The sequence below is a fragment of the Zonotrichia leucophrys genome, chromosome 8, assembly GCF_028769735.1.
Source record: "Zonotrichia leucophrys gambelii isolate GWCS_2022_RI chromosome 8, RI_Zleu_2.0, whole genome shotgun sequence".
Taxonomy (NCBI): Eukaryota; Metazoa; Chordata; class Aves; order Passeriformes; family Passerellidae; genus Zonotrichia; species Zonotrichia leucophrys.
The window spans coordinates 15280201-15351276 of record NC_088178.1 but is presented as its reverse complement, the minus strand read 5'-3'; the positions used below and the strand labels follow the sequence as shown (position 1 = coordinate 15351276).

The window sequence follows — 71076 nt, the reverse complement described above, 5'->3', positions numbered from 1 at the left end:
TGCTGGGGCTCTTCTCCATTCTCTACAGCACAGTCCTTCCTGTCTTCTCAGGGGCTCCTCTTGGGCTCTTGACCCACCCCTATTTATTTCAGTTATCTTCACGAGCTACAGCTGCTGCCCAACTAAGGACCCTGCAGCTGCAGCTCGTTTGGAGCAACTCGGACCCACACAGATCCCACAATACAACATATATTCAGGCCCCCACAGAGTAAAGCATATTTTCAATTTAGATTAGACTGCAACTTTAGACTATACAAAGTATTTTTCTTACATTAAGTGTACCAGAGAAAGAAAGAAGAGCGAAACTGCCTTTAGGTTGCTTTTTTTTTTCCACCTAAGTCCTTTTGTGTTGAACCTGGGAATGTTCAAGCTTTTAGGTAGTTCAGGAAGCTGAGATATACTTGGCATGTTCTACTCTTGGTTTTTTCAGCTTCATGAAGATACGATAGTGGTATAGTGAGGTAGTAGTTACTTGATCTTAAGATTTTTTTATCAACTTATGGGCTGTGCAATGACCTTTGAAGCTGTAGCAGTGAAGGGTAAATCTCATAAAGTAAAGGGTAGCCTAACTCACTAAATTTTAAACTATGTTTACAATTCTTTTCTCGAGAAATTACTTGGCTATAAAGGTTCATGTAAGCCTTCCCCCAAGAGCAAAGACTGATTTTTAAGCAGTGTAAAATTTTGCTGTTACTGTTTTGCACCTTATGTTCAGCTGTCTTGAGAGCAGGAGTGTTTAAGAAAGTCAAGGGCCTCTATGCAGTCCAGGTACACATGGTTGAGATTGTCTGTAGCCTAATTTCTGAGTATTTGGAAGGACTTTGGATCTTTGATTATTTAACAGGTTGATATGGCAAACTTGGAATAATGTTAATGTAGTGCTGAAGATCCAGTGCTTGAGGAACATACTGTTTATTGTAGAGTGTGGGAATGTCTTTGGATTTGTTTTAAATACAAAAGGATAATCACTTACACATATTTAATTGTCACCTGTGATCTTCTTCAGAAGGAGCTGGAAAGAAGCTTTCTCTAATCTTGTTTGTGTTATTCAGCATTCAGTGGAATACAGATTCAAAACCACAATCCCTATCAAAAAGGTCCTGCAACTGAATCTCTGTATGCGCAGGGTGACCAACGTACAGATTCTGAAAGAATCACAGCTTAAAAAGGGGAGAGGCAGTCATGTAAATGCTTCTGCTAAGAGTAAATATGGCAGTATCATTCTTTATGGAGTCACTTGCACCAGAACTCCTGCAGTACCTCGCTGTTTGCTGTTTACAGAATACTTGAGAAAGGGAGCAGTAGCATGCCAATAAAAAAAGGTTTTGCCAGGAAAGATCTGGTGTGGGTGATGAGCGTGTGTATGTGTAAAGTTTGTTTATTTTTGTTCTTTTGGGAATTTTCATGAGGTTTTATTTGCAAGGCTCAAGCTGTGCATATAAAACCATAAACAGGTGCTGGGAATCTCATAGGGGAGTCTCAAAACTGCATATGAAGCAAAACTGATATTTTTAGTTCATTGTCAAACTTAATTTTCTATCCAAAACTTGAGAAGAAAAAGTGATCTATTTAAACTAGCTAGAAGCTAAGTTGGTTCTGTAGTTCAGGAATGATTTTTGATAGAAAATTGATTAAACAAGATACATTACTTAGTATGTCAGCATCTCCCTATCTAGGCTGAGAAGCAGCTGCAAGAGTCTAAAGAGACTGCCTGAAAACTTGGTGACTGTGTTTCTTTGAGAGGGAGGGGAAAAAAGCAAGACAGGGGGGCCATGGGAGTACCTGTCAAGTAGTTGCATAAAGCTTTAGTTGTATAAATCTATTTTGATTAAATTAGTATGTCAGAAACACCAGTTGAATACCATTTAGGGAGGACAGGCAAGGTAACTGCCTTGCTGCAAAGACATCCCTGACAACATGTGCCTAAAATTCTGTGGGCAATGACCAAATGAGAGAGCAATGCAATACTAAGTACCCTTTTGGCAGCTGGGGGTGGTGGTGGGTGTCTGATGCTTACAGATAATATTTTTTCAAAACGAGAGCCTTTTATTCATATTCTGGATATGTTTCTGCTGTTCTGATTTAATAAGTCTTGAAGGAACTAAAAATTACCTCAATATTAGTGGTCTTTATTACTTTATTTTTCTGGCCTGTGTCTCTGTATTGGTCTGGAGTAACTCTCCTGAAGTCATCATCTTGCCTGGGGCTAAGCTTCATTCTCTCTTCTTGTAAGAAAGATTGCCAATTGAGTTAGGCCACCTTTGAAAAGCTTTTATGGCTTTGATATGGGTTGAAAGCTGCTGGAGATGAGGTTTATCAAATCCATTACAGTTCAGCATTATTCCATTTGGTTAGCCACTCTTGGCATACAGATAGGATTTGAAAGAAAAATATCTTCAGCAAAATTATCATCAATAATTCACGTGTTTATGTTACAATTGTATATACTGCATACTCTCTGCAAGGCAGAGAGGTGACAAAGCAGTTTATAGAAACAGACCTCACAAAGTTACCTGGGTCAGCCGCAGATTGAGTTCTCAGTCTGTACAAAAACAAAGCATTTTTTATTTTTGAGCACTATGTCATTGGTTGAAAAAGGTGTATTGAGTGATGCATAGTCTTAAGTATACCAATATGATTTTCACAGAATTGTTCTCAATTTTGTAAATTTTAGGGAAAATGCTTTATCAAAGAGTGTTAACTGTTTTATTGTACTCTGAATTTTGTCCTTTGTTTTGAGCAGGTATGCCTTATTCCCCAAGAATACTCCAGTAAGCATTCAGTTATATGAATCATCTAAAAATGTTTGTATCTCCCCAAGTCCCTGATGAGGTTTCCATGTTTGTTAGGAAAAGAATTGCTCCCATCCTCATGCCCATTGGACCTTTCACAGTATGTTAAACCGTCAGCCAATTTAGTGAAAATTTTGACTTTTCAAGTGATTTTCTTTTTTAAAAGTTTGCTATTTTTACCTTTTGATCTTACTTTGTTGCATCATTCAATATATTAATCTCTTAGTGTGTTCTTTACAACTTTAACAGAGGTCCCAAGTCTTCCATTTTTATAGCATTTTTATTAACATTTTTATAACAAACTTCAAGCAAGAAGAATTGACTGGTTTAAATTTTAGGCTGGAAGGGAAAAAATGTTTTTGATTTTCTTCTGTTTACATTCAAATCAAGCATGTTTGGCTTGAGTCAAGATGTGATCCAGGTATTCTTTGCAGAACGAAAGCCTTAATTTGAATGGGTTTAGTATCCCTTTATGCTTTTATACTGACAAATTTATATTCAAACCACAAGAATTATGTCAAAAGAACTCATTTTAAAGGCATTTGAAATGTGCTTTTGGAAGTTGGAGTGATTAAAGAAATTGCTATTTTTCCGCTGTGTAGCATCTCAGCTGCAGAACTTGTAACTTTACGTAAATGTAAAAATTGTTGAGCTTACATGGCTTTTAGTGCTTAGAAAGGGGAGAATGACAAAGCCATTACTTTATTTCTACTTCAGGAAAAGCAACTTTCAGGTAGTGAACACGTAGATAATTTGAAGGAGGTGGCATCTTGTAGATCCTTAGATCTTTTACTCATAGATGTTGGCTCTTTGAAATGCTGCTGTGGAAGCAGTAATGAGCTGCTGTTCTAATACTCACAGTTTTTGGAGTCCAAACATTTCACAGTCTTATGACAATTTATTTTCCTTACAGGAGTGTATTGTAACCATCCAGTCCTTCTTCAGCTGCTTTCCCTTGGGTGGGCCTGGTAAGTTTTTGTATTCTATTACAGATAGCTTTGTCATTGCAAGAAGGGTTAATTTATTTTCGGTCATTTTTTCCACTTGAATGTGGAGTAAGAATCAGGTTCAGCTATTGTTTGACTTTTATAACAGTTTGTCAGCTCTGTTTAAAATTGAAATGTACAGTACCAATATATTATAAACAAGAGACAATGTGTGCCCAGGTGGCCAAGAAGGCCGATGGCATCCTGGTCTGTATCAAAAACAGTGCAACCAGGGGCACCAGGGCCCTTCCCTGTGCTCAGCACTGGGGAGGTTCTGCCTCGAGTGCTGTGTCCAGTTCTGGGGCCCTGACTACAAGAAAGGGATTCAGGGGCTGGAGTGAGCCCAGAGAAGGTCAGTGGAGCTGGGGAAGGGTCTGGAGCACAGGTTCTGTGAGGAGCAGCTGGGGGAGCTCATCCAGGAGAAAAGGAGGAACTTATCAGTCAAGGGCAACTTATCAGTCTCTACAGCTGCCTGAAAGGAGAGTGTTGCCAGGTGGGGGTCAGTTTCCCAAGTAACAGGTTCATAGTTATTTGGGGGAAAAAAAAATAACTTCCTTGTTGAAATAGGGCTTAGCTGTAGGCAATTTTCCTGGGTGTTTGGGGATTTTTCTGTTGATGTGACTGCAAAACTTTGACTTTACATGCTGCATGATCACATATATACATCCTTTTCCATTTCATGTAGCTGTAGCAATGCAGAGCTTAATGGAGGCATAATGAGGCAGCAGTTGTAATGAAAGCTGAAATGTTTGCTCTTTATTTACATTGTCATTAAATAAGTATATTCAATGTTTTCTTCATCCAGAATGAAGACAAATGTAAAGATGGCATGTCCAAGGAATTTTAAAAGGTGTAGACCTCCTGACTGAGCAGTGTTGTGTTTTTTATTCTCTTTAATTAGTAAAGTAAGTATGAATCAAACCTATGCTTCTGGGAGTTAAATGTGTCATTTTTATATATATATAACAATATTGAACAATAATACATTGTGCCACCTTAATTTTAATTCTGCCAATACGCTTAGTTCTCTTGATGGGAGAAGATGAGGAATTATGTATAAGAATATGTAATACACAAGGGCTTTTTGGGAATTTGTGTCTTTTTAATTGGGTAGAATTATTTAATCTGGTAGAAGATTCTAAAAAACAAGAGCCATCATGTTCATGTACCACTCTGATTTTGGAATTCTTCATAAATAAAAAATCACTTATGTAAGTTTATAATGGTAGTGAAGGACTGCTAATAGTACATCAGCCACTTCTTTGACTTATACCTGTTTGTGGCTTCTACTGCAGCAGTACCCAAATGTTTGGTTTTAATATACCTTCTCTCAGGCTAGTTTCACTCTTTAAGTTTTTGCACTCCCACGTACCTTTCCTTAAAATAAATCCATGAGATGATGGATGGGGTCAGGTCCCAGAAGTTCTTGGATCTTTTTGCTGTGCTCTGGAGTCCAGGTCACATGTTACACATATTTAGAACTGCGATAACAATAATAGATCTCAAGTATTTAATGGTGAGATTTTTTTTTAACAATTCTCTAAGAATGTCTTTTCTTCTCTTTTTTCTTCTACCAGCTGCTGTTCTCTCACAGGTGAAAGTCATGATCACGCTAACAGAACTCAAATGCTTAGCAGATGCCCAGTCATCCTACCACATACTAAAACCATGGTGGGATGTCTTCTGGTATTACCTCACCATGATAATGCTGCTAGTTGCTGTGCTTGCTGGGGCTCTCCAGCTTACTCAAACCAGAGTATTGTGTTGTCTTCCTTGCAAGCTAGAATTTGACAATCATTGTGCTGTGCCTTGGGATTTAGTTAAAGCCAACCTTAACATGTCAGCTAGCTCGACAGCACCGATAATCATCCCGCTTAAAATCCAGAATTATCTCCATCGGCAGCAGTATTCCTACATCGATGCAGTGTGTTATGAGCGACAGCTTCACTGGTTTGCCAAATTTTTTCCATACCTAGTGCTTTTGCATACCTTCATTTTTGCAGCTTGCAGTAATTTCTGGCTTTACTATCCCAGTACAAGTTCCAGGCTTGAGCACTTTGTAGCCGTTCTTCAGAAGTGTTTCGACTCGCCCTGGACAACGCGTGCCCTCTCAGAAACAGTTGCTGAGCAGTCTGCCAGGAAGTTGCCAACAGCCAAATCAAAACCAGCAATTTCATCACCTCAGTGTTCAGGAGACATAGGGGCCAGCAGACAGTCCCTGCCATATTCACAACATGGCTTGGAAACAACTGGAAGAGAAAATTCCAGTGTTCTTGACAAAAAAGAAGGGGAACAAGCTAAAGCTATATTTGAAAAAGTGAAGAAATTCAGAGTACACGCCGAAGAAAAGGATGTCGTATACACAGTGTATATGAAACAGATTATAGTGAAAGTCTTTGTAGTTGTCATAATAGTAACTTATGTCCCCTACTATTTATCATTTATTACACTTGAAATTGATTGTGTAGTTAATGTTCAAGCCTTTACAGGCTACAAAAGGTACCAGTGTGTTTATTCGCTAGCAGAAATTTTTAAAGTTTTGGCTTCATTTTATGTTGTTTTGGTGATCTTCTATGGATTAACTTGTACTTACAGTTTGTGGTGGATGTTAAGAAGTTCACTTAAGCAATACTCTTTTGAGAAGTTGAGAGAGAAAAGTAATTACACTGATATACCTGATGTGAAGAATGACTTTGCATTTATTCTTCACTTGGCAGATCAGTATGATCCTCTTTATTCCCAACGATTCTCAATATTCCTGTCTGATTTGAGTGAAAATGAGCTCAAACAGATAAATCTTAACAATGAATGGTCAGTGGAAAAACTGAAAAATAAACTAGTAAGAAACTCCCAAGACAAGACTGAACTTCACCTTTTCATGTTAAATGGTCTTCCAGACAGTGTCTTTGAACTGACAGAAATAGAAGTTCTAAGCCTGGAACTTATTCCTGAAGCCAAACTTCCTTCAGCTGTGACCCAGCTTGTCAATCTCAAAGAACTCAATGTTTATCATTCATCACTAACAATGGATTATCCAGCAGTCAACTTCTTAGAAGAAAATCTGAAAACCTTGCGTTTGAAGTCTAGTGAGATGGGAAGAATTCCATTTTGGGTCTTTCATCTAAAAAACCTACAAGAATTGTGTTTAACAGGATATTTCATGCTAGATCATCACAACTCTATATACAATGATGGCTTTCAGGGGCTAAAAAATCTGAGATCAATTCACTTAAAAAACAACCTTTCCCGTTTACCTCAAGTGATCACAGATCTTCTGCCTTCTTTACAACATTTGTCTATCAACAATGAGGGAAATAAACTGATAGTGCTAAATAACCTGAAGAAGCTGGTAAACCTGAGAACCTTGGAACTAATCTGCTGTGATTTAGAGCGCATTCCCCATTCCATTTTTACCCTAAACAATTTGCATGAAATTGACTTAAAAGAAAATAATCTCAGAACAGTGGAAGAAATAATTAGTTTCCAACATCTTAAGAATCTTTCTTGCTTAAAATTGTGGCACAACAGTATTTCGTATGTCCCAGTGCAGATTGGTGCTTTATCAAATCTGGAACAGCTGTATCTAAATTATAATAATATTAAGAATGTTCCATTGCAGCTATTTCTTTGCAGAAAGTTACACTATTTGGATCTTAGCTATAATAAGCTAACCTCCATCCCTGAAGAAATCGGTTATCTGACCAACCTGCAGTACTTGGCTTTGACAAAAAACCATGTAAGTAGAACTTTGAATTACTACTCAAAAACAAAAACAGACTTAAGCTGCTATTTCTTCTGGAACAACCTCTAGCTTTTGTGGTGTTCATGATTAAAGTAAATGCAGAAAAAAGGGGTGGTGCTTGTTTAATTACTAAAGCTTTGGTATCAGCAAAGCTCACATAATACTAAATAAGTACTGGCCTGGTTTGTAGCTGCTTAAGGGCTTTGACCCAGAGATGGTATAGGTTAGCATGGCTGCAGAAACAGATCTTCCCTTGTCCTGCAGTTGTCAATCCTATGTAGTATTTTAGTGGAAGTGAGCAGTGTTTAATGTTTGCCTTAAAACATCAAGCTGAAAGCTAAAGTGAATGAGCAGCTGGTTGATGAGCATCTCAGGTGTATGACTGGGAAGAGAGAAATAATTGTGGTTGATAACCTCACAATCAGTGCTAAACTGCCTGGCTCGTTAGTGTGGAGCTCAGGCTTGTGAATTCTTCTGAGGTTTGTAATTGTTTGCATTGCTGAAGGGTTTTGGATGCATTGCATCCTGGTTTTGGATGTTACGTGTCAGTAGAGTGGGTCAGGACAACTTCACTGCACAGATAACTGCTTTTACAGGTTTCACAACACAAGAGCTGCTAATACCTCTTCACAGTCTGTGCTTTTTCTTCATTAAGTGATTCTTTGGAATAGTAGGCTCTTCCTCTGCCTGGCCACCTGCACATGTCTCCGTGCAGTTCTGCGTGCATACATGGATGTGCTCCCCCTTGCAGGCTTGCTTGTGCCAGGAGCTAAGCAGCTTTGTAAGAAAACAGGGATAATAAAACCATTGTAGTGCTCTCAAGCACTTGATCACATAATGATAGAGGAATTACAGTCTTCCTTGTCCTTTCACAAACTAAGAGGGTATTTCACCCTAAAATAAAAAGGGGAAATGTCAAAACACACAGCTGCACATAGGCTAACACCTTCTAATGTATTTTATTTCTGTTCTTTTCTTTTTCTAGATTGAAATGCTGCCTGATGGATTATTTCAGTGCAAAAAGCTGCAGTTTCTTCTTCTGGGAAATAACAGTCTGATGAATTTGTCCCCTTTTGTGGGTCAGCTACTGAATCTTGTTCACTTAGAGCTCATTGGGAACTATCTTGAATCACTTCCTGCTGAACTGGAAGAATGTCAGCTCTTAAAGCGAAATAATCTAATTGTAGAAGAAAGGTTGTTAAAAACACTTCCACCTCGTGTCAGAGAGCGTTTGCAGGCATGCCCAGATAAGTCCTAAGTTTAAAATGAAACTCTGCATTGTTGTATTCTACAGGTCTTGCTTAATATCTCTCTAAAGGTCTGTATAGCTAGAAAGGAGTGAAGGAGAGAGAGCAATTTACAAATCAGTCTTAAACTTAAATGCATTGAACTAAGTTGATTGTATTGTTGATTGGAAAAGAAAAATTTATTCAGATTCAAACAAAAGATGCAGCCTTTTACAAGTAAACATGTTTGAATTTTGGAACGTGAATTGTTGGTTAGGTTCTACTGATTGAAAGAATTCAACTAAATGTTGATGGTAGTATTGAAAAAGAAGAGATGATTGCCTGGCTATAGTGAGAGTGTATATACTTTTTTCCTATAAGAATTTTTTCTGTTGATAGCGATGATTTAAAATAGTTTTATTCCTGCCATATGAGGTCTAAGAACTGTCTTGAATTAGTTTCTAAATATGAACTCTTCTCTAACTTAGGATGTATTAAATTAAGAGTTTAAACTATTTGAGCAGTTTATTGCATGGGGTATACGGAAAGTAATTTTTCAACATAACTTAATTTTTAAAAGCTTTTGACAAGTACTAAGCATTAATTCTATAATTGTGGAAGATGCCATTTGAATCTTGCTATTAAATACCTAGAACTGGTTTCAACATTTTGTCTTAAAAATAGTAAATACAAAATTAAATGTTGCCTAGAAATTGGGAGGAATCAGAAGAATCTGAAGTAACTGTTGTGCGCATGTCCTAGAGAACCAATCTTACATTACTGATCTGCAGAAACAATGATGGCAAACAGAATAGTTGCAAAGTTGTCTTCTGTATGTTGTGAGCATCCCAGGTGTTAGTGTAGTGTATGTTGCTGATTAATATTTTTATAACTTCTCATTACTGACTGCCTCAGTGCAGCTTCTCCACACCCAGCTATTGGGGAGAGGGTGAAGGAGGTTTGAAGTTTGTATTAGATAGGGACAGAAAGAGACAAATAAAACAAACTAAACAATCACACAACTTACAAGCATTTGGGAGGAAAAGACAAGAAGCATTATAAGCTTTGCCTCTTCTAGGGATGTAATAATTTCGTAAATCAGAGTGGTGGGAAAAACTCTTATGCCATCCTTAATACTTGCAAAACTGGATGGAAATAAAATGTTTCCTGACTTCATTCTTCTGCTGTGCGCTGTTTTATTATATTTGAAGTCTTAATTCACATTATGTTTATCATGTTCACCAGAAACATAAGTTATGGCCCTGGGGAAAGAAGAGGTTAGCATTCTTTCCAAAAACACATTTTAAAACTTTAACATAATACAGTTTTCAAAAACTAATCTCAATTATGGGTTAAGCAGATGAAGTAAACTGCCCGTAATGACTTTGTGTTCAAGAAGTGTGCTAACAAACTGCATTCCAATTTGTAATAACAAATCATCACAGATGAAACTAGTTTTAGTACTAGACTACTTTTAGTCATCTCTTGCTCCCATTCCACTGCCAGTTTTTTGGAGTGTAATGTTATCCTGAATGAAAATGCCCAAACAACTCTTATCAACATGAAAGTAGATGTCTTTGCAGGAGCAGTGCAAGAGGTGCATGTTTATCCACTGTGCTGATGGCATTCCAAAGACCTTTGTAGTTGGAGCACTTTTCTTCTCAGGGAACCAAAGTGTGGTAAAACAAATTGCTTTCTATGTAGTTCTAGAAATGTTTAGTTTAAACTAGTTAGTTGTGTTTATGTGCAGACCAGTGCTGCTTGAACAGTGTTTCATAATGTCCATATGTAACTCCTCCAAACTCTGTTAACTCATTTTGAGTTGTATAACAGTCCCATAGGAATTGACATGGTTCATCAACAGAGCTAGTTGTGGTACATGTGATTAAACCACAATGCATTGACTTACACCCCTGTGGCAAGACTTGTGTTAATAATTGCAATAGGCCTGTCTGGACTTCATAACTTAACATTAAAGAACACATTATGCCAAAATTTGACACTTAAGACTTGCAGTCTAATAATTTTTATCAGATTAAATGTGAATTTTCTTTAAAGCTTTTTTCTAAATTAGAAAGCTGTGTTGAAAAAGTTAAATAAGCAAGTAATTGACTTGCTAATAGCTTCAACTTTTTAGGAGTGCATCAGTCCTTTTCCATAATCAACCAAACTGATGAAGGTGAAAAATTATCTTAAATGTGCATTCTACACTAATTTTGTCAGGAGTGAATTAACAGAAATAACTTGGAGAAAGGTACTTAATTTCTAAAATGGTAGAGGATTTGAGAGCCACATGTATAATTAATAATAATATTGTTTTATAGGCTAAATGGGTTACATTTTTTGCAGACTTTAATTTGTTCACTCTGCACCCCCTCAGAAGGGTTGGATTATTTTAGCTGCATGTTTGGGTGTTTAAAAAACACTCAGACAAAAGCCAGAACATGTAAAGGCTATGATATCTAGCCTTGTTTTCAAACCACAGTGCCTTTACTATCCCTTTTGTACCATGAAACCTAATCCAAGTGCTTAGAATTGAGGATGGAAACAAATGTAACTCTGAATTCCTTGAATTCACTTCAGCCATTACCTTAATATTCACTGTTTCTTCAAAACAACGGAATTTTCAGGGAATCAATTTATGAATCCACTGTCAAACTTTGTACAATAATATTGTTGGCACGTAGTCTTTGTATAAATAATCATTTCCAATCAAAAAAGGCTTTTCAACTTGTTTGTGTTATATTGTGTTTAAGAACTTTGTATTGTGACCTTCCGTATCATGAACATTTTCTTTAAAGATTAAATTTTTGTTTGCATTACAATTCTATGAACTGTTCTTTCTTTTTCATCAGAGATGTTGCATTTAATGCAAAGCTCAGAAGTTTGCTTCCAGCTGTTCTGTATCTATGTGGCAGCAGGCCTATCTTCTACAGGATAATGTGAAGGTAGTGAACAGCAATGGGAAATTAAAACTGTGGTCCATGTCAAAACAGTTTTCATATTCTGGATTAGGAGAGAAGTTCTTATGTTGATTTAGAACAAAGCTTCCTTCTTAATTGTTGCTACACAACCTTTTCCAAGTCTTCCACTTTAATTTTTGTGAGCTGGGTAAGTATGAAATGCAGACTGGAATTGTACTGGGAGAAGCAGGTGGCCAATGATTCTCTCCCCAGTTTGGCACATACAGATGTCATGTGGCTAAACTGTCAGAAATCATGCTGCTCATGGTAAATCATGAATGTATTTCAAGTATTGCATGTGATGTTAGCTCAAACATCTCATCTCCCTTGAAATGCAAGATGATACCTGATGGCTTTTTCTGCAGGCTTGGGTTTGATACCATGTTCTTAAAATATGGGAAAAAACTCAGACTTGCAAGTAGTGTTACATATTCAAGTAAAAGTAAAGTATTTTTATTCTTCAGAATGAGAGCCCTCCTAATATATTTTATGGAACTGTGGCCCTTCTTTCTTGAGCATGAAATGAAATAACTAATAAAAAATGATGCAACTTACCTGTTTCAAGGAAGTGGTGTTAGTAAAATACAGCAGATTGTGCTTTTAAAAACTGTTTTTTCATACTCCTGCAAATTTGTGTATTGTGGTCCTTTATGCTAACAGGATACAGCAATGTTTCAGGAATTCCTGTGTCTGAAGAAGCCTCCATCCTGGCATTACATGAAGTTTCTCCCAGTGCTCCATTGCTAGGACATGTAGGTGATGCAGGGGGCAGTAGCACCCCACTCTGGGGCTGGACTGGCATCTGAAGGGTTCAGGCATTATCTCAGTCCAGTGTGTTTATCAAAGGACCATTTAAAGGACCAAAGGACATCTTTGTCTTTTGCTTCTTTATGTTGCTCTATTTATGTGAATATCCATTCCCTCTTAGTTCAACTTCTAATAACCTATAATCTGTTGTTGTTATTTTGTACAAATGCGCACTCTGCTTCATAGGAGCCAGCTAAAAGACTTTCAAGTCGTATGGATGTGCAATTCATATGCATTTAACACTTGAAGAACACGTGGTGAAGAGAGGATGGAAATGAGTCCACCTTCAGAGAGAGGGGAGAGGAATAATTCCTGCAAGTAACAGGAGAGATTGGAGAGATGGTTATTACTGCTTAGCCCAGCAGGCTCTTAGGAAGTGTTTCCTGGGAAGTAGAACTTGCTGGTAGGCAGTTATGGCAGCATGGTGCTTAACACAGGGAGGTATCAGTCTGTAGAGCTCATGGGCCTACTGTTAAACAGGTATATTTATTACTTGCTATTGCTTTCTTCTTCTTATAAAAATGCTATTTCTAATATTTACTGCTACTGTTGATAAGTGTTACTTAAAACACCCTGAATAAAAGTTCTTTCTTGTCTTTTCCCTTACCTCACACTTGCATATCTGTCTATTGCAGAACCAATACTCTTGTCAAAAGATGTTGTAAAGCAAGTATTTGAAAAGTGTGGAGGAGAAAAAAGCCAGTCGGTGCAATGTCCCTGACAATGCAACCTGAAAACCTCTCAAGTCAGGGTTCAGGCTTCTAGCATGTGGATGGCAAGGGGAAGAAGGAGTGTAGCTCATTATCTTCATTGCAAACATAGCTAATCTGCAAGTAAATAGTGAATTGATTGATCATTTGAAATTGGCCTTGCTCAGTAGCAAAAATGCATAAAATTGGGATGAGACAGTTGGGTGGGATTTTTTAGTGAAGCTGTTCATTATAGCTAAAGGTGTTCATCACTCTGACCTCTGTGCTTTGGCTCTCTGGTCTAGCCATTGTTTTTGCTTTTGCTGGACCTTATGCCGAGCTGATTCTATGCGAAAGCCTGGAAAAACACTTTAGTGTACTTGTTTTCTGCTGGTTTACTAAGCTAAATTAGTCTGGTACAGTCTGGCAAGTACCAAAAGCAGCAGAGCAGGACAAAGATCAGTACCTGCCCTTAAGATAACTGCTTAGGGTATAACTTTGTATTTGCTTGCAGAGTAATTATCCTTGGCTGCCTCTTTGGTTTTGTTTGAGTTTTTAAATTATAGTGCAATGGGTACTATATTTGAATGGGTATGACTTCTTCTCATGGATTATATTACATATATATAGCTACATATATCCACATACATAGATATTGAATGACAATTAAACAGGCCTAGGACACACAAATATACTAAATATGTTTATCTAAAGTGAAATATCAAGAAGAAGAAAGTATAAGGATAGATTTAAAAAAACTCTTCAAGAGTTTCTATATAGCATGTCTTGAACTGTTATCAGATAACAGATATGCTCAGTTGCTGTGGCTGCATTGGCTGCCTGAAAATTTAGAAACAGAAGGGAAAATAATCACACTTCCATGCTGTGCAACCCATGATTACTGCTGAATATGTGTGCTCATTAATCCCTAGCACTCTGTTTTCCTCAGGGTGCTTGTGTTTTATCTTGATTAGTGCTCTATTATGGAGCAGTGATAGCAGTTTCTGTGCTCTGTAGAAAATTTTCTGCTACTTAGGGATGATTCTGGTTCTCCAGTAGCAGCAGCTGAATTGTTTTTCAGTGTGTGTTAAGGCAACCCAAAGTTGGCATTGCTTTTTATGAGGCGGACGAAGTGGCTGTGTCAAAGCAACAGAGTGTAGTATAATGGGGGTAGAAAACTGAAGAGGGGAGAAAAGCTAGAACAGGAGCTAGTCCAGCTGTTGTAGAGCAAGTCCTTTTCACTGCTGAATCTGGCTGATGAGAGCTACTGCTAGTTTTTCCTTCAAAGCAGTCTGCCTCATTAAACTGCTGAAGTAACTTGAGGGGTGTGCAGGGGATTGATTCTGTGAGGTGCTGAGTTTTTCAGTAACTGCTTAGTGAGTGTACTTGACTCCCACCCAAAGCTAGCAGAAGTTCAGACTATTCATACCATTCCAAATAACTCTTTCAAGTTATTCAACTCGCTCTTCAAGATGTCTTGGTAAAAGGATCTTGTAAAACAAAGATTTGTTTTCTTTCTGTTCTGTGGTTATAAATTATAACATATGCATGAAAAGGAAATAGGTTTTCTGGTATGAAATGAGCAACAATGTCCAAGGCAAGTACATATAAATCTTATTTGATTTTAATCTGGTTTTATGCCAAGTGGGTGTGGTTTTGCTGGCTTGAGAAATAAATCCACTAAACAGTCTGAACTGATAACATGTTGTTTCCTGCATTGCTTCAGAGAAAACTGATAAACTTAGGAACAAAATTTTCAATTTACTGAGTCTTGCTTTCAGCTATAGCTGCCTGGTTTTCTGTATTTAATAATATTAGCATGTTTTAAAGACAGATTGATTTTCATTGCCATAGATTTACACAGATCCACTATGATATAAACAGAGCCTCATATTCCATAGCAGAGGAGACTGAAATTCTACATAACGTTTCAGGTTGCAGTAAGCTACCATACATAGTTACATTATTTATTATGTTAAAATGGAGGCATTTAATAAGTTAAGCTCACAAATAAAGATTAATAGTCGATAGAGTAGTGCTTCTGATACCTTGATGAAAAGTGGTGCACATTTTACGCTGCCCTGCACTTAGTTCTTAATGTATCAAAGAGGTTTGTTCTGGAAATGCACAACTGTCAGAGAGAAGCTGAAGCAGTGAGCAGATGGGGAAGTGGAATATGCACATGAGCTGAATGCTCTTGAGTCAGCAGTGAAGTAGCAAATAGTGCATGACAACTTTTCTTTTAAGACTTTAGGGGTAATCAGTTCAGATCTCAGTCATTTGCTTCCTTGGAGTATTGCTCCAGGACACTGCAGACTCAAAACAGAAGTGGAGCAGAGTACAAGTTGAGGTTTGGGAATTATTTCTTTCCCCTGAAAAAAAGCTGCTGTTTTGTTCTGTTTTGGGTTGGTTTGGGGTTTTTAACAGAAAATAACAAAGCTGTGCTGCAGAAGTCTGCTATGGTTAATAAGGCTTTGAGATCCATTAAGTTGCAAAATCCCTCTTGCATTTTTCAGAGGTTTCTGTCTTTAACTGTGTGCCATTTGATTTCAACTGCCTTTTCTCATTAATGGCCCACCCCTACGTGAGTTTTAATCATAATAATAATTCTATAGGACAAAGGAGTCCCCTAAAGCTTCTAGATGACAGAGAAAATTATCTCTTGTGTGTCTAGGTAAACATTCCTTTGGCTTCTGTATTGAGGCCAAGGAGATACTAAATCACTGTGGTTGCTGTCTCTCCCTTAGGGTCCAGCTGATGACAAAATCACAACGTGGTGTGTAAGAGAATTCAGGCTTGTGCTGGCATGAGAGAAGGAGCTGGGAAGGGCACAGTAGGGCCGATTATTTCAGTGGCTGTGCCACTTGTGATCATCCAGAGATAGAAATACATAGTGACCTACATAGTGGCCATACATAGTAACCTACATAGTGGCTATATCCAACTATAAAGCATGGAGTAAGAAACACAAAGATTGGGAGGCAAACTCAGTCATTCTAGAGGCTGTCCCTGCTGTATGTTGAAAGAATTGAACTGGCAAAGGGTAATGGAAAAATACTATTTGGAAGGGAAAGCTTTGGTTGTAGGTCTGAGTCTCCCCTTACCAGCATTTCTTCTCTCATCCTTAGCAGTGTTTAGCTAACAGCTGTACTTTTTGCCATCTTCATAGAGTTAAGTCAATGGCTCCTTGGCAGTTAGTTAAGTCCAGAGGTCAGTGGGGAGGGAGTAGCATTTACCTGAACTTTTTCTCAGCCAAAGTAAAATGCTAGAAAATCAGAGAGCTTTTTAGTGTAAGCTGAATAAACTGATACTGAATCAGATTGCTGGTGAAACATGGAAAATTCATCCTGTGCAACTGGGGACTTGACATATTTGTCAAATCAGGTCTCTGCCTTTCCCTCCCAAAATAATAATGTATCCTGAGAACATCTCCAGCTGAGAGACTATGTGCTGAGGAACGCTAACAAAACGCTGCAGTCATGTATGAACAGTTACACAAATGTAGAAGGTATATGTGTATGGTAATTAAAGATTTAAAAATTAAGCTACTAGTAAAGTGTCAGAAATTATCAGGTATTGCCCAGGAAGCTAAAGCGAGCATTTGCAAAGCTCTGCAGTGTTTTGTTTTTCCTGTTTTTTTTTTTTTTAATCTCCTATTGAGATGCCAATTTATTTCAGCTTTGAAGTGCTCCAAGAACTTGCATAAGGCGTTTCTACTGCCTTCTCGTACTTTCCACCGCCTCAGGCAATTGTACCGTGCGTCTCCCCCTGACGGCGCTATTGCCTGCTGGCAGCCCTGGCAGGGCTTCAGGTACCAGCATCTGCTTGCAAAGGCCGTTTGAAAAAAGCATTTAAATGAATTAAATACAAATTATAAGGTAAGCTCCTTGAGGTTTGACTGTAAACACACCCTTGAGTTTCAGTCTCTGCAGTATGGAGCAATACAACACAAAGCAGAATGGAAAGCTTATGTGGGGGCAGCAATACCAGTTTGTCCTCGCTGTGCAAAGCAAATGTACTACCCAAATAGCAAAACACTAAGGAATTCCTTATTTTAATATATGGATTTGAATGAAGAATGTGCATTTTTAGTTTACTTTTTGCTGTCAGGTTGTCTGCCCGGTTCTGATGCTAACCAGTCCAAGCTGAGAAATAAGCTGGGTTATTAAGATGGATGTTACTACTACAAAAGTTGTATTAAATGGAAAACATCTTGGGAAATGAGAAATCCTTTTCCATTGATAAGCAGCTTAATTCTGGAGGGAATATAAATTCTGTTAATCTTCTTCTCACTTCTAATCCATGTCAGAATAGTTACCTGGAGGCATGCTCTGCTCACCTAATTTCCCTGATTTCCCCTTATCTCTTTCTGCATGGGGCACTGAAGTCGCTACATCGTTTAGGCTGTTTCACTAGGTTGAAATCTACTCTCCTTCTCAGTCCTCAAATCGTTTGTGTTGTTTAACCTTTCTTAAATATCTTATTTTCTTCAGGTATCTTGAGTGACACTGCTGGAAAGCAGTTTTTCTTAATTTCTTTTGAATAAGTGGGAAAATAAAACACTTGTTATTTTGAATCTGTAAATGAGTTCTGAGTAACTTCCTAAGGCATCATGTATTGTATTCTGGTTTTATTTTATGAATGTCCAATATAGCATAAGCTACATGAGGTTCAAATGTAATTGAAAAAATTTTCTTATGTAGAATGTTTCATTATGTAGAATGAATGAGATTTAAAAATCAAATGCATAGCTTACTGGTGATGAATTCTTAGTGTCTAATAATATTTTTCATTACAATCTGGCAAAATGTTTTGTCTATTGGATTATGTCAGCAAACAAATAGACAACAGGTTAGTTGGGGTGTTCCTCTGCTGTTTTGCTTTTTTGCAGTGAATCCCAATTGTCACTTTTTGCTTCATTTCTGTGATTTGAGAAATCGAAATAATACATTGCTGACAGCTAAGGTACTTTCTTAACTGACTCCTAACCCTCTGATTTTCTCCTGGATTATACCATGATGTCTGTCTCCATGGACTGCTCTGCTCAGTCCTTTCACGCCGTGTGCATTTTCTCTTTGGACTTTGCAGCCACTGTGCAGTTGTTCTCCAGTTAAATCTCTGTGTGCTTATTTGAGGCTATAAGGCAGCCTTTTGGGGATCTTTGTTTCAGCTGGGTGTTCCTGTTCCATGGAAGGGATGTGTAACTGCTTCCATGAAGAGGGTGACTGTTTTCATGTGTCAGCTTCAGTGAAATTGTTGCCTAGCTGCTCCCAGAAATGTTTCACTGTGATCATGCCACCAGGCATCCCCAGAATAGTCACCAGAGGTCAACATCACCTTCTCCAGCTGGAGCACCAAATACCACATCATTATAGGATGGTTGCTTGTTTGTAGGAGAACATACTCCAAAATGCTTTGGATGTTTATGAAGGCATATTCCCGATCCTGCCACTCTCCAAGGTTAGGAGGACAGAAGATGGAAGACAGGAGTTAGTAATTTCTCAGTGGGAGCTTTTTAAAGGTACCAGGAATCAAAAAGGAAAAAAAAAATCTGAAGGCCTTTGCCTTTCTGTGCCTGAGGCAGCTTTTGGTGAGTGCCTTGGGGAACAGTGGCAAAGGCAAGAGGGCAGAGCAATAGAACTGGTCTGGAGCCATAGCTGCATGTCAGAGCTGTAGTCTTCCAGCTAATGTGTGTAGCCAGGGACTCCTGTCAGTACAACATGCACTTCATCAGAGTCAGGACTCCTGGGGATCCCTGGGATTTTCAAGACACACAGGTATTGTCTTTACATTCCTACCTGAGCATGATTTTTACTGTTTCTAGCTTGGAGATGCATGCAATCAGCCTGAAGTCTGACAAACTATTTCATAACTGGATGGAAGTTGAGAAGACTGGAAGCCAGGAGGAAAAATCTAATACTGCATCATTTCATAAACAGCTGCAGGAATGAAGCCTGGTCTACACATCAGTGTCCCTGAAGATTTTCTCATACTTGAGTTATTTAAAAGTGACCTCCCTTTTACAAGTTTTCTGGTGCTTTAACTTAATCCTTGAGGCTTTTTCTTGGCTGGAACACTTTGGAAATACTATCTTCCTCCCCTAGGTAGCCACTTATCTCTCTTCATGCAACTTGAAGGAACTCCTGTACAACTGAGACTTATTTTGGTATATTTGTTTGAAGTCAACCAGCACATTCAATATTTACTAGAGGAATGACAGATATTGCATCATTAATGTTTATGCTTTACCTAATTACCTCTGGGAATATGATGTAAATAGTCTTCCTTCTAAGAAATCTGCAGAAACTGTATTTTTTACTACAAATGCAGTAACCTCTGGCTCAGTTAATCCATTCCATATTCAATGAACTTTGAAAAAGGTGAAGAAAGCAATACTTTAAGTAAGAAGATGGATCAGAGTTTCAAGTGTCCATCTGTACATATCAAATCTCCTTTCAGCTTTTAACTTTATCAGCAAAGTCTGACATAAACAGATGGGAGAAGACAAAAGGAACATGGACCTATCCAAAGGCACAAAACAAGATTGCCTGGGTGATTCTGGGTGTAATTATCAAAGCTTTAACTAATCAGGGTTTTTGTTGTTGCTGTTGCCTCTGCTGGAAAGTTGCTCATCATTTCCTGTCTTTCTGGTTTTTCATAATGACTTAATGTTCTTGTCAAATTCATGGAATTTGAGCCAGTAGTGTGGTTTTATTTGTTAGACTGGAAGGAAAAGGAACTTAAACAGTAACTGACAACTTTTTTTTTTACTTTTTTTTTTTTTTTTTTTTTTTTTTTTTTTTTTTTTTTTTTTTTAATCCTGTAGGAGTTCTCAGTTGTTAACAAACATGCCAGAAGAGGGAATGCAGACTGCTCTCTACTCTGGCTGGGCTGCCAGCATTGCTGTCTTCCTTTTCAGCTAATGCAGCTTGACTGTTTCTGGGCTATAAGCAAAGGCCTGTGGGCTGTGCCAGGCAGCTCTCCCAGCTCCTCAGGACTGGCTCAGTACCTCTGCACAGCGGTGCCTTGTGTGGGGGCATTGCACTGTGATGCATGGACTAAAGGCCACACCACTGAGATGCTGTGAAGGTAATGGCAAAATACAGGTGCAGAGCAAAAAAAAAATTCCCTTCCTGTTCTCTGTTCCAAGCTGGTGTATCACTTTTGGTAGGCTGGCACTGCTGCGTGTTTCCTCAGTGCCAGCCTGGAGGAGTTGTATCTCTGGCATACAGTGCTGTTGTCAGGGCTGAGCTGAAGTTCCATGAATAGCATGAGCTGGCACAAGCTGATGCTCTGCTGAGGGAGGTGGCTCAGCTGGCCTCTCCTCCCTGCTCCCCTCCCTGCAGATATTCCTGCAGCTGTGCAGAAGGCTCGGGAGGCTGAAGCAGCTCTGGGCGGGGGCCCAGGCGCTCGCACGCTCCCCATTCATCCTGCACGTCCTGGTGCATCCATGGCACAGCTCTGGGCTGGGCTGCACCCCTCCCTGTCACACTCTGGGGCACAGAGGCCACTGACTGTCCTGCTGGCACTTTGGGTGGAGCTCTGTTGATGGCAATGAGGGAGTTTAGCTGCATGGATACAGGCTGTTCTTTGCAATATGTGAATATGAAAAGTAACTCCAGTATCATATCCTTGTTTTTTAAATTTTGATAAGCTGCCTGTGGCTAGTTGCTCATCCTTGGATGCACAGAAGTGGGTTTTTTAAAATTCCTGCATCTCCTCTTTGCTGCACCAAAAAGTAAATAAGTAACAGAAATATGAGAGCATTTGAAAACCTGTTTCATGAACTGCTATTCCTTGTTTTGTGTTCCATCCAAACATCTTTGTACATTCAAGTACCACTTGAAACAGGAGGAACACAAACATTGAACAGTAACCCCAATGTCACCTGAGTTTGACACCTGATGTCTAAGTAGAAGATGCAGACTTTACTCACTAATAACCAGTGTCAGGACCTGAGATCTTCGTGATAAAGCTGAGAAACAAGCACTTCCAGGGTTGAAACCATACCAGATTTTCTACTTGTAAGAGTCCACTTATTTTTAAATCAGGCTTCCTCCAGTATGTTGGAGCAGAGTCTCTCTGAAGAAAAAGAGCAAAAAGCTCTCCTGGGAGGATTGCTTTTGTTATATACAGAGGCCAAATTTTTGCACATGCTATGTGATATTTTATTCTGAAAGTTCTCTGCATAACCTCTGCTTCAGAGTAAGTCCTAGTCAGCAGAACTGATTTTTTAATGAAAATGAATGGTCAGATTTCCTCTTGCTTATGTGCCCCAAATCAATTGTGCCCCTTTCTCCTCAGAACTGCAGGCTTCATCTCTTTGTATATAATCATTGCCTTTTACCTAGTCATTCTTTTATTATTGCTGGATGGAAGCATGGACATAAAGCTCCTAACCTCTCTATTCAGACTCCATTCAAGCTAAAAATGGATCTGGTTTATAAGATAAAATCACAGAGAAGTTATATTTTATGCTGAGATAATTTTGTACTGCTTTGTTTCAGAGTCTGCTCTTGACATCTAGGCTTCCTGTTACCCTAGCAAAGGTCTTACAGCATGTCTTTTTTCTTCATTCTTCTTTTCACAAACTAAAATAGCCTGGTGGTGTAGACACTGTCAGCATTACCTTTGTTCCTTCTTTATACTTGTATTTTACACAATAATCTCCAGGAAACAATCCTATTCCTGGAAATTCATCACATTCCATGCAGTTGTGTGGCCTCTCTGATGGTGTTTTTCAGCTGCTTTAAGTGATTCAGTGGGACTTCAATTTGTGTTTGAGATTCCTGGAAGGTTTGTCATATACAGTGCTCTAAAACTGTGGGATCTCAGCACCTCAGGACTGAGGTGCCGAGTCACCGAGACCACCCTTGGGGGGCTCGGGAGTCCTGGAATGTTGCCAGAAGTGTCTGGTGGCTGGACTTTGATCCTACACAGGAGACGACACCTGTATGAGGATAGGAGGATTTCACCGGGGTGAATGGTGAAGGGATAAGTTAATTAGAGAGTGAAACACAGGGTTTAGGATTTCTGTACAGGGGGGTTTAGAGAAGTAAGATGGAGGAATTGGGGCGTGTCCTGTCCTCCTTCTTCTTCTTCTTCTCCTCCATCTTCTGTGGTGATGGTGGCACTTTAGGATTGGTTATTACTAAAAGTGCACTGGTTAATAAGGGTAAAAGGTATTGGGGAAAAATGATAAATATTGTATACGTAACTTTGAGTATAAAGATAGGTGACCGCCCGGAGGGGAGGGGAGTGTGCTCATGGCTGGCTGCTGAGCAGACCTCTGTCGGGCCGAGAGAAAATCTTTTAGATAAACAATTAATAAACACCGAGACCGAGAAAAGATCTGAAGCCTCTTCTCGTCCTTTGAAGCGCGGGCTGCCCCAAGGCCACCCCGGGCCTTTCCAGGCTATCTAAACAGCCGGGAATCCGACATAAAACCACAGTACAGCAGATGAAGGCAGGCAAAGAAAAATGCACAATTCTGTCTCTTAAATTATTATTGACCAGTCTATAGGGGAAGTTATTTGAAACATTGAGTTTTAAACGTCTTAAGTGTAGGTACATAATCAGCCTCTTGCCGAAAAAAGAGTCAACGTACCACATCCATTTCAACCAACAACTAGACCAAAACAGCTTGCATGGATATTTCATCCCCTTGTATTTGTGCTATAGTAAACAACCTTATCTCTTATCTCAGCTGCATGAGGGCTTGTTTGATATATGTATATGAAAATATCTGCAGCCTTAATTCTGAATAGTGTGGTAGTTGTTCATATTAATAGAAAGTTTAGGCAATGCAGCCTGGACTGCTTGTACAAGTCTGCAAATCACATCCACCAGAAACATTTCCAGTTGTGACAAGGGAAGACTGGAGCCCTCAGACTATCATATTTTACTTGTGTGAAGGGCTTACAGCCAGAACATGGAGGATACAAAAGCACTTAAAGAGAAGAAAAGAAATAATGACAGAGAAAAAATGATTAAAGAAATGATAGAGACTTTTAAATGTGAAGTCACTGACTTGGCTGAATTTGGTGTAGTCCCAGGAGAGACCAAATCACTGACAATCGAGGAAGGGTGAGAATAAAAATGAAATTATCAGGTGCATGCTCTGTGTATGAGGCCTGAATAAGCATGACATTGGACTGACAATTAGTGCAGGCCACAGATTGCTATTGTTTATGTCCCCTCATCACAAAAGCTTATTCCAGACAGTGTTCCCAAACATTGCAATGAAATACATGGTCTTTTTGGCTGTTCCCCCACTGCAGTAGAGGGAAGTAGCCAGAGCTGAAGTTGTAAACTATCCCAAAGCTTTTTTTGGTGGGATGTTTTTCCAATAGTTGGATTCAAATTGATTCCTAGTGAACTGCAAGGAGCAAATACATGACTGAAAAACAACAGTGGAAGAAAGCCTTTTACCCGTGAGCACTGAAATGGAGGCAAGTCTAAACAGAGCAGACAGAATTGCAGCGGGTCAGAAGCATTGCACGGTGAGTGGCTGACAGAAATGCAGGAAGCACAGTGCAGGATCCTCATGGAAATGTAGGAAGCTCAGTGCAGCATCCTCACAGAAATGCAGGAAGCCAGTGCAGGATCCTCACTGCCTTCCACGGGCGGGAGGGAGCTGATGTGGATCTGTGTCACGGACAAGCAGCAGCACACAAAGCCGTTGATCCCTGCGTGGGCCTTGTCCTGTGACGCAGGCACTGCTGGGAGCTGCTGCTGCCATCCATTGCCCTCCTGAGTGAGAGAACAACTCCAGGCCCAAAGCAGGCTGGTGTGCCTCGTTCCCCATGCCTGCCCTGATGGCACAGCATGGCCTGCAGACTGTGCCTTCACTGACACAGGACATGCTCTCACTGCTGACTGGCTCAATGATGCTTAGCACTGTAAATCCAAAAATACTATTAGTTTGATCTAAACAGCCTCTACTGTCTTAGGAATCTCACAACTCTTACAGCTACTGAGCTTGTGCAGAAGCTACCAACACATTTTGTTCCTTATCAGCTATGTCTCTATCAAATAACCCCCTGTGCAGGTAAATTGTGGACTAGCTCATCCCCAATCCCCTGAGACTTCCTCTCCTGCTAATCAAGAGGAATTTCAGGGAATCATTTAGATGTGTGGTGTTTTTTCAATGTTGTTCTGTTCTAGCAATTAGCACAAAACATTGTTTAAGTTTAGGCAGCCAAGACCGCTGCTATATTTTAGTGCTTTCTAATTTTGAGAATCTATTCTAATCCTGACCCTTTCCCAGCTAACAAGCATACCATATGTCTGATTACTCAGGTTCCCATGCAAAGTAGGAAATTAAAAATTCCAGATGATTAACAAACATTTCTTCTTGTTTATTTTGAGATGACTGTTTTAAAATACCATGAAAAAAATTTAGAGATTTCTTTCTCAAACATTTACTTTATTGTTTAGATGTGTAAAAGATATTTTCATTAAGAATGTGCTGTTTGTGCTTTTTAGAATATGATTTATTGACACTGGTTTGCTACCAGTAAAAAATATACAATTAACTGTTTAAAGACAGTGGACAAAAGGGTAGGTGATTCCATGGTAGAATTTCAGAGGAGGCATAGACATTCTAAGCTAGTTTAATGCCAGTGAAAGACTTGAATCCTCTTCAAAACATTCAAGCCCAAAGCCTGATGCAAGTTGGAGCACCCCCAACAGCCTGTTATCTGTGCAGGATGTCAGCCAGGGGAGCAGGTCATGTAACCAGTGACTCCATCCAGTACAGCACGGAGCCAGGGTAGCTCAGGAGAGGTCATTGCTCTGGCAAGTAGAGACTTCCCTAAAAGTAGAGCTTCTTTGTACTAATGTAGAGATTCTTTGCATGATTTTGGTTATGAGCAGACTAATCCAGTGGGAGGCAAAAAGCTGTTGAGAAAACCAAACACTTGAATGAGGGGAAGAGATGGTTCCCATGGAGAAGAAAGCCTGTGTGTATGTCTGATCCAGCTTCAGCATTTCAGTAGAGAACATCAGAGAGGGGAGGCTGGGAGGCAGCACTGGGGCAGCCTCAGCTGCCACCTGAGGACAGCAAGCCTACTGCTTGATTCTTGCACTAATATCCTCTACCAGAAGTGTTTGTCCTTGCTACAGCTTGTTTATTGAATCACACCCATAAATGTGCATTGGTACTAATAAACGCCTCTGTTATTTTGAAAGTAGCAGTTGATAATTATAAAGTGCTTGCTCTGAGCTCGAGCTGCTCAGAGCATCCCTCCTGCCTCACTTGAGCTACCCCCCCCTCGTTGCATCACATCTAAAATTAGGTGATATGCTGTATCCTGTGAAGTGCAGGGCTCGGTAGCTCAGAGCTGCAAGAGCTGGACCAGGCAGAGCTGCACAGCTCCTCAGTTAGGAAGATGTTTTCAGACAGATCACTGATCAGAGAGATCACATAATGATGATCAGAAGTGTTACAGAGGTAAAGCAGCCTTCACATCCAGGAGCTCCAGTTCATCCAAAGAAAAATGGGAGCTAGTTCTATTTCTTTTGGTATGTCTTTAGCTCTGTATTTTCTCAACAATATGTGGGGACAGCACAGCTGTCAATAGCTCTAGAGGTCTAGAAACATCTACTTGGGCCAAATTCTTCCCTGAGGTAGTTGCGCTGCTTTCATTGTAATCATACCAGTGATGAATGTGGCTCTTCTTCACTTAGGAACAACAAAAGAGCTTATGAGATTAAACATTCTTTCAGTGCTTTCCTTCTGATTAAAGCAAGTTTTAGTACTTAGAAAATGCTGTGGGCTTAAAAAATGGCTGTATTCCTCATCTTGCTCTGAAGTTTTGCTTCAGTGTCCCAGACTCAGCCCATAGCATCCATGCAATTTATTTTAGAAGCACTGTATTCCCAGTGCACTGCTATTCTTTAAACATCTGGTGCCCTTAAAAATAATATTTCAAAAACACTAATCTGGGGAGAGAAGGGTTAAAATGTGAAACTAGAGAAGAACAAACTAGGGAAAAGAAATTCTGACAGAAACTTCAAGCAGCTAAGAGGTACTGGAGCTGTCAAATCATGCATTTTGGATCTGAGCTGAATCAAATCACAGAAGCGCTTTTTCAGTGCTTCGTCTGAAAGCAATTTAGCTTTTCTATGTTAGCAGATTATGCTGTTTTCAACAGTTGTTGGAGAGATGACTGATGAAAAGCATTTTCATTGTGGGTGTGCTTCCAAGTACAGACAGAGCTGTGGCACTCAAACCCTGGTTTCTTACCCTGATCTCTCCTGAGGCTGCGGGTAAAGGGTCTGTCAAGCTCTGTGCAGCACTATTCCCTCAGACACAGCTTCAGTGTGGCTCTTGGGACCCCAGACTTCAGTGTATGGCTTTGTGGTTTTTCAGGGTACATCCTCAAATCATGAAGGGATTGGAAAGGGGAAAAAAACCCCACAGAACTCTGAGCAGGAACCAGCAGAAGATGGGGGCTGTATCCTGGCAGTTGGTGCCAGGACTTCAGGATTAGGCATCCTGAACCTGGATCACATGTGAGAATCAGCCCATGGCTCCACAAACAGAGGAAAACTGCAATGTAAGCACCGGCAGTGCAATCTGTCCCTGTGTTAACTGAGTTTGGAGGCTGGTCTGTGATAAGTTTTAACTGGAGTGCAAATCAAACTCTGCCCCTGGTTCTGTCACAGTGTAAGTGCTGCAAGGTAGCACTCAGTAGCAACAATGACACTTTGAGAATCTCTAAGTTATGAATGACAGAATAAGCCAATTGACAGTGAAAGGCAAATGTACTAAGTTAGGAGTGACCAAATGACATAATGACATTTCATATGTGATCTGTCCCACATTCCTCTGGAGTCAATGAAAAGAGGCAACAGTAAAATCAAAGCATGTCAAAAACTTGCAGTCATACACATGGTTGAATCCAGTTACTGTCGCCTACCATTTTAATAAAAGAAATACTGCAAAGTTACTTCAGATTTCATTGGCCTAGATGGTCTTAAAATAATGCAGGAATTCGCAAATAAATTAGTTTTCTGCAGACAGCAGAATTTTTCCACTAGAGCAAAGGTATTTGGAGCCCTAGTTGTGTGTTTACTATCAAATGTGTATTTTTGGGCCTTCTTCCACCAGAACTGCAGTAAGCCTCCATCTCCAAACTCAGCAGCTATATTTATCCATGGACCATGTTTTCTGCTGCAGTATCAGTGACCTTGCCTGTAATTATTCTTCACAGGGGAAGCTTAGCTCAGTCCTCCAAGTACTGCAGTAACTCTGAACAAAAATAACCCCAAAGTTCACAACAGGAAACGTTAACAATGGCAGGATTACTGGCCACCATGTCACCGTAAAATAAACGAGCAACTGAGAGGGAGTTCAGGGAAAAGCAGCACCACACTTGAGTAACAGGAGGGACTGACTTATGAGGAAAGATTAAATGAGCTAAGCAATGATGAAAGGGTGAATGGAACAACTGCCTCCAAATGTTTGAAAGAAGAAACCATCCAGGACAGGGAGGGATTCTCTAAGCTGCTGCCAGGAGTTAAGAGTAATGGAAAGAAACCAATAAAATGAACACAGCAGTCACCATAACTATTTCTTCAGCTCAGAAAAAGAAACCCGGTGCTTTTGTCAGTATGGAAACCTTGCTCGTTTGTCCTGCTTTATTTCTTAGCCGTATCCCAAAAAGCATTGGGGGAAACATTTAAAGTTATGTAATGGTGCAATATTGCTGAAACGTTTTAGGCTGGCAGCTCTGTGAGGGAGCTGTGCTGACATCCTCTTCCAGCTCCTGTCACACTCAGACCCTCATTTCTTGAGGTGCCTCAGAGAGCCTTGAGGTTTCAGCTGAGTAAAGCAGCTCTGCACAACAAAGCACTTAAGCAAACACTTCAACCAAACTCCCACAGCTATAAATCACATTGATGATTCCCAAATGAGGAACCTGAGTCTGCCCTCAGCAGTCCCTGTAGCAGACGGTCACAAAGTACACTAAGTCAGAATTCCCCACAGCTATCCCTGGCAGACCTTTGGTTCACATCCTGATGTAGTTAATATTTTTGCAGCAAAACAGCTGTGAGGCATCATGTTGTGTTTGTTTTCATTAACTCCTCCCCAGTGGGCTTATATATTTGTATTTCCTTGTTTACATATTTGTAGTGTCCCGAGGGGGATACACACACTACCCCTAAGGTTAGGGGCAAGTTATTGGAGGGCAAGTACTTCCCTCTGATGCAGAATTTGTCCTGTCTCCTTGCTCTGCCAGAGATGTAAATCTTTCTGGAAATATTAGACCAAAGTCCCTTTAAACATGTGGTTTCTTTCAGCAGCAGTTTTCAGACTGCGCTTTTTGAATTGCTGGGCCAGAAGTTTGTGTTTCCAATTGTCACTCTCTGAGACACTATTCCATTGTTAATGCAGTCCCAGGCGCTTTACAGCCTGGTCTCTTTATAGTCGTTCCACGGCCCTGCGTGCTGAGCTCCAGATCCTTCCATCACAATTTGTGTCATTCTCCCGACGCGGCGCGAAGCCGCCCGCCCGCCCGCGCGGGGACGGCGCCTCGCGGCTCCCCCGCCCGCCGCTGCTTCCACGGCACCGACCGCGCTCCGTGCGGGCCATGGAGCAGCCCCGGCCCGGCCCGGCCCGTCCGTGCCGCTCCCCCAGCCCCCGCCTCGCCGCTCCTCCGGCGGGGATGCCGCGGGCGCGCCCGGAGGTACCCGCGGCTCCCGGCTCCCGTTACCGGCGGCTCCGGGGCAGCGGGCGGAGCGCGGCCGTCCTTCCCACCGCCGCCGCCGGGCCCGCGGGGCTGCCGGGCACAGCCCGCCCGGCGCCCCCCGGCACCCGCCGCGTGCGTCAGACCGGAGACGTGGCCCCGCGGCCGCGGGGGCGGAGCGGCGGCGGGCGGAGCGCGGCTGCGGGCGGCCTCCCGGCCCGGCCCTGCCCGCCGCACTGAGCCCCGCACCGCGCCGCGGGATGTTCGCGGTGCCGCCCGGCCGCTGCCGCCCGTGACCCCGAGCCGCACGCCCGGCCGAGCACCAGGTAAGCGCTGCCGCGCCCGGCTGCCTCTCCCGGGGCGCTGCGCTGCCCGCGCCGGGGACGGGGCATCGCCAGGGGGAGGGGGCCCCGGGGGGCCGCGCAGGAACGGAGCCGCCCCGCCGGGCTCGGCGCTGCGTCCCCGCGGGGAGAAGAGACGGGGCCGGGCCCGGCCCGCGGCAGCCGGGGCCCGCCTTTGCCCGCCGGCGGCACCGGTGGTGCCGCTTCCGAACCGGGGCAGTGCCGGAGGAGCCAAACTTTATCTGAGATCGCCGTGGGCTCCTCTCCCGCGGAGGAGCGGCCGCGGAGCCCCCCACGCCCCATCCATCCCACCGCATCCCCTGCCGGGCGGGGCAGCCCCGGGGGTTCCCGGCGCGGCGGCGGCCCGGAGCCAAGCGGGGCTTCCCGGGAGCGGGGCCGCCGAGGGGCTCTGGTGGGAAACGGTCGCCGTGGAGACGGGCGGCTGGGAAAGCCTTGGGGCAGAAGGGCTTGGGGAAAGCCCGCGGCCTCATTTTCCCCGATAACAAGCCCCAGAGCAGCCCGCATTACGGGGAGGATGCGAGCAGGACGGGGAGGCGGCGGTCCAGCCGCGCCCGCCGGTCCTTTCCCCGGGGGCTGCTCCGGCGTCGATATCTCGGTTTTGAAGAGATTTAAAAAAAAAAAAAAAAAAAAAAAAAAAAAAAGCCGATTTTATATCGGCTTAAAACCAGCTCTGCCTTGTCGCAGAGTGATGGGCAGTTTTGCCGATTATTCACCAAATGCAGTTTATCCAGTTCATTAGAAAGAGTTGACCAAGCAAAATGAGACGCTTATGAAAGACCACTGAATGTGTCCTACCTGAATTTCATGACAGTTAAAGCGTTTAAAAGTAAGGACTTCTATTGCTAAGGTAAGTATGTCAGTTATGGTTTGGCTTTTTAATTATTTCTTTTTTTTTTTACTTTTGGAGTTAGTACTTCCTGTGATGAGAGATTCAATATTATTAGCACCACTGTTTGAAGACAACCACGTAATGTTTGCTCCCACAAAGCACTGTAGGTTTGAATGATGCTGGAAAAGATTGTACGGGCAGAAAAGTGCTTTGCAAGATAGTGGAGAAAAACATGACAACATTGCAAATAAATAATAATTTAAAAATCTCCCTTCCCAGTTCAACCAATTATGCATCTTACCTTCTCCACCCATCACCCCCCTCCTGCCTCTGGGTGTATTAGAACTGCTTTTACTTTTCTTTTTGGTATGATGAAAGCAGTCAAGAGGGTAGCACTCCCCTGGGCTCACTTTTCTTCTGGAAAAACCTGTTTGCTCCTGTGGTGCAGATCAGCGTGGAGAGCTGGGCCGAGCACAGTTCTGAGATGATCCCTAATTTTAACCTGGCCTTGTATTCCTGCTGTCTCGCAAGTGCCTGTGTCCCAGGGCTGCCAGCAGGGCACAGCAGCCCGGTGCTGAGCACCTGTGGTTTGTGAATCATTTCCTTTTCCAGCTACTTTCTGAGTTTGCTAAATTTATGACATCCGTGCTGCTGTTTTCTTCCAGTCTGAATACTGACAGGCCGTGCTAGAGGTTTTGCCATAGTATAACATTCTGTGTGTTTTATTTGTTATTATTTGCTCTTGTAAGCAGTTTTAGAAATAAGCTTTCGGGTGGAAAGGCTAAAAATCTGTTTGCTTTGTATGCCCAGTATTGGAAAAGGTTAACGGTGGATTCCAGTGAGAAATGAAATCAGAGACTGCTAAATTCTCCTTACAAGCACGCACTCAGTGCTTTGTGCTGTCTTGCAATCAGTTCCTGTCGCAGTTGCAGTTGATTTCCTGAGGCAGCCTCATCCCACCTCGGTATCGGCTTTTGGGGCCCGCAGCAAGGAGCTGTGCCCGGGCGGGGGGGCGGCATCCGGGCTGGGCAGGCCGGAGCCTTGAACAATGCTCAGGTGGCCCCAGGGCCCGAGGGACAGCACGGGGACACCCAGAATAATGGACTGGGTCACGGTGCTGGGAGGAGCAGTTCCCCTGATTGTCCGCTGACCTCAGCTGCGACTGCTTGAAGTGGGCCGTATTCACGGCCAGAAAGGCACTTCCCATCCCAAGGCTTTCTGAGAGCTGTGGGAAGTAAAAAAAAAAAAACAACTCTGTTGCCGTCCAAACAATTCACAATAACAGGAGCTAGAGTTCAATTTTAGAGTTTTTTCCTCTTTAAGGAAACCTGGTAGAGAGATGCTGTCCTCATTGTCAGAGTTGTGAAGGGCAGGGGAGGGCTGGTTGTATAGTAAAGAAAACACTGAAAATGAAACAATTGACCTCAGGAAAAAGAAACCTTCTAAATACTTTAAAGCCTTTCTTAATAAGTCAAAGAAGCCATTCTCCTTCCAAAATACTTTGTCAAAGAACTGTTAACAAGTGTTGGATTTCACATGCTCAACATAATTGAAACTCTACTCTCTTCTTCATCCTTGAGCTGTTCATCCTTGGATTTTGTGCAACAAAACTCTGTTGCAGATTCAAGCTATAGTGCAGTGACTTTGTTGGGTTTGTGTTTCTAGGACCTCTTTCTGGTTAGAAAGATACTAGGTTTGATTCAGCCTCTTGGCCACATGTGATTATGTCATTTGTTCCACTGCTTTCATTCATAACACAGGGCAGGCCCTTCTGCCTTCCCATCCCCAGGCAGGCAGAGTGTGTTAGAGCTGTCTTTCGACCTGTCAGACCCTAGGTAAGCTTCTTGTCACTGTATTCATTCTGCATTTTAGTGCCTGGCACATGCAGCTAATCAGACACAGCATAAACTTTACAACTGTGTTGTTCAGAGTTATAGGTTTGGACCAGGGTGAGGGTTTGTTCAGAATTTTTCCAGTACCGAGTTTCTGTACAGTCTCTTTCTCCCTTGAAGGATTGATTTACAATCTGGTGTTTGATCTGGTCAGATTCTTAAAAGGTAGGATAATGCCATGCATGTGCTTTGCACATTTCCCACTTGTTTGGGAGAATTCTGCCGTAAGGATGGTAGGATTCTCCCAAACAAGGATGCCATAAGGATGTATGTTTTTTCTTGGTTTGAAAGTGAAACAAAGGCCCCTCCTGCAGCACAGGATGGCACCGTTCTCCAGGGCAAGTTGCTAATGCGCTGTTATGATGAGTGTATAAAGTTCCACTGAATTTGAACCAGAACATGTAAAAATATTTGGTTCTGTACCACAGTATTAAAAATCCATTTCTCTCTGTCAAAGTAAACTTTTAGCTTTTCCATTGACTTCCAGATGAGCAGAATACAGCCTTTTATACCAACTTCTAATCCTGGATTCACCTACCATGTGCTGAAAATGGAGATGCTAGCTCACATCTCCCTTTGGTGGCAATAGTACATAGTGACTTTCTATTGATGAAATAACCTAAATTCAACAACCCTACAATAAGACTGCCAACATGCTGAGAACATTTCCAATTTTATTTACTTATCACTGAAAGGAAGGTGGGAGTTTGGACTAATTGCTTGCTCTGGAGCACATGGTGAAGCAGAGCACAGGTCAAGCCCTGCCCTGAGCGTGCAGCAGTGTAAGATCCTGATATTTGTGCCATTTACAGCAGAATGCAACAGCTCAGCAGTGCAGGTTGCTGCCAGAGGGTTTGGTGCTCTGAGCAAGGACCATTATAGATCACATTTTCCAGCTGATGTGAATGTTTGATGAGCTGTCTCAGGGGTAGGTAGTTTTCGCCAGTGTTCACAGACAGTATTCTCGGAAAAGCCCCTTTTTAAGTGTAATGTGACTAAAAAGAGTATTTGCTCTTTGCAGTCATTTAACCATGATGACATAATTTCAAAGACTTGCACACCTGCTGTAGTGTTGTCAGAATCCCCTCTAGCAACTGCTTTTATCTTACAGTTTAGGCTTGGTGGAAAGTGCCATTTTTTTCTATTTTATGCAGCAACAGACTTTTTGGTGGATGAGGTTGCAGCTAATCCCCCTTTGGTGATCTATGGATGGACACTGTCCTGAAAAGGTCCAGTAGAGAAGGTAGTCCTGGTTTTCCAGTTCATGATCTTTAGAAGTCATCCTATGTGAATACCAATTCTGATTCTGTAGTTACTAGTGTATCTCTTTGAGTGGGTGTAGATCACGTGCAATTTACGTGCTTTAATTTATCTATTTTAGTCTTTCTTATTCTTTCAGGGATATGGATGAGACCATAAGTTTATTTTTATTGTCAGGGATTTTTGTAACAAAGGATGATTTGGAGGAAGAAAATCCACCAACTGCTTCAGGCTGAGAATAGCTTTATGTTTATCAAGGTGTTTTGGGATCCATGTTTTATGAGACTATCATTAAGTTTTATAAAGTTCTTTTGTGTTGCAGGCAAGTAGGAGCAAAAAAGATTCTTTATATGAAAAAGTCTCCCAAATTCTTTAATGTTTTTGGCTCACTCACTGCATAAAATGTTTTTAACTAACTTGTCAGATGATTGAGCTGCTTAAGACTCAGAATGGACCTTTTGTGCTTCCTGTCCCAATTAGGAATTAATTTTTAATTATATCAGCTGATCATTTTTAAATATGAGCACGTGTATTAGCCTCAGGCGCCTATTTTTTGGATGAGGAATGGCACTGATTTGTGTACTATTGTCTGTTCTGAGACATTTTAACAGCATTGTTTCTGTCTTCATTATCTGAGTATGTTAGATAGTGTTTGTGGAAAACCTGGTATAACTGTGGTTAAAACTTGATGTGATTTTATTGTTTAGATTTGTCTCAATTGTTGAGATTTATTTCAGGAATACTAAAATATCACTTACTGGATTGTTACTTGCTTGCTGCTTTGGTTTGCTGTTAAAAGCTTTTACTCACATTAAAATAATTTTGCAGCTCTGGAAAGAGAGCAGGCATCTTGAGTGATAGCCCTGATAAACAAAGAATGTTACTCCCAGAGCTGAAAAATGGTAAGTATTGCCTTTGAAGTAGTCTTTGACATGGAAATGTGTGGAGTGTACTTCTCTTTAGATTTGGAGAAATAGCTCAGCAAAGCCAAGGCTCCACACAGGCCCATATGCTTGGTATGGAAAGAACTCCTGTTGATTTCACTGAGACTTTATCTGGCAGAATCTTGCACTGAACATTTTTTTGTCTTTAGTCCAACCAAGCTGAAGTCAAAGAGCTGCTGACAATAGGAAGTCTTTTTGGTGTGTAATACATGAAAAAGTGTTATGACTCAGTTGGAACTAACAACAAGGTTATTGTCTGGGATTCATTGCCAAAGCAGCACTTACTGTATATGTAGGTGGAAATTGCAACATATATTTTGAAATGCAGTTTATTAAAGTCACTTCTTCTTTATGTCCTTCGTATCTTCTTTTTACAACCCTTGTGTCTCCTCTGAGTTCTGGGTTCGGGTCTCTGAGCTTCCACTGGCACAGCAGATGGTACCAAGAGCAGAGCAGGGGCATTTGCTGCTGCCTCTGAAAGCCCCCACGCTCTCTCCTGGCTGTTGGGCAGGAGGGCAGCGGAAACCTGACTGGATGTGTTCAGTGTGGGCCTCAGGAGCTTGGAGGGAAAGGAGAGGGCTAGGTATTCAGCATGTTTCTGGAAGTTACACCCTTTCCAGTTCTCTCCAGCACTAATTCCCCGTTGGCATCTTGCCCGCAGTTGTGGTCCTGCAGAATCGCAGCTCTGGGGGAGCTCGGTTCTGGCAGCTGACATAAAGGAACACAGCTTTCCAGCTGTTGGATGGGACCTTGCTGGAGTTCAGGTGGCACAGCCTAGCTGTCCCCAGTCAGTGCACCTGGAAATGAAACCCCTTCCCTGCTCTGAACAGCTGTCACACAGGGGACACGTGTTTTGTAGAACCACCAAACTATGGGTATTCGAGTAATGTCTTCTGTGAGCTAGTTGTATTTTGTCTGTTCTCCAGATTGGTAAACTAATACCAACTGTGACCTTTAATTTTGGTAATGTGTAGTATGAAATCAAATTCACTTCAGTGCCTTTGTAGGGGAGTTCTGACAATGCTATCAGCTTGGATTCAGGCATTGCTGAAAAAAGCTATGTTATGGTTTTGTAGTACTATTCATTCATATTTCCCATCAAGGGCACTAAAGAAGGTGGATACCTTTCTGGCGGGTTGATGTGGCGTGCACAGGCTGTCCATGTCCATGTCCCACTGGGGACTCCTGACTCTTTGTTGTTCCTCCAGGTCACATTTCCTCACCAGCTTCAGCCACAAGGACATGGATTTGTTTGAAAATACTGTAAACTCATGGGCTGTTAAAAATAACTGTTTGGATGCAAATGGTTTGTTTTTAATGTCTTTCCAGTTCCTTTACATGGGATTTATGTTTAAGAAACGGCATCATTTGTTTGTACTTCTTACTTCAGAGTGATGCTATTTCTTCCTATGAAAATCTCCATTGCAGTCAGCGGAACAAAATGGAGCCATCATGTTTCAGACAGTGGCAACACACGCCAGTGTTCAAAGTAGTTTTTCCAGCCAAAAAGTTTATGCCTTTTTAAAAATTATTTTTAAAATTGAATTTTATATTACAGGAAACACCAATGGCAATAAAACCTAGCAGGGAAACTGGTCTCCTGAAATGCTGCAAATACAAGAAGTCAGTAGCAGAGGTTTTATTGTATGTTACATGGGAACTGACCAAGCACCTACACTTACCAAAATGCTGGGTATTTTGGTCAGTGCAAACATGTAGCAAAATAATTACCAAAACTGAATGTCAGGGTAGTTCAGACATTATTTCACTGGGTGTACAATGTGTGTGAGAATACACAGATAAGAATGGAACAAAATCTCTTGGGAATTAGGAGTTACTAATTCCAGTCCTTATCATCATATTCGCCCCTTTGTCTAATCTTAGTTTCCCTGGCTTGGTGTCTTGTCCCTGCATCTACTTTTAGTCCTGGTTAGGTGCTGAAATGAAGCAGGCCCATAATCTGTCATCTGTGGTGCCAGCACAGGCAGTGCCAGGAGCTCTGAGGGGTTTCTGGGCACACGCTGAAAATGAAGCGTTCATGTGCTAACAACAAAGGGCACAAACCCACAGTTTCCAAAGGTTTATAAATTAGCCAGCTGTAGGCAGCTGTTCACACTGTGTTCTCAATAGACAGGTCAAATTTTGGGGCATGGGTGATCTGAAAAGTTTTAAATACAAAGACCACAATTTTTGTAGGGTTCACATCCAATTTGTTTTCCTAAACTTGTTTCTAGAATGGTTTCTAGAATGGAACAATTGCTGGCTAGATCTTTGTTCAAATTCTGTGTTAAATTACACAGGTTTTTCCTTACAGTTGTTTTGGGCACCCAGTCCCACCAAAAAATACAAATTTGGCAAAGTTATATTCAGCAGAATATATGACTGATGATAGCAACAAGCCATTTTCATGCCCGGCTGTCTATCAGCTGTCTAGAGGAGATTGTTGCCCTAAGCCCCGGGGCTCTGCACAGACCAGTGATTTTGTTTAAATATCCTCTTTGGGAATACATCACCATCAACCTGACTGCAAAACTCCCTTGCTCATGCTTGTTTAACTGTCTTGGTGTGCAGTTCCAAAGCAGGTAAAATAGGAATGCAAAATTCTGCTTCTCAGTGCAGCCTCAGGCCCTGTGCTGAGAAGCACTCCAGCTTAACTTCACCTCCTGGCCCATGGCAGCTGAGGCCAAACAGCACAAAACACTTGAAAAGGGACTTTATGGTATTTGTGCAGAGTAACAAATGTTTACAATGAAGGATGAGGGGTTTGGAGTGTGCAATGCCTTGTCCTGTGTAAAAACCCTCTGGCCCCTGCACACATGGCCCACAGCCCTTGGGCTCTGCTGAGTCCCTGCTGCCAGGTCACAAGTTTGTTTTGTGTTAAATATGAGGCTGTGCTCTGTTCCTTTAATGAAGATGGATGTGCAGTAAATCATGCATGGGAACCAACGCAGAGACCTTGCAGCACTATTCCCAAAAGGCATTTCATAATTCACCCTAACATGAAGTATGTTTAAAACAGCCAGGAGAGCAGCACTGGCCTAGCATTTTCTCCTTTCAGTAGATCTCTGATGTGAAAGACCAAGCAGTGCCAGTCTGAAGTGGCTCTTGAGGACATCTGAGCTTTGGCCCTTCTGTTATATTCAGCTGGGCTGCAGTTGTGGTCCTGCAGCCTCCAGCCCAAGGCTCCTCATGCCAAGAAGAAAGCTCCTTCCCTAGAGGGGATCAGGGCTGTTCCCCTGCTACCTGGGGCCTGATTGAACTCTGTGCCACTCTTGGAAGGTGGTGATGCTGGTCCTGCATCTGAGGAGGATTGGTGGGATGTCAGGGAAATGAGGTTAAATGTCAGCAGGCTAATCATTTAAACATCTTTTCTAGTCAGCTTAAGAATTCCCACCAACTTTTTGTGCTTCCCAGCTGCCAATATCACTATTTCTTTCTTCTCCAGCTATGTTTCTTTTCCTTTTTCCCTCTAGTGTATAATTCATACCCTGCCCTTGCCATACCAGCACTTTCTGGATGATAGTTGCCTGTCTGACATCCAGGGGCCCCAGTTCTGGTGCACAGCTTTGGCTGTTCCCCCAAAACAAGCAATGGGTGACCCTGATTGCTTCAACGCATGTGATGTGATTGAGTAACCACTGGTGGAAGGACAGAATGGCCAAGGGCTTGACTTGTGGTGAGTAACACCTGTAGCGTGCCAAACACAGCCCTGGCAATCCTGGTCTCCTGCCTGAGCACACGAAGCAGCAGTGACTGCACTTGTCTGTCACATGAGGGCCAGCAGGGCACACAGACAGGCTCGTGGGCTTTGCTGGGCGGGAGGCCATGGCCAGGGCGTGGGCTGGCTGCAGTCTGTCACCCGTGGGGTGACACCGAGCAGTGCCTAGGGAGGGGTGAGGAGCAGCTCTGGCAGCACGGTGCAGACAGGCCAAGCATCGTCATGGTGGGGAGCTGCTGGGGCTGTGCCTCAGTGAGGAACCCTGCTGTCAGACCTGCCTGGCTGGGACTAAGGCACAGCCTCCCAGTTACTCGCTTTGTTTTGCTCACTGTGCTGCTCCCAATTGCCGTGTCTCTACAGGCTGTGCCTTGAGAGCCTGGGTGGGGCAGTGGGAGTGGCACAGACTGGTGTCACTGGTGTCCCTGGTGGCGCAGCTCTCCCAGCAGCATGACCCTTGAATTCTCCTGAGGGCTGCTCCAAACCGCTCCCTGAAATGAATGAAGCGACTCTGTGAGAATCTGCTTAAAAATAGCCAGAGTCACCTAGCGAGAGCTGGGGCCTGGGGCCTGGAAGGTGCTGCAAGCCAAAGGCAGCTTTGTTCAGGCTTGTCCCAGAGGGGCTGTTTCCTGTGCATTAATGTTTTTGCTTTGGAAGAGTCTCTCAAGACACAAGCTGAATGCGGCTTAATGCGGGGGCGTGTCATTTCCGTGTCCCCTGTGTTTGTCCATCCGGCACGGTGTGTCCTGCCTCTGACCCGGTCCCTTGTGTGCCTGGGCAGGGCAGGGCACAGCACTCGGTGGGCACGAACCGTGCTGAGCCGTGCCGAGCAGCTCACAGCTCACAGTGCCGACCTGCAGCACTAAGGCAGGGCCGGGGCTTGTCCCCAGGGCTTATCCCCCATGCTGTGACAGTGAGCTGTGCCAGCCGGGGCACTGCGGTCCCTTGGGCTGCTGGGGCTGGTTGGTGACAGCGGGGCTGGTTGGTGACAGCGGGGCTGGTTGGTGGCAGTGGGGCTGGTTGGTGGCAGCCAGGCCGGTTGGTGGCAGTCGGGCTGGTTGGTGGCAGCCGGGCCGGTTGGTGGCAGCGGGGCTGGTTGGTGGCAGTGGGGCTGGTTGGTGGCAGCCAGGCCGGTTGGTGGCAGTCGGGCTGGTTGGTGGCAGTGGGGCCCGCAGAGCCCCCATGGGCAGGAGGTTCGTGCATTGATTTCCTTTTATTCTGCAGCGGACACCACGTGGATCACCCGGTGTCCTGGTTTTCTCTTCGGCCGCGCTGGCAAGAGCCATCCTTACTCCCAAACTGTCCTCACTGCTTTCCTGTATTCCCTCAGATATAAACCAACTGCTGAGAGGCTGGTTTGCTCCTCGCTGCAGCGCTTCACAATCAGCCTTTGATTCAGTCTGTTGATTTATTTAGTCTAATTTGGTTCCAATACTTTTGTCTGTGACTTGGATCTATTTATTCTCCTTGGCTCTTTTAGGTCACATCAATTTGTTGTGTCTCGCCCCCAATCTCCTATGCATTAGCTGATTCCTGTAGTTGGGTTTTCTGATAGAGTAGGTATCACACTTGTCCCTGGATTCAGGTATTTAATCTTATTATGACATATTCGTTTTCACTCACCAAGTTTTCTACATTTCTTAAAAATTTTAAAATAAGAGTCACTACTGATTTATCTCCCAGTGTTCTTCTGGTTTTTTTTTCTTTTGTTTGTTTTGGGATTTTTGTTACTTTTTTCTTCCTGTTTGGTTTTTATTATTATTATTTTTATTTAATCTGGTGAACCCACAGCTCTGTTCTTCGGCACTGCTTAACTGTTTTTTAATCCAAGTTCCTTTTTTATTTCCTTCTGGTAGCTGAATAGCAGATGATTTATCTCACGTACCATTTTATTTTCTCTAGGGTCTGAGGATTATTTAAAATGCAAGAGAAAAAAAAAACATATTCTGGTTTTAATTGAAAAGAATTTCCAATATCTAGAGCTCTAGTATTTACTAAATTAATACTTTTTGATAAGTCAGATGCCACATTTCAGCTACAATGTACTGTGCAATTAAATAACATGTCGAATGTGAGTGAACACAAATTAGTAATGCAGTCTTAGTCTGAAGTGTTCAACCAGCTGAAATGTTGAACTCCTTGTCTTTTATCTCCTTGTTACAAGGAGAGATAAGAAACTTCAGTGCATGGTGTGCTGTCCCAGAGTAAATGGTGTGCTGTGACTTGGGCTGCAGTGTGACTTTTTAGCATCCCTTGATTTGTTCAAATTGATGGTTGACTAAATCCTTTTATTTTGTGCAGAACTGGTTTGTGTGTGGGTGTAAAGGAATCTGGCAGTGGTGCGCCTTTGGGTGTAGCAGTGGGAAAGAGCTGGGCTTTGGACCTGGCCAGGAGGGATTTTCAGGATTGCTCTGTGCCAGGCGGACCTGCTGTGTCTTTTCTGAGGTCTGAGTTGTTGCTGATAGTTGTCCTTTCCATCCCTGGAGAAGCCAGAATGAAAAAAAAAAGCTAGACAGTGGGAGACAAATGAAAAGTGACTTGGTGTCATTTTGTTCTGCGTGCAGATGTCAGCAGTGCTGGTTAGCCTGGGCTGCTCTGCAGTTCTTTCCAGCATTTTCCTTGATTCTTAACACAGCAAGGGGAGAAGCAATAGGGTTCCTCCAGTGAGTGTTGGAAAATGGTTTTCCTACTTCATCACGTTCAAGTGCCATTTAAAGTTTCTGCAAATATCTCTTTTCCTCAGAGCTAAAAAATATCGTCTGTCAGTAGATGTTGTTGGGTTTTTTACTGTTATTTTATGTGCAGTACTACTATCATCATTCAGTGATGTTTGTTTTCTTTTTTTAGCAGTATAGGAAAACATTAGTGGCAGGCAGGGTTTGATGTCTGGTGCTGGACATCACCTTCCACCCCCAGAGATGGGTTTTCTAGGGGGCCTTTGTGTGTGCAGCTCTGCCTCTGCTTGGCCCATTAATGGGGGGAAAGGATGTGCACTCTGCTAATGAGGAGTCCTGCTATGCAAACAATAGCCTCTGAAGGGAACAAGGGATCAGGGCAGCACGTGCTTGTGGTATCAGAACCTGTCTGCCTTCATCTAAATGCCCCACACATCACTTAGGAGAAATAAAGCAAATATATGATACAACAAAGAGCCCTAAAAAGACATAGTGAAACCTATAAAAAGCAACAGCCAAAGGATTTTTTGGTCTGAAAGCTGTCCCTGCACAGTAATTTGCAAGATAGTTTCCAGTCCCATCTGCTGTCAGGCACTGCCCTGATTCAGTGCTGATTCAGTTCACCTTTCATAACACCATGGCTCAGACCCACAGTTGCTTGGGTGTCTAACCAGTGACTCCTGGGTCTCCCCACATTTCTGTGCATGTGAGCACTTGTGTTTTGTCAAGAATCTCCACTGCAGGAAACATAATTCTGTCTTTACCTGACATTCAAATTGTTTATCCTTTTGAAAAAAACACCTTACAAATAGGATTTCTAGGGGCTGTGCCATCAGAATATGAAAAAGCACTCCTAAGCCATTATTGCAGGGCTGGGAAGAAAATGTGGTGGTTTTAAAGCAATCTGTTGATAGGTATTCTTGGGTGTATTGATGGCATTCCACTCAGTCAGCCAGCTGGCCTCAAAACCTGAGCCAACAGTAGTATATGTGTTACAAAACTTTGAGCAGGGCTGTTGCATGGCAACTGCTTAGCTAACATTTGTATTAGTGGATTCCTTTGAGAATTTTTGAAGTTTTTCAGTTCTTGATTGAAGAAAAAAAAAAGAAAGCTTACCAGCAGCTACTCAGTCACCTGCATTTTATGTGGAAATGAAAAAGAGAGGGGTAATTCCTTACCAATGGCAGTGAAATGCATATGGAATGGAAGACAGATTGTGTATGATGTTCTTCAGCTCAGGTGCCATGGGGAGCTGCCAGCAGCTGAAGGAGTGCTGGGCATGTACTTAAAGCTACATGGGGCATTTCTAATTGATGAGATCCACTTTTGCCACCAGTGTTTATAAAAGAAGAGTGAAAGGCAACAAAGGTTTGTCCCAGCAGCCGTGCCAGCTTTTCTCTGCTGTAGAAGTATATCTTCCCTTAAATGCCTGCTAACATTTGCAAGACAAGCACACAAAAAGCAGAGTTGTGGTCCCTGGCTGCCTGCCATTTGATAACAAATGCTGCATTCCTCTTCCAGCACTGCAGCATTCAGGCCTGTTGGCAAGGGCGCTGCCAAGCCTCTGACCTGGCTGTGCAGTGTCAGGCCTGCATCACCATCATTTTCACTGATGGTCTGTTCATTTGGAAGTGGTATGGAGGACAGCCTGCCTTCATCTTGGGGATTGCCAGTTGTGCAGGAGGTGTGTGTGGGTGTCATCTGGCATTGTGGCCTGCGTCCTGGGGACAGACTTTAGAAGGACAGGAAGCTGAGAGGGGATTCTCCTGTCTGGTCAAGTCGTGCTTAAAGCAACATAGAAGGGTTGCAAGAGGAGAGGGCTGCAAGAAACAAAAGGTTTTATGCTACTCAGCTGCAAACCCCCAGCCTAGCTACGACCACAAGTTCCTTTACAGACTTCACCTTATGCCTTTGGGGACTGCAGTACCTCCTGAGGACCAGATGGGCCGGCAGAGACAGAGCAGTCCCTGAGAAGGTGCCAAAGAGAACATCCTTCCACACATCTACGGCCAGTTAGTGGGGTCCGTTCTAAATCCTTAGTGTTGGATGGCTGTACACTTGCAATGATTGCAGCCATTAGGGCTTGAATCATTCCCTTCCTGTTCCCTGGCTCTGAGTGAACTGAATCCAATAAGTTCCTGAGCAGCCTCTCAGCAAGTGTGTGCTTATCACTAAGCCTGCACAGAAGTGGACGTCACCAAACCCACATTAATGGGTCCCAGTGTGCAGCTGAATCAGGATTATAGACTTCCAGTGTTGCTGTGATATGAACTGATTGTGATGAGCATTTATGATGTTAGTTAATGGACAAATTTTGTTAATTGCCCTTGGGAGTATTTTTGTTACATTCCCATCTGAATTTATCTTTCCACTGTAACTTACTAAGGAGTTTCAGTACTGGTTTGATCTCAGGGATTCAGTTACACAGTATGCTGTAGGCTTTAATATCAGTTGCTTTGCCTGTACATGCTCGTGTGTTAGCTGATTTTTCAGAGGACATGATAATGTAAGCCTACGCATCTGAGGTAAAGATAAAGCCCTTGATCTGGCTGTAGTTTTGGTTGCCTAAACCACTTTAGGAACTTGCATTCAAAACATAGTAGATTTAAAATTGCAGTGAGTATGCACAAAAATATTTCAAAGCATTCCTGAAACCACTATGAATAAAATGGAAGTGAATGAAACTTGATAGCTAAAAAGGTGTGTGAAGTTTGAATGCAGGACAAGCATTTCAGCCAGACCTTTGAGATCAAGGCTTATGTGTGTGATGCTGAACATCTCTATGTACAGAATGGGCTGATTTTCAAGGATGCAGAAGGCCTCACTGACCCATCAGAGATGGCTGGAGTCAACAGGGAGAGGGATTTGCCTGCCTGCATGGATGGCATTGCAGGCTCTCTGTAGTGGCAGCACGAGCATCCCTCTTCTGAGGTGGGGTGTCAGTAGCTGGGAGCTTCTGTGCCACGTCTGGGGTTCCATTTTCAGAGGAGGCTCTTTCACTTGCTCTCCCAGGGTGAGGGCTGTGATGTGCAGAGGCTGAGCTGGCCGTGCTGTTTTGCAGGAGGATGATTCCCGTGACCGAGTTCCGGCAGTTCTCGGAGCAGCAGCCGGCGTTCCGCGTGCTGAAGCCCTGGTGGGATGTGTTCACCGACTACCTCTCGGTGGCCATGCTGATGATCGGCGTCTTCGGCTGCACCTTGCAGGTAAGCACAGGCACAGACTCCTGCCTGCTCCTGGGCTGCTGAAAGAACACCGCCAACGAGGAAGGGCCTTGGAAGGATGCTGTCCCATCTTGTTTTATCTCTTGGGCTCACCGTGAACAAAGCAAAAATGTGCTGGTCCCAGGATTAAAGCTGTTTAAGTAGCAACATCAAATAACACAGACCAGACTTTTAGCAGCTGTGAATCAGCAGACTTGCATAGAGTCAATGGAACTGTGCCAACTAAGATAAGAGCTGCTGGTTTGGCTGGTGTTTGCATCACTGTTTTCACCTCAGTGTGGCATAACAAAACAGATTATCAACTTCAGTTCTTTTTTGTTACCATTTTTGCTGTTTGAAAGTTTAAAAAATGGAATTTTGTAATTCCTGTTTTTCTTTATTTGGCAGATGTTAATATTATTTCTGTCATTATGCTTTTAAGAGATTTGAAATTAATGTGCTGATTTTATTAACAACACCCACGGCTAATATTATGTCTCTTCCATTCCAAAATGTCTCTGAGGATGCTTACACATAAACAATTGACATTACTGTCAGTCACTGTTAGTTACATTTTGCTGAGGAGCCAGAAGCAGAAAAGAAATGAAAAATACTGTTTGGGATGACTCTACAAAAATACAAAGTTACAGTACTGGTTCAAGCATGGATCTCACATTTCTTGGCACAACTTTGAAATGGAGCTAAAGGGACACATTGACAGAGCTCTTATTTCAGAGAAATTTGCTTACTTACGTGGCCTAGGATTTAGATATACTATGTCTCAAACTTCACATGAAATCCACTGTAGTTTTGCCTGTATTCTCCATTCTCAAGTATTTTCAGTTGATACAACATTAATGTTTAAGTGTCTCTTTATATAAGTCTCTTCAGCTAAATTTTGCATTAGTAGATGTTTGCTTAACCACACAAAGTAAATAATCTGTTATATCTGTTATCTGTTTTAAGTTTACCTGCTTGACTGGAGAAAGCACACTGGAAAATAATGTTTGGAAAGACTGAAATAATAGACAAATGGTTTGTTATTCCAACTTATTGTGAGATACATAAATCCAGGATGTAACTGCGGGTGTATATCACAGCAGCAGACACTTTACAGACATAGATGAACTACAGAAGTTTTTGATGTGTTTGAAGTTTTTGTTGTGGCACTGATACTGTTCAAAACGTGTGGTCTTATCTCAGCATCTCCCGACACCAGGGAGGATCATCAAGGATCATCTGATTTTGGTAGCTCTGGTGGCATACCTTATATTTAGTGCTTTCAACAGCCATGATGTCAAAGAGTACATCTGCACTGCACATATGTTCTTAGTTTGGGCTAATCACAGGTAGTCATTCAGGGATCACATGGATTAGCACTTTAGTTCAGACCTGTAGGGAGCCTTGCATTGAACTCAGAACTGTTATCCCAAATTAAACCAAAGGTGATTGGTCCCTAGAGGCACTTTGACCTCAGTTTGTCAGCATGGGTGACCATCCCAGATTAAGAAAACTTCTTGTTTGTTTTTTTTTAATATACAGACTCAAGAACAGAGCTAGATCATTTCCCCCAGGTGTGTAGTCCATCCTACAGAAGCCCCCCATAGACTTTGGACAAGGGCATGTAGTGATAGGACAGGGAGTAAGGGCTTTTAGCTGAAAGAGGGTAGGTTTAGATTAGCTATCAGGAAGAAATTCTGCACTGTGAGGATGTTGAGGCAGTGAAACAGGTTGAAGCTTCCAGAGAAATTGTGGATGTCCTATCCCTGGAATAGTAGATTATCTTTAAGGTCCCTTCCAACCCAGGTCATTTTATAATTCTATGAGGACTCTATGTGTATGTGTGAGAAACTAAATAAAATTTATGTCCTTGCACACATAAATGTCATCAAAGAACTGTCCTTATCTGTCTTTATTAAGACTGAAGATTCATAATATGCCTGCATAGATAAGGTGACATTAGCCCTTTGTCAGCAGTTTTTGGTGTGATAAGACATCACAGTGTGAGAGTGTAGCCACATGAATGCAGTTGTGCTGCTGTCAAGCCTAAGCTATCTCTGAACATCATGCAGCCAGGATGAATACACCTGGCAGTAACAGTCTGTCTCTGGGGGGAGCAGAGCAGGAGATCCCTGGTCTTTTCTGGAAGCATTCCCCACATTTCTCCTTTTTCTGGATTGTGCCAATGCTCTCTTATTCAAATTATGGAAAGCTAGCTGTAGATAGAAAGGGGTGGCCTAGTTCTTGGCATACAGAACAAGAGTCTTGTTGAGAATAATAATAGTGCAGCCTGTGGGGACAAGTAGCAGGCTGTGTGGAGGAATGCCTGGCAGCTGGAGGTACTCCAAGGACAGCTACCCGTTGGTGCTGCCACCATTGTTTGAACATCAGTTCAAAAGATATCTTTTTGTGTGTTCCAGGTCATGCAAGACAAGATAATATGCCTTCCAAAGCGCGTCCAGCCTTGCCAGAACCAATCTAATAGTTCAAATGTGCTTAGCACAATGCCAGACACCACCCCCCTTCCCCCACCGAGGCCATCCACCCCTCCAGCTACAGTTGAAATGAAGGGACTCAAGACTGACTTGGACCTTCAGCAATACAGCTTTATAAATCAGGTGTGCTATGAACGGGCTCTGCACTGGTATGCCAAGTACTTCCCTTACCTTGTCCTTATACACACACTGGTATTCATGCTGTGTAGTAACTTCTGGTTCAAATTCCCTGGATCAAGCTCCAAAATTGAACACTTCATTTCAATACTTGGGAAATGTTTTGATTCCCCCTGGACAACAAGAGCTTTATCTGAAGTGTCAGGGGAAGACTCTGAAGAGAAGGATAACAGGAAGAACAACATTAACAAGTCTAATACTACTCAGCCAAGCACTGAAGGCACTTTGGTCAAGACACAGTCTCTAAAATCAATCCCTGAGAAGTTAGTTGTGGATAAGGGATCACCTGGGGCATTAGATAAAAAAGAAGGTGAACAGGCCAAAGCACTGTTTGAAAAGGTGAAGAAATTTCGACTGCATGTTGAGGAGGGTGATATACTCTATGTCATGTACGTTCGCCAGACTGTACTTAAGGTAATTAAATTCCTTATTATTATTGCTTACAACACAGCACTTGTCTCAGAAGTTAATTTTACAGTTGTCTGTAATGTTGATATTGAAGACATGACAGGATACAAGAACTTTTGCTGTAATCACACGATGGCACATCTGTTCTCTAAACTTTCTTACTGCTACCTGTGCTTTGTAAGCATCTATGGCCTGACATGCCTTTATACACTGTACTGGTTGTTCTACCGTTCCCTGAAGGAATATTCGTTTGAGTACGTCCGGCAGGAGACGGGAATCGATGACATCCCAGATGTCAAGAACGACTTTGCCTTCATGCTTCATATGATCGATCAGTACGATCCTCTCTACTCCAAGCGCTTTGCTGTCTTCCTGTCCGAAGTCAGTGAAAATAAGCTGAAGCAGCTGAACCTAAACAATGAGTGGACTGCAGATAAACTGCGACAGAGGCTGCAGACAAACTCCCACAGCCATTTGGAGCTACAGCTTTTCATGCTTTCCGGACTACCAGACACAGTGTTTGAAATTACTGAGCTGCAGTCTTTAAAACTTGAAATAATTAATAATGTAATGATACCAGCAACCATTGCACAGTTGGACAATCTCCAGGAGCTCTCATTGCACCAGTGCTCTGTGAAGATCCACAGTGCTGCCTTGGCTTTTCTGAAGGAGAATCTCAAGATCTTGAGCGTCAAGTTTGATGACATCAGAGAACTTCCACATTGGATGTATGGCCTCAGAAATTTGGAAGAACTCTATTTAATTGGCTCCCTAAGTCATGATATTTCTAAAAACATTACACTGGAGTCTTTTCGGGAACTTAAAAGCCTAAAAGTTCTACACATAAAAAGTAATTTGTCCAAAATCCCACAATCTGCAGTTGATGTTTCAAGTCACCTGCAGAAATTGTGTATCCATAATGATGGCACTAAGTTAGTGATGCTCAACAACCTGAAGAAAATGGTCAACCTGACACAGCTGGAATTGGTTCATTGTGATTTAGAGCGCATACCTCATGCAGTCTTCAGCCTTCTCAGTCTTCAGGAATTGGATCTAAAGGAAAACAACCTCAAATCCATTGAAGAAATAGTAAGTTTTCAACATCTGCGAAAGCTGACCATTCTAAAGCTGTGGTACAACAGTATAACCTACATCCCAGAGCATATAAAGAAACTCACCAGTCTAGAGCGGCTTTCCTTCAGCCATAACAAAATAGAGGTTCTTCCGTCCCACCTGTTCCTATGCAACAAAATCAGATACTTGGATTTGTCTTACAATGACATTCGCTTTATCCCACCTGAAATAGGAGTTCTTCAGAGTTTACAGTACTTTTCCATTACTTGCAACAAAGTGGAGAGTGTGCCAGACGAACTGTACTTTTGCAAAAAACTGAAGACTCTGAAAATTGGGAAAAATAACTTGTCAGTCCTTTCACCTAAAATTGGTAATTTGACATTGCTCTCCTACTTGGATATTAAAGGCAATCACTTTGAAATCCTCCCGCCTGAGCTCGGTGAGTGCAGAGCTCTGAAGAGGACTGGTTTCACTGTAGAGGACAACTTGTTTGAAACTTTGCCTTCTGATGTCAGGGAGCAAATGAAAGCTGAATAACTTCTTCTTGCTTGGTTTTACAGAAATAACACTGCTACCAAAAACTCTCTAGAGAATGCATACTCTGATTATGCATTTAATTTGTCGTTATTTTTTTCTTTTTCAAATCTTTCTGTACAAACAAATTTGGAGTAAGGAGTACATATATTTTTAAATAAAATTTTCTCATATTTTTTCACTGTTTTAAGATATTTTTAGTTTGTTTTGCCCTGAGAACAAGGGCATCTGTAACTTAATTTTTACTGGTAAAAGTAAATGATTTTGTCTGTTTTTCTTTCCATTTCCTGATCCCACCAGGGAAACTGTGTTTAAGATGTATGCTTTGGGTTGCATAGTTTGTAAGAGATTATTATATTATCTTCCTAGTTATTGTTAATCCCTTAGGACATGGTCTTCAACAGGTGGTGCTGCAGGTGTTGAATGCCTTTGTTTCCTCTTTTCTTCAGTGGCAGTAGAAGGTGTTCAACATCTAACAAGATCAAACCTAGGCTGACAATCCCTTTTTACTTACCACAGGGTTTTCTCAGATGGTCAAAGCAAGTGGAAAAGGTTCTTTATGTATTTTAACAGGTGAGAGGGAGCATGCAGAACTCCTTCAGGGCCTGTTGGCCATTCACACAGTGCACTGAGCAGGAGGCACTCACTGTGATTTCCTCTTTGGTGCAGGAAGAGTAAGGTCACAGTTCACAGTGGAATCAGGACCAAAGTGACTCATGTAAAGGTTTTCCTAACAGTGCAAAGGGATGTGGCTGCCCATTTCCTACTAACTTGAGTGGAACGGGTGCACTGAACTCACTATCTTGGAAATGTCAACTCAGCAAGATGAAATGCTGTCTTGAAAAACCCCATCGTCCCTTAAACACCAGTGCTGCAAGAGAGAAAGTGCCCTCTGCCCCCTCAGCCCACTTCCCCCCAAATTGCTTGGCACCTTCTAGGAATGGGATCCAGAAAAAGTGCAATCATGCTTCGTTTGTAAAGCTTCTGACAGGGAAATAGCCTCTAATATGCTCCTTGATTTAGCCTGGGTAGCATAAAACCAAGCTCAGCACAGGAACATTTGCAGATTTGCAAAAATGAGATTAAATGAATACATTAATTTCTCACAAGTCTCAGCCTACCCAGCATATCCAAGGACAGTGATGAAGGCTATGTTTTCATCTCCCTATGAGTAACTAAATTGGAAATCATACAGTTGGAAGTTTGCTTTGTAAAATAATGTAATCTCCGATGTGCCTCATGTTGGGAACTTTATCCTCGGAAGCCATGTTCAGCTGTTTATTTAATCCAGCCATTTGATTTCTTTTAGTCAGGTTTTAAAGAGATGTGCTGCTCACAAGCTAATTTAAGCTAATCAAAAGTAGTAAAATATTTTGCTGGGAGGAGCTCTCTGCATCGTATCCAACACATATTTGAGTCAGATGCAGGCACTCAGTAAATGTTTTGCAAGAATATCTGGGAATAAGTCCTTATTTCACTAGGAGATAATACTGTTCATAAATTGCAGAGGTTAAATTGCAGTTTGTTCAAATTTATGTAAAATATTTGACAGTTGTCAGATTGGTTGCTCTTAAATGTTTTCTAACTGCCGTTGTGTGTCTTGAGCTACAGTTATTCTGAGTTCTTGAGCTTGGTACAAAAGCATACAGTTGGTTTAAGGGTATGACTTACAAAGGTGGGGAGACAAACTGCAATGAGACCTTCCTCATTAATCCAGGGTGTGCTATGCAATTTGGTGTGAGCTTGCCACAGTACCAGGTCAGACTTATTTTTTGCGCTTGGCTGTGTTCTGGAGAAGATCCAGATTAATCAAAAATGGGTCAGGCATGAAGGAATCAAATCAAGCTTTTTTAAAGGGGTTTGATTTAGTTCTATTTAAGACTTGTAATTGATGTAGCTATTGTAAGAGCTACCCTTACTTGTGTGTGGAATGCACTTACTGGAACAGCTTGGCAGTATATATATTCTAAATATATTTCACTATGATGTTATGTGAGGAAGAGAAACATTTCATTGGTCATATTAACCTAATTATGTAAACCAAAGTGCTGTTGTCCCTGATGAATGTAAACTGTTTGAAATGTCCAGGTAATTGGTGGAGCTGTATAGTTCTCTTAGTTAGATTTTAAATACAGGATTACATTTAAAGTTTTTTTTTAAGTCTTTATACTCCTTGATGTAGCATTTTAAACCCCTAATTTATTTTGTGTGTAATATTGTTTCATGTGTAGTTTGTGGTCTTGTTTCTGAATGGAAGTTATGCACATCTCATAACTGAAGGTTGGAGACATGTTCTATGCCATTTTTGTAAATACATCACTTAGGGGATGTGGGGTTTTCTTTGTAACTGATTATATTTATACCAGTGCAACCCCTCATGTGGACACAGTTACAGAGTATAAAGTGCCTTGTGCTGGCATATCTTTATTCACTGTGCAAGGAATAAACTATACCAGTCTAAGCACTTTGACACTAATAACTGTATCTTCTCCAAGGGTTTGGTCAGCTGAGACAACATCCTCAGTCTGACAGCTCACTGTCACCAAAAAGGGGCAGCTTCCTCCTCCTCCCATGCTCCCTGTTCCTGCCAACACCTTCCAGCTGCTTCTCATGTACCTTTACAGGTCTGGTGCTGGTCTGATCCCTCCACAGGATAAATGAGCTTTTTAAGCCAGCAGAAAACTATGCCAGTATAAAAAAGGGACTCATTTTCTGCTGGATCAGCTCTCTAAAGGACTGGATGGGCACTAGGATGGGAGTAACAAGGGGACAGGACTCTCAGCTGAGGCCTGTACAAGAAGTCAGGGCAAGTCCCTTTGGAGATGCTAGGTCAGTTCATCATCTTGCCAAGCCGTGTGCTTGGAGAACTGTGCTGTTTTATGTGTAGCAGGGTGAGGCAGCTTGGCTTTTGTGAGTAGACAACCCTCAGGCTCACAGTGGATGATAAAATATCACATTACTGTTAATTTTGTAATGAAACAAACTCAGGTAGCTGCACTGTTGAATTTTCTAAACCTCTTACTGTCTATTCTGGGGTGTATTTTCCAAACCCATATTACAGTAACTTAGGAATGAGTCAGCTGAGGGAAGATTGTTTTCTAATTGTCTATAACATCCAGGAAAATATGTAAAAGTGCCATATTTACTCAGTGAATTATGTACTGCTCATATGTATATTCACGTGCAATTCATACTAGACTTTCTGTGACCAATAGTATTTGACTTAGAGTGGATGGACATTTTGTGGACAATACTTTAGCATGGTTTATATATATACAAAGAGTTTCTATAACTACTTATATTAATCAGGTGCCTAACAAGTATGACAGTTCCAGAATTTAAGCAAGGCATTTTTCCATTATTGTTCAAAAATAATAAAAATCTTCCTTGGTAACAGAATTAGAGATGACAAAGATTGCATCAAAAGTAAGAAGACAACCTTCATAGCACATTGAGCCTGACAAGCAAATCTACTTTGTGATCAAAATCTGGAGATGTTAATCTCCCCCTTTGTCAAAATTAGAATGGTTATTTGTGCTGACCTCGTGCATCCAGCCAGTCCAACAACTTTTGCAAATTCTGATTGGAAAATGCCTGCTCCAAGTCTTATATCACTTTTCTGGCACGTCAGTAATTCATGTGCTTAAGTGGTGACAAGTCCTGCAGGAATGCCAAGAAAAAAGTTTGAAATTTGACCAAATGGACAAACTTAATTCTGTAGCAAGAATCTTAATATCATAATAGACCTGCATAGTGTTACATTGCAATATAGTACACCCAGAAAAAACAGAAATAAAATGCTCTTTTGTAATAATGACCATTGTCAGACTGCAATGTGATTATTTGTTTGGGAAGCACTTTGTTTCTGGGTTACCTAAAGATCAAACCATCTTTTGGGTTTGGTCCCTTGGGAGGGAAATCAAGAAAATATGCCTAAAAAAACATCATTATCCTTGACAGGATTTACAGCTGCATGGTCTCCATTCCTGTGCACCTCCTTCCACTGCCTGACTCCAGCAGCCAGCAAAATGGCCAGGAAAGAAGCCATTCCTGCTGGAGCAACTCCCCCACTCTGGTTTCTGTGCTCTGCCAGGGCTTGGGGGTATTTTGGGAGCCCTGCCAGCCCACAGCTCCCTGTCATGTGCGTGTGCTGCCAGGGAGATGGTGCCGTCACTCCTTGCATCTGACACACTCCCCTATAAATCTGAAGAGATTTGGACATTGCTCCAAAGGCAGTTGGGCTGCCTGCATTTGGTATAGGATGTTTTCCTCGTTTCAGTTTTTTTAAGTTGTAAGGAATAATGTGTTTCAGTTTTGGTATTTCATACCAAGACAGCACTGTCCTGCCAAGATGGAGCAGGAATTGCTTTCTCTCTGGTGCTTGTGGTCCCAGTGGAGGGAGGAGAGTGGCAAAACACAGCAGCCTGAGTCGGCTTTGCCTTTGGGTGAGCCCTGGCAGGGGGCTGGCATGGGGATGTGCTGCCCCTGCAGTGGCACGCAGGCAGAGGCTGGGAACGCTGCAGGAGCATGGATACAGGAGGGGGTCTGACAAGAGGGTGAGGATGGGCCCCTCAGTGTCTTCCCTGCTGGGGCAGTGGCAGGACAGGGCCCTGGGTGTCCCACCAGCAGGGCGGCTCAGCACAGCAGCTCTCTGCAGGTCCACCTCCACCCATGGATGCCCGGCACACCAGGCTCAGCTCCTGATTTCCCATCACCGTGCCCTTCTCTGTTACACTGGATGCGGAGCACCTGAGGGACAGATCTGGGCTGGACCTGCCCTGTTCCCACTGGGATTGAGAACTTTGGTGTGTCATAGGGGAACATGAGATTGGCAGACATGCAGTGAATGGCAATGGCCCCAGAGCTTCCACATAAGGAAGCCCAGAGCAGCATGAGGACCTCACTCTGGTCCTCTGGCCCCAGGCACACGTTTAAAGGAGCTTGTGCTGGCAGGGAAGTTGTTTTTAAAAATGCAATACTGTCAAAGAGTGAATTAATCATGAGCAGTGGGGTTTGATGGCTTTTGGTGAGGGCCAGGTTCCCAGGTACCACCATGGGGAGCTCTGGCAAGGTGTGTGACCCCAGGGGTGGAGTAACACACCTGCATTACAGGCACTCTTGAACCATTCTACTAAGAATGATTTTATCAGTCCATCCTCTCCCCAGCTGCCAAGCTCAGGAAGATGCACCTAAAGCAGTGGGTCTGGGGACCACATCCTGTGACAGGTGGCAGTGGCATGGACACTGAGAATGGCCACGGCAAGATGGGCTTCCTTCCAAACCTCTCCCAATGGGCCAAATGGGACATGAGTGACCATGTCTCTTTACAGTGCTGCAATTACACAAAAGGCAGACCTGTGCTACTTCAGGTCCCTCTGGAACCTGACAGAGGTGGCAAGGGAATTCAGGACTTCCAGATGCACCAAAAGCCAGAGATTTCAGCAAGCATTCCCTTTGCAGTGCATGTGTTGCTCTGGCCTAGTATGATATGCTGGAGCACAGACTAACTTGATTTGTTGTGCTTTTACATTGCTGGAGTAAGAGAGCTACTAAACTGTCTGTTGGAGGAATTTTGTCGCATGAATTTTATGAACTGTGGTAAATAAGTGTTGATGTTTTTCTGAATTAAAATTGAATTTAAATGTAACCCTTGTCTCTCGCCAGCTGGGGTCATGTGGCACTGTTGGACTGGCTTGTGGAGACTGCCTGCAGTTCTATTTATTTAGTAAAATATTTTGGCAAAGCTCTGGCATCCTGTTTCCTTGCTGTGAGCAGAGAGAAGAAAGTAGTTTAAGTAGCACAAAACTCCAGTACAGTCACAAGGTTATCCTTAGGATCAAGTTTTTGGCTATATCTAGGAGCTAGATGAGTTCCAAACAAGTTGCAAACAAAACCACAGAGCAAAATAATACCCTATGCAAAGAGTAGCTTTGGGAAACTGAAATGGAGGAGCAAACACGGGCAGGATTAGTGCTTGGGAGACTTGTGACCTCATTTACCCATTTGTCCCTCTCCCAAGACACATGATCCTCTGCAATGCAGGGCTGGAGAGTGAGAGGGGCATCCTTACTATGGCTGGATGCAAGACAGCTGGAAGCAGCAGAGCTCTTCTCACCTGTGTTTTGAAGGTGATGCTACCCATGAGGCAGTTGATTTACCCACATGACTGCAGCATCTATGTGCTGGATGCACTGAGGAGAACTGACAGCCTCAAAGGGACAGAATTTATTTCCTTTAAATACAAGAAACCTATTGCCAAATCCTCACTGCAAGAGCTCACTGCAAGTGCCACCAGTATCATTCTGGAAACACTGACCCTTCTCACCATCACCAGCAGCACATCAGAGCCCGCACTGTATCTGCATGGGGCAGGACATGGTAACTGAATCCCAGCACAGTTGTGCTCCTACAGGGTGGCTACAGTGCTCCTTGGAAACACAGCCTAACCCTCGGGGGTGTCACCCCTGTGCCTTCAATGAGCTGAAAATTTCTACAAAGCTGCGGGCCTGGACATATTTTTTTCAAACCAGAGAGCTTATCAGGGGCATGAATCAGTAGAAAAGACAAGAAAATAAACTTTCTGAGCTGATGGAAATGGCTTTGCAAGGCCTGGCACTTGCACAGATGAGGAGCAACCACGTGGCCCTGCCAGCTGAGGGCTGGATTGGCCAAGCAGGTAGGGCTGGTTGCTGCTGCCTCAGGAGCTTGGCATGGCCACCCTGATGTGCTGCTGGAGGAGCTGCCAAGCCCATGCTTTGCCTTTGCTGGCAAGTGTTTCTGCAGAGGTTGTGAAAATGGAGAGGCACTGCTTCCAAACTGCTGATAACATCCATTAGCAGAAACCAGCTGCACAAGGGGCTCAACCCTGCCAGCACCAGCAGCCAGGCACCTTGAGCATCAATGATCCAGCTCTGCCACAGTACCTGTGCTGTTCACAGCTCCTCCAGAGCTCTGGGACTCTCTCCTCAGCACCATAACCCACACTCTCCTGTGAGCACCCAAGTACTTGTAGCTGTTTTCTTCAGAAAAATGAGGCTCAGACGTTGTGAGTCCAACTTGTGCATCAACAGGAGCTTAAGCTTGTACCTGCTGCAAGTGGAGCTTTGCCATAAATCTGGCAAAGCAAAAGAGTGTTTGGTCAGAAACATGTGAAAAGGACCTGGAAAAAAAAATCTAGTGCTTATCAAGTGTCTGAGGGGGCAAATAAAACCTTGCAAGCCTGAAAAAAGTGAGGTGGTGAAGCAGGGGGCTCCTGCATCTTGTGGGGTGTGATGATACCCAGGGGTGGGTAGGGGTGTGGGGTTCTGCTGGCCCTTATGCTCCAAGGGCTCAAGGGTTAAGGTGCTTTTCAAAAACAGGGCTGCAGCAGTAAGGCAAACTGTTTGTAAGAGAATGTTCTGTCCATGACAGAGTAAAGGCTTTTACAGTCTTTGCAGAGAGGGCTGCAGCCTGGGGAGAGAGGGACCAGTGAAAAGGTGTTTTGTTGAGACTTGGATTTTTCCTGGGCTTGTGTTGATGCCAGAAGGGCTGGGGCTCTCCCTTGGCAGGAATGGGGAAATGGAGGAAACAGATGTGTTGCCATGGCAATGCAGGGAGCAGCTGCCATGGGCACAAGCCTCCTTTTCTGCCGTGTTCCAGCCCACACAGAGAGCCCACATCAGGGACAGTCAGCCCTGCAGGCCCACAGCCACCCTCTGACCCCACTGACAGCAGGGTGGGACGGGGTGACTGCAGCACCCACATCACCAGCCAGGCTCCCCTGCTGCCCACAGCACTGGGGTTGCCGGTAGGACACTTAGGGCTTTCATTAAAAATAAAAAACCCTTTGTTTACTTTAATGTCTTTTTTTTCCCCTCAGCTTCATCACCCCAGTTCCCCTTAGGTAGGCTTCAAGAGTCCTCATTTATAAGGGGGCAAGAGGTAAGTCAGACTCTCTGGGGGAAGTTACACAAATACAAAAAAAAAAAAAAAAAAAAAGTGTCTGCTAAATACAAAAAATGTGTCTGCTCAAAACTTGCATGTTCCAGGCCTTATTGTCTCTGTGTCCTACTGTAAGGGGATAGAAAATAAGAAAATAAAGATAATGTAGAAAGTAATCTTATCCCTAAGGAGCTGCAGCTGGGCCAATTATCAAAGATTAGGAACAGGCCTGACTTTAACAGGCCACAGCTGTAACCAATGAGAAGAAGATGCTATAAAAGAGTGGGGTGGCTGGGTGAGAAGGGAGCTGGAGTTAGTTGGCTGCTTTGTGGAGAAGAAAGAGGCAGTGCTCTGAGGAGATGCCCATGAGAAACACCAAGAAGGTATGAAACTTTTGAGACAAGAAGACAACAGTATGGAACCCCTGTGAGAAGATGACAACATCCTAGGGTTTTGTTTTGTTCCCCACCCCCACAGGAACAATATTTAGTGGGTCAGTAGATGACTGAAGTGATGAGTTTCCCAAAACTGGTCTTCCCCTTGGGCCCCAAGGCTGGAGCACAGGGTGCCAAGTGTCCCCATGCATCCTCTCACCAGAGAGGGCAACAAGCTCTAAAACAGCAGCAATGAGGAAGTGTGGCAGAGGTGAGACATGTGGCATGTGGTGAGGCCAGTTCAGGTGCTCCCAGTGTCACTGACAGCTCTCCTCTCCATGCTGCAGGTGTGCTCAGCCCTGGCAGGAAGAGGTCCTGTCTGTCTTAGTATTTGGCCCAGGATATTTTAAACAGGGATTAGAGGAAAAGGAATAATCACTGGCTGAACTAATCAGTAGGCTCCAAGGGTAGCATGTTCTGAGGTACAATTAGGTCTCTCTGCCTCAGATTCCTCATGTGCCACAGGCTGTTTCCTCTTCCTTCAGCTCCTTTCTGCATCCTTTGGCTGGAGTTGGAAGGTGAACAGCACCAACTGTATGATGCTCAATCCCAAGCAGCTGAAAGGAGGTGAGAAGTTCCCTACCCAAATGACTTACAGCAGATACCACCATCCCTGGGTGTTCAAGGGGGCTTGGTCCCAGTAGCTGAGTATAACCCTCTATACAGCACAGCTGAAAAATTTTTGCCAGGGTTTTGATATGTGCTGAGACATTATCCAAACAAAAGTGAGCAATGTCTCCCCAAGTCAATAATTTATAATGTGTGTGTGGATGTTTTCCCTTGACAGCAATACATCTGAGCCTTAGCCTTGTCTAAATCTCATTTAACCAGCTATCCAAGCAAAGTTTAAAAAGTAGCTGGAAGCTGCATCTAAATCTATCCATCTGAGCTGTAGTTTCATCCAGTACTTGTTTAGAAGTTATGCCTGAGAGATCTGCCTAATGTAGGAGAGTATTTTCCTTACACATTGCCTGCCTGGACATTTTTCCATTGGAGATCACTCAGCTGCTGGGGATCTGTGATAATGATGATTTAGAAACAAGGCCAACAAGGAATTCAGACAGAGTACAAACAAATGGCCCAAAGCTGCCTCCATGCCAAATGTATTTCCATTTTTCACACCCTTTTTCTCTACAGCATAGAAGGCCCATAACACTCCATAAGTACACATTTACAGTCACCTCAGGCCTCTGAGGGCATCCCCTATAAAAACAGCTCTCATTATAAGAAAATGTTTCCAGGTTTTAGGGGTCTTTACAGTGAATTCCATTAATGTCATGCTTCTATGAATCCTGCAGCCCTCTTGGTAGGTTTTGATCCCATCTTTACATGTGCCTTGGATGCTCCAGTTGCCTTCCATCATAGCAAAACTGGTTCCCTGTTTTTTTTAGTTGCATGGTGTCCCCAAGCACTTTGCTTTCAGGCCTTTAATGTATTATTTGCCATGGATGCACAGATAATGCAATAGATGCCAGATTTATTACGTCTTATGGAGACACTGTGGATTTTTCCCATTGCAATCTTCATGAAGAAGTTTATTTGTTCTGCAAAACTTCAAAGCATTCAAATTTAAACATTTTGCTTTCCCTTTTATGGCTGTGAAAAAGAGAGGTGAGACCTCAGAATGTGAGCCTTTTCCTCAGTGTCACTGATAGGCAGCAGATACCAGAGGCCAGGGGAAACTGGGAATACACCAAACAAGATTTTATAAGGGTGCAGGGCAGGGTCTGCAGTGAGGAGCTCACTGAGCAGTGCTGCTGGGGCAGGTAGCAGGAGCTGAGAGGCCTCAGCCCTCCCACAGTGCTGGCTTGTGCAGCAGGGGCTGGGCTGTGTTCCCTCTCTGGATTGTGCCCCTTTATGTGGTGAAAAAAGTGAAATTCACTAGAGATGCTGCTGGGGACAGGCTTGGCGAAGTTTCTCTCTTTTCTTTGCTAATTAACATGCTAAGCACACACTGAGCATGATGCCAGCTATTGCCCCAGGACAGGGGCTGTGTCTGCTCCCAAGTGGGGGCACCCGTGGTGACTCTCTGGCACTTCCATCCCCACCTATAGCATGGGGGGAGCACTTAAAGGGGTTTGTCAAGCTGGCAAGAGGTGATGTAAAATACTCTGAAATCCTCAGGTGAAACCCACTGATGAAATAACCTGTTATCACTGTGCATCTCAACAGACATCCCTGAAAATCATCCTGGCAGTTCCATGTGAGTAATGCAGGGGTGTATGCAGCCAGCAGTGTTGGTAAGGGGGTTTTCCACTTTCCAAGTGAAATAGATGCTGATTTGCTCCTGGTGGCAGTTACACATACAGCAGACAGTAATTATTCTGTGTTCCTCCCAGGGATTTATAGCTGGATGAAGTCCTGGTCACTAAAGAAAGTAAAGCCAGGAGGTGACACTGCACTGCAGGAGACCTTGGCAGTGTAGGTGTACCCTTTGCCAGCAATACATGAGTTTGCTTGGCTTGCCTTTGGACTTGCTTCCTCTCCATCAGCCTCTGCTGCTGAAATCCTGTCTGTGTCCAGACATGGAGTGAGGGGCTGTGTCTGGATCCCATGGGGTAGGAGGGCAGCAGCTGCTGGGGTCAGAGAAGGCAGGGCACAGCACTGAATGGGTTCCAAGGCAACAGGGTAGTGTGGTTTTCTGGAGGCATGGAGCCCAGGTCCTGCCCCTTAGGGTGTCCCTGCCTGGCTGTGGGTATCACAGCATCCCCAGCCCTGGGGTGGGCACCAGAAAGGGCTACAGGGACCTAGCTGCAAATGGCAGTGCTGAAAGCCTGGATAGAAGAGGAAGGAAGTTTTCCAGCTGTCTTGGTTTCTGTTCTTTCTTCAGAATTAAAATCTGGTGGGTATCTAGGAGAAGGTTTTATCCTTGATATTGGTCCTCTTAAAATCCTTCTCTTTCCCCCCATCTTTGCCCTAAAAGATTTGTTGTTCCCTTGCCTGTTTGCCAGAGCTTTTCCCTTTCTTTGTTTCCCTATCACTGAGGGGGCAAAAACCTCCTAAACGCAAACCAACAACAACAAATTAAATAACTCAGACTTACAGGAAAAGCTTTTCTATTTTTGAACTTCCTCTGCCTAACTTTTTTTCTGACTCCGTCAATGCCCAGTATCTCCTGCCACCCACCTCTGGGCTTGGGCACATGCACAGGCAAAGCTGGAGTGGTGCAGAGTTGGGAGCCTGCAGGGACCCTCCTGGGGCACCCTGACCCTGCTGCCTCATGGAGTGGTCAAAGTTCTTCCCTTAGGGAGTGGGGAAAAGAGGGAGTTTGCTGTTTTTAAAAAGCAAAGGAATTACTTTGGCTAGCCAGGAAATTCTCATACGAGCAGGGTACACAAGCAGTAGCTCAAATCCTCACCAAATCAGATTACCCAAAAAACTGTGCCATAAAAGCAACCTGATATCACATCACCTTAATGGGAGTGCTGTATTCCCAGGCTGGTAAGATAAAAATGAGCAACTAACATGTAAAATAAGGAAATACTGTACTTCTCTAAGTGCTGACCTACATGGCTCTTTTTCCTGATTTGGATCCTATTTTCTGCAAAACCAGTTTTTTAGGCAGGATTATCATGGCTCATTCAATGAATGCCTCACTCCAGTTTGCTTTCTGCAGCTTTTTTGCACTTGGATCCTCTGTTAATAAACAGCCTCTACTGTTTACCTCCCTGGGGGACTGTGAGAGAGCCTGCAGTCAAAGGGGATTGAAAACATCATCTTTCCTCTGCTATTGAGCTGAAAAGAAAAGCCTTCTGCAATGCCTACGGGACACAGTGTTTATAGGAATCTTAGATCAGATGAGGCCAGGAATAGCACAGGGATGAGATTATACATAGGGGGACCAGGGACACAGGTGGCTGCTGGAGGAGGGGTTAGCCAGAGGGATGGCTTCTCCTCCAAAGTATCACGCAACTCCTCCTTCATGCACAGAGAGGGAGAAATCTCAGCTGTCTCAAGTGACTCATGTAGAAGGAAGAAGGTGGATCTAAAAACCAAACTACAAATCAGGACTAAAGATCCATACCTTCCTCCTCTGTTACTATGCAGAAGAACATCAGAATTGAAAGGCAGATTGCTTTTTCTGAAACAAATTGCAAACAACTGGAGGGCTTCAAGTGCCTGATCTATTTATAATAAAACCAGTGGGAAACTTAATTTGCTTATTTTCCTAACACTTAATAAAATAGCTGGCAAACAGTAGTGATAAACCACTTATGTTAAAAAATTTGTGGTTTCACTTCTTCAAGAAGCCTGTGCCTATAGACTCTGCTCACCATCAAGGGAGACTGGAAATTTGGAGAATTGAAATATAAACACATAAGCTAAAACTCTGTGAACAAATATTTCATTACTTATTTCTTGGCATTAAAAGCCAGTACCTCCAGTTCTTCCAAGATAACTTTACATCACTTTAACAAAGATTCAAAGAAATAAAAAAGGGAGAGGTCTTTAAAAGTGTAAATCCTCTTCCACTGCAGTCAGCTAAGCTGCTGCCAGTGGAGCCATTCACTGTGGGAATTTCTATGAGGAAGCCCTGAAACAAGCTGAAACTACTTGGTGAAGGTGACATTTTTGATGAATATCTACACTCACAGAAGCCTACATACCATTTCACAGTGCTTTTGAACAAGGCTGGGAAGAGGAGGATGCAGAGAATGTGTGGGTGGCATGCTCCTCTTTATAGCTATTTTTCAAGTTCTTCCCCAATAATATTTTTTAGAAGTGCAGTTGAGGCTGTCTGAGGGGTCCAGGAAGGCTGGTGGCCAGGCAGTGCAGGCCAGGGCTTTGCTTTGGAGGCAGCAGGCAGGCAGTGGGATGGATGCCATGACTTGCCTGGCTTTGGCAGCCCTGGGATCCCCTCCAGCAGCACAGGGGCAACACTAAGGCAGTGAAAACGTGCATGTAACTGAGACTGAGAAGTCTCAGGGATGGACAGGTGAGTCTGCTGGGGAGGTGAAGGGAGACTGGCTGTGTGTCTGGGTTTTTGGTTATTTTTTCTGTTGTTCATGTGCTGTGCTCCCTTAGGATGGTCTTTTTGCTGAACTCTTTCAACCATCGGTTCCCACAGTATTCAACATTTTTCTAATGTAAATTAGCTCCTTCTCAAAGTCTCCCTTGAATTGCACAATACTTAGGAAGTTGAGAGAGACAGCAATGCTCTGAGGGCAGGGAATTTTCAAAACCCCTATATAAGTAGCTGATTATAAAATCCTTGCAAGTTATTTGTCTATATTCTCATTTTACTCATTCACCTGACATTTGCCTACACTCTCTATTGGTGCAGCAGCAGCTGGAAGAGGCATCTGGTCTGTGTCAGCCTTTATCTGCCTTTTTTCTTCCTACTGTGTCTCATTATGTATGCTCAATAATTCAATTCAGATTTGAAAGGAAATACATAAGAAATTAACTGGCAAGACAGCAGCAGCTACAGGATCTCCATGGGAGAAGAAATCTATGAACTAATGGACTTAGTGGCAATGTAATACCTAGACATGACTGCAAATTGCTTCAGCACGTGTGAGTCTGAAAACAAAGAGAGGATCCAAGAAAATGGAAAGGAGTCAGAGGAAAAATATCTGTGGAGTGGCATTTTTCTTGCTCCTCTCAAGGCTGTAGATGCACTCAGAACACAGTAAGGCACCTTGCAGAGCAGGCACAGGCAGGACAATACAGTGGGCAAAATCCTCAGTAGTGCAGTGGCAAAGTACATCACACATGCTCACAGTGCCATGGGAGCTGCCACCAGGACTCAGGACATGGTGGCAGCAATGTCCCAAATCCCTGGGAGCATCTGAGGCTGCTTTATGGGTGTCTGCACTCCCCACCTGTGTGTCCTCTGGAGCAGGAATATGGCTGTGAGGAGTTTGCCATGGCTGTCCTTCACTTGGCACCTGTGGGATGGTTGGGTCTGAGTAATTACACACTTTGAGCAGCCTTACTACAGTTATAGAGACAGCTCCAGAAAAGCACTCTGCTAATTACAGATTTCAGTGGTTGATGGCAGGATTGAAACTGAGACACTTCCCTTAGAAGGCTGGGGACATTGCACATGTTATGTTACAGCTGAGGGTTCCCATAGCCCTTCTTTCTTTTTTTTTTTTTTGTGGGGGGGGTTATTTTGGTTTTGAGTCAAGTGACATAAATATTCCTTAGCACTGGGGAGCAACATTTATTTTTATAAGACTGAACTTGTCTCACCTCAGTGTTCAGGGCAGTTTCCTAACAGAACTGTGCTCACACAGACCTCCTGCCTCTTGCTGGTAGCTGCTTCGATCAGCTGAGTCTCCCAGCCTGCCCCCAGGCCAGGAAAGGGACTGGGGAAATGCCACAGAGGGATGCTGGGCACAGCACGAGTGACAACAGCCAGCACACAGAAAGCCAGTTTAGGGTACAGGTTCTGTGCTGCAGCTCTGCCCATAATGGGGGGAGTGTTTCAGCTGTTAGAAATGCTGCTCTCTTCAACCAGAGTTTGCATTTGGACAAAATGGAAAAACAGCCACAGGCTATTGGGATGTGGTTCCAATGCCCAGAACCACTGTACAAAATGCTGTCAGCATGAGGTAAAGAGACTGGTTAAAGAACATGGCTGAAATAGCCCTAGATCAGCAATTCCTACAGTAGACCTGTGCTGTAAGGCCACTATGAATTTTTCTTTTTATCTTGCTGATTACAATAGCGACAGCAAAGTTTTTCTTGGTGTGTTGTATTTGTTTTGCATTCTTAGGAAATTACCAAAAAAAAAAAAAAAAAAGATGGACCAGTGTTCTGCAGGCACTGTGGAACTAAGTGTGTCCTTGTCCACAAAATGAAATCTCTTCTGGCTTTTTTTCTAGTCCCTTTTCCTGGGGCACTTGCCCAGCTCAGCTGGTCAAATCCAGCGTGATGAACTCCATTCTGTGTGACAGACTTGCCAGGAGGTGAGGCACTGGCGGCTACGCATGGGGAAACTTCCTTCCTGAGCAAGTATTCCTGGCTGAGGTACTGCAACAGGAGTCCTGGCATGGAAGCCATGGTGGCATGAGGATTACAGCTCCTAAGAACCAGCTGGCCCCCAGAGCTGGGGTGTAGAGCCACCATCCCCAGAGCCCACAGGGTGTTTCCATGGTGTCAGCATGGTCCAGGACAGCCCTGCCGTTCCCTCCTCTCCCTGCAGGTTTGGGACAAGTGTCTGGGGGGAACAGTAAGTACAGAGGCAACTGGGGCTCAGCCAGAGGCTGTTTAATTGACCCAAGTGTCCCAGGCAATCCCAGAACATACCAGTTGCTTCGTCTCACACTGGAACCAGAGTACAGGAAACCACAGAGGTTTTAGATCTCTACCACCATCCTCATCCTTTCCATTCACCCCTTGTACCGGGTTTGCTGATGTTACAACAAAGGGGGTGCTGGCATTGCCAGCACTGTGCAGTTATCTACAGCTGTAAAATTAGGTCAAATGCTTTGAATGTGGTTACAGAACAGAGGTCAGGCACATCTTACAGTGTCTATTCAGAGAGAAGGATATTTACATTCCAATCATCAATACAGGGATACAGATAGCACAGCAGGAGCAGAACAGATGTCCATAAGTCTTTCAACAATAGGAAAAGGAATTTAAAACAAACTCATTGGAATGTAACTTGAAAAACAGGTGAGTAGAGAAAAAGAGAAAACAATTGCAAATAATTTCAGGTTTGCAGTTCTTTAAAAATTATAATGGTTTAGGTATGTGATGAGCAGCTGCTTCCTCTGAAAAGCAGGCACAATATTAAATCAAAGAAAAAGGAGAATGTATGTACATATGTATGCATTTTGAAAGCTTCCTGTTGAATTATGAATACCTTCAAATCATAAAATATAGAGCCTGTCAGGGTTTCCATAGAAGTTTGAACATGCAGTTTCACTTGTTCACAGTGCAGTCTCTGTGTGCTATCACATTAAAACCAGAGAGAAGCAAGAAAGACACAGAATCATCTTGTAGGTAAAATATAAAAAACCAAAAAAACCTACAAACCTGATTGACAGACTGAGTAATTATTAATGGGAAATTCAGAGAGAAGAGGCATGAGGAATAAATTTCTCTAGGAATTGGCTTTTATCACACAAAAATAAATAGATTAACTGCAAGAGGTGAAGTGCTTCCTTCCCTTGGAAAAGTGGGGAGGTTAAAAATGCAAAGGTTCACCTGTAGCAGCCAGCAGCTGCACCAGTGCAGCAGAGATGCTCCAATGGGACACTGCTCTTGTGCTGACAGAGGCAGGAGCTTGCACAGCCCTCCATTGGCACCACCAGAGTGAGGACTACTGGGAATACCCAGTGGGGTGGAGGGCATGACCCTGAGAACAGTACATCAGGGGCTGACAAAGCGCCCAGAAGCTGTGGGTTTGGCTGTAGCCCTTCCAGTGCTTCCTGCACACCATGTGCCCAGGATACCTGGAAAAAGGATATGCCAGGATCGGCTGTCGCAGCCGTGGAACTGGGGAGATCTATGGAATGAAACACAGGGGCCTTGCAAGCGGCTGTGGAGCCACAGGCAGGAGGGCAAGCAGGGCTGAGGGTGCCATGACACCGGCAGAGGACTGGAGCTCCGGCACCCCGCACCCAGCCCCTGGGCAGCTTGCCCTGGGCACGGCCTGGCACGGCCCTGCTGCCCCGGTCTGCCCCAGGGGTAACGCTGGGCACGGCCCTGCTGCCCGAGGGGTAATGCTGCTCTGCTCAGTCACAGCACATCCATGAACTGAGAAATCCTTGCAACTTCTTTTCATTCCTAATTTTGTTGTTTGGGGGGTTTTTTGTTGGTTTTGGTGGGGTTTCCCCTCCATGCCTTTGCTTTTCCTTCTCTTTCTGCTATTCTTTTTTAATATTCCGGTGTGTAATGCTTTCCAGGCCAAAAATGTCAATAAGAAAGGAAAGAGAAGTTAAAAACCTGCCACCATTCTGAAGTTCATTCATTCATAGTGTGGGTGTAAACAGACTCAGCTTTAACAACATGGCACACATTCTCCCGTGGCTGCCTCTCTTACTGGTCATGGAAAACAGGAGAATGAATATTGGCTTTTTCCAGAGCGTCATCATGAATCCTTGTGAGTAGCAATGACGGGCCCGGAGTGCAGTGCCAAGGTGATCTCTAAGGGTAAAGCCTTGCGTGCCCGCCGAGAGAGGAGCCGCACTCTGCCCTGCGGCCATGGCCGGCTGGTGCCCGCGGGCGGTGCAGGCCCGGCCCTGGGGCAGCCCCGGGCCAGCAGGGCCGTGTCCGGGCCGGGAGCGAGCCGGGCTGGCCAGGGCTGGGCGCGGGATGCCGGAGCTCCAGCACGGCCCTGTCCCCGTGCCGCTGTCCTCGCACGGCTCCCGGGTGCCTCCTGCCGGCGGGCGGCTCCAGGCCCCGACCGCGGGCGGCAGCCCCGCGATAGTGCTGCTGCTAATGCGGGTCAGGTCCCGCAGTGGGACCCAGGGTGAGCGGGGCTGAGGTGCGGGCCCCGGGGCTGTGCGGGGTCCAGGGTGAGCGGGGCCCGGGGTTGTGCGGGGCTGAGGCGCGGGGCCGGGCAGCGGCCCGCAGTGGCACCTGCTGTGGGGGCCAGGTAGCGCCCGGGTCTAAAGGCCATTTGCCGGCGTTTCGGGACACTCTGCCCACCACCCTGTGATGGGATTTCGGCCAGATTGCGAGCCCTTCCAGCGGCAGTTTTGGCTGCCTGAGCACCCGGCCCGTCAGGCAAAGGGACACATTTGAGCAGACACCTTCCCAGAGGCTCAGCAGCCGCTGTGCAGCGCTCACTGGGGTGGTGTGAGCAGAGCACTCATTCCGGTCAGAGAACAGCTCTAGCTTGAGCAGTTTACTTCCCTGGCGTGACCATCTTCGAACTATCTTTGCAGTAATAAAAAGGAAACATTTTTCCTTTGCAGTTTTTACTTACTCTACTCATGCTGCAAGAGTGACCTAACAAAAATAAAAAAGAAGTGTTTCTTAGTGCTAGATATAGATATACTTTTATAACAAGTACTGGAAGATAGCAGTAACAGGCTTCAGTCATCTCTGATAGATTTTGGAGCATGACAGAAAGTCTGTTACTGTTCTCTTTGTTCTTCTAGATAAGTTATTCATAGCCAGGGCTCCCACGGCAGGTCCTGAGGCCAGGCTGCTCCTTGTGGTGGTGGCCAGCCCCAGCTCTTGTGCTACCATGAGGGCATGGTTGCATTGTTTAATAATTTTTCTTTTGTTTTCCTTTGCAGAACTGTTAAAACCAGCAGACATTCGGGCAAGCAGATCTAGACTGGGAATGCTAGATGTTGCACACTCAAAACCGTATCAGAAAAGCATTTGAGCAAAGCCCTCAAACCTAAGGAACAGCCTACTAACACAGGTGATAGATGATGAAGGATGGGTTGCAGGAACTGGAGCTTGCTGGCAATTTGGGAAGAGCCAAGGGTGTGTCTGGCTGATGAGCTCTTTGCCTCTTGGGTGCTGCAGGGGGTGGCCTCCCTTCTTCCCCATTTTATGCAAGGGAAGGTGGGAAGCTGGGTAAGGATCCAAGAGGGGAAAGAAACATGTTTGCTGGGCATCCTCCAAAGACAGATTTAATTTTCTTTGAAGAGCTGTGCTCTCTTTTCTGTTAAGACATATGGAAATTGAGTGCATTGTTGCCTACAGTCATGTGGATGTTGTTTTTTCTGTTGTGACTAAGGATTCAATACTGTGTAGCACCCTGTAATGTGGTCTGATAGGGCATCTTCAGTTTGCCACTGTAGACAAGTTTCTTTGATTGCTTTGTGACTAGTGCAATTGGAAACATATTCCAAACACAATGATGGGAAGAAAGGGAGGCCTGTATTTCCCTTCAGTGCTCTCCATGTGATCTCTCTGGATCGTGTACCCATGCAGTTTTCTGTGGTTCTTTTGCACACCCCAAGTGAAGTAAAAGAAGCTTTCTTGACCTAAAAGGAGCTATTCTTTCAAAGCATGGGGTTTTCCAGATTTGTAATAAAACTATCATTGTGTTTCATAAAGGTAGAGCTTCTGCAAGTGCAGTTCATAAACAGTGTCATGGGATGTTTTCAGAGCAACTCAAGGTCTGTTCAATTTCCACAGAGATCATTAAAGTCTTGCTATTGACAATATCCTGCTTTACCTTGAATTCTTATTCCAGCAGAAGAGAGGTCTCTCATGGTCCTGTGTCATGTCTGCAAGCAGTTCTGGCTGCTGACCCATGTCTGCTTCCCTTCATGAAGCTGTGCCAGGCACTAATTTACCAGAGATGCAGTAAAATGCTGCATCCTACCTTCAAATTCCTAGAGACAGAAAATGAATTCATAAGCTTTGGTCTGCAGGTGTCAACACACAATTGTGTCTGTACAGGTGGGAGAGTTCAGTCCTCTCCATTGGCTGCATTCAGGGTTTTCAAAGACCTCCATCAGCATTTTTCAAGCCTGTACACACTTGAATTGGAACAGTAAGAAAACATCCACAAAACTCAAGTGAATGGACTGGGGAAAAATCTTGAAAAGTGAAGTGGAGATCCAGCAGCTCTGTGTGTCTGATCCATTCTCGCTTTTCTATGTTCTAATTCTTGTACCACATTGAGCAAAGACTCTGCTGTGGTGTCCAAACCAGGAGAGATCTGGCAGGTTGGATCCCAGAGATGCGTGTACCACTCCCCTGTAATGCCTACTGCACTTCAAAGGCAGGTTTTGTATTAGTTTTGAGACAAACTGCAAACTCCAATCTAGCCATGGACTTGCTATAGAGAGCACAACAAGCTTGTCCATGGGTATGGTGACTTGCCTATTTTCCAAATGATCCAGCTCCAGGAAAGGAAAATTCAAGGGTCTTACATTAATGTGAACTCAGTGATCTGGGAATTTGCTGTAGGTAGTGGCTCTGCTGATTGAGTTGAGTGGAAAGACCATCTCCCCTGTGCTCCTCCTGTTCTTTCCAAGCCCAAAAGGAGGAGGTAAGGACACAGCCTGACTGCAAAAGGGGAGGAGAGCAGCCTCCTTTGCTTGTGTCTCCAACAGCTTGGACACCAGCAGTGTGGAGCTCACCTTGTCCTTCCCCCTGGCAAACCAAGCCACTATTTCTGACACATTCTGCTCACCTAGATTTAGGAAATCCACACAGGAGTAAGTAACACAAAAAGAGTGAAATCAGCTACCTCCTGCCCCAGTTTCTCCAGCGAGGAGTACATCCCTGTCATTACATGCTTAAAGTAGAGATCAACTCTTCCTTCCTGTTCATGCAGCTCTGGGAAAACTGGTTGTACTTTGTTCAGAGAAGAATAAACAGCAACCACTAACATGGTCAGCTCATTCCTACCATCTGTCAGCTCATTCCTTGATCTGTCAACTCCTTTTGCTGCTTATTTGCTGGCAAAGAAACTCAAACCAAAGGTCCTTTGGGAGATGCAAAGACAATAGAAGGAAACATTGGCCTGGTGTCTGATGTTACCACGAAGAGCTGGCCAGTGCACATAGAAATACTGGACTTACGATAGAAAATTTAATGGTGAATATTGCAGGAATGGAACCTGTGCTCCGAAGGGCTTATCTGTTCCCTGACATACACTCCAATTGTCCGTCGTTTTCCAGCACGCTCCTCCCCCTGGAGGAGGCTACTGGTCACAGCATCTCCCCCAGTCATTCCCCGTTTTCGATTCCCAATCCCAATTTCCAGACTTCCAAACTTAGACAGTGCTTCCCATCTGAGCAGTCCTGATGTGGAGTACAATTCACAAGACACTGGCTGTCCAATCCTTCCTGGAGTTCTTCCTTAGGTGCATTTTGGCTCTTCCCTCTTGCACAAGAAATATCCTGGTTCACTCACAAGCTGCCACTGCTCCGTGCAGCTGCTGCTTGTTATCAAGAGGTTTGTGTGAAACAAAACCTAGTTATAAAAGAAGGGAAAAAATGTGGATTCCCTAGGGCTGGGCATGAGGCTATGGGACTGTCTCAAACCCCTGGAGATAATTTCTGGTTCTGCAAACAAGAATGAATGAAAAACTTTGCCTGCTGGAGTCAGATACTCCCACCACAATTAATGTGTAGGAACTCAATATATGTGGAGGTTGTGTCTCTGGAGGTACTGTGATGGACCACTGTCACTGCAGGAAACCTAGAAAAAGTGGCATAGTAAGTGGGCATTAATTGGAAAAATTAGGCTGTTTTCAGTGAATTTACTGTGGATTTAGTAACCTTTCATTGTCATTTTATAAATATTCAGATTTACTGATTAGCCATCCAAGCAAAGGGGTTTGCAATGGAAGCAACTGCAGATCAGGGGGACAATGTGTGTGAGTACCAGGAGAGCTCATGCCACAGCAGCATCAAGCACAGGGTTGTGTAATTTGAAAGTTTGGGTACCCATCCCTATTGCCCTAACCTGAATTTGTTTTGCAGTGGAACTAAGCTGGTTTTGAAACGGAAAGACAAAAGAACTTACTGATAGCACAAGGGAAAAGGCACATAGAGGGTGTGCCAAAAGTGTTTAAAGACACATTCAACAACTGGTATTCAGACATGAAGAAGAAATTCTGCAGTAAGCACAGGTAAGACAAGCTGTTCTATACAAGGGGAAAAAAAAAAGGTGGTTGAGAGCTAACAGCACAGACAGTCTCTTTTTCCAGAAGTTTGTAACTAAAGTGTAGAAAACCAGGGACATAAGGAACATAAAGCTGCCAGTCTCCTCCAGGCCAGAATTGCCACAAAATGGCATTTTGAAACTAGATAGAAATACTGGAAAGCAGGAAAGAGATGGCCACAAAGCTAACTTCAAGTATATCTAGGATGCTGTTCCAATGGACAGAGAGTATTCAAAGCTGGAAATTTGAGTCCAAATATATAAATAGCATGACAACACAGTGTGCAAAAAGTACCTAAAGGAACACTGCAAACAGGCCAAAAAAAGACTTGATGATGTACTGATCTCAGGGTCCAGAGGTGTCATTACAAAATCATGAAGTGTGGTCTCACTTTTCCTTACTTGAGAACACACATGCAAATTACTGCAGGCTGCATTAACAAGCACATGTGTACCTGAGACTACAGAAAAATGGAACACATGCCAAGCTAGTAGCCAAATGTGGGTTCAAGAGTCACAGACAGTAGGGGAAGGCTCTGGGTCACATTAAACTATGAGATCTTGTTGTTGTTAAAAGATGAGCAAAATCTGCAAGAAAAGTGTTCACGTTTTGCTGAGTTTTCAGATCTGAGTCTGCTAAATTAATGTTTTAAGTAAAATAACACAATTTTATAATATGTTTTCAACTAGTCATTTTACAGCTTTCCACAGA

The 71076-nt window shown here is 43.5% G+C and overlaps 2 protein-coding genes and 1 long non-coding RNA gene across 4 annotated transcripts in view; all 3 read left to right on the top strand.

Moving 5' to 3' along the window:
• The window catches only part of LRRC8B (leucine rich repeat containing 8 VRAC subunit B), a 19113-nt gene extending 9191 nt beyond the window's left edge, over positions 1 to 9922 (top strand). Inside the window, exons 2-5 of the mRNA XM_064719744.1 lie at positions 3706 to 3760; positions 4584 to 4683; positions 5356 to 7514; positions 8506 to 9922. Coding sequence (XP_064575814.1) covers positions 5382 to 7514; positions 8506 to 8778 — 2406 coding nt within the window. The 5' untranslated portion in view covers positions 3706 to 3760; positions 4584 to 4683; positions 5356 to 5381 and the 3' untranslated portion in view covers positions 8779 to 9922. The remainder of the gene's footprint in view (positions 1 to 3705; positions 3761 to 4583; positions 4684 to 5355; positions 7515 to 8505) is intronic.
• A 19182-nt stretch (positions 9923 to 29104) lies between these two features.
• LRRC8C (leucine rich repeat containing 8 VRAC subunit C) lies at positions 29105 to 52769 on the top strand. Its single transcript, XM_064719780.1, has 3 exons — positions 29105 to 29226; positions 43639 to 43780; positions 46198 to 52769. The coding sequence occupies exons 2-3, from the start codon at positions 43643 to 43645 to the stop codon at positions 48466 to 48468; spliced, it is 2409 nt and encodes an 802-aa protein (XP_064575850.1). The 5' UTR covers positions 29105 to 29226; positions 43639 to 43642; the 3' UTR covers positions 48469 to 52769.
• A 3928-nt stretch (positions 52770 to 56697) lies between these two features.
• Positions 56698 to 69716, top strand: LOC135451311 (uncharacterized). 2 transcript variants are annotated; one of them, XR_010441272.1, is made up of 6 exons: positions 56698 to 56768; positions 57305 to 57386; positions 58944 to 59022; positions 63653 to 63736; positions 65684 to 65880; positions 67025 to 69716. It is a non-coding gene; the product is annotated as an uncharacterized LOC135451311 (long non-coding RNA). The 2 variants fall into 2 exon arrangements; XR_010441271.1 differs by lacking the exons at positions 58944 to 59022; positions 63653 to 63736.
• The last annotated feature ends 1360 nt before the right edge of the window (positions 69717 to 71076 follow it).

What these genes read in the sequence shown, in the direction of transcription:
- LRRC8C (XM_064719780.1), top strand. Translation starts at nt 43,643, where the DNA reads ATGATTCCCGTGACCGAGTTCCGGCAGTTCTCGGAGCAGCAGCCGGCG. An exon ending in TCTTCGGCTGCACCTTGCAG is followed by an intron (nt 43,781 to 46,197) that starts GTAAGCACAGGC and finishes TGTGTGTTCCAG; the next exon opens with GTCATGCAAGACAAGATAAT.